This window comes from Arachis ipaensis, chromosome B1 (assembly GCF_059453495.1).
Source record: "Arachis ipaensis isolate K30076 ecotype BB chromosome B1, ASM5945349v1, whole genome shotgun sequence".
Classification (NCBI taxonomy): Eukaryota; Viridiplantae; Streptophyta; class Magnoliopsida; order Fabales; family Fabaceae; genus Arachis; species Arachis ipaensis.
Window position 1 is genome coordinate 147018519 of NC_142436.1, and position 62762 is coordinate 147081280.

The 62762-nt window shown below is 30.1% G+C and overlaps 4 protein-coding genes across 4 annotated transcripts; 1 reads left to right on the forward strand and 3 right to left on the reverse strand.

Moving 5' to 3' along the window:
* Positions 1-16969: 16969 nt before the first annotated feature.
* On the forward strand, positions 16970-22452 carry LOC107639441 (gibberellin 2-beta-dioxygenase 2-like). Its single transcript, XM_016342939.3, has 3 exons — positions 16970-17439; positions 20741-21113; positions 22029-22452. The coding sequence occupies exons 1-3, from the start codon at positions 17069-17071 to the stop codon at positions 22278-22280; spliced, it is 996 nt and encodes a 331-aa protein (XP_016198425.1). The 5' UTR covers positions 16970-17068; the 3' UTR covers positions 22281-22452.
* A 253-nt stretch (positions 22453-22705) lies between these two features.
* Positions 22706-27061, reverse strand: LOC107639435 (alkaline/neutral invertase A, mitochondrial). Its single transcript, XM_016342934.3, has 6 exons — positions 25819-27061; positions 25052-25217; positions 24753-24964; positions 23519-24012; positions 23330-23378; positions 22706-23217 (listed from the first exon to the last, which is right to left on the reverse strand). The coding sequence occupies exons 1-6, from the start codon at positions 26617-26619 to the stop codon at positions 22891-22893; spliced, it is 2049 nt and encodes a 682-aa protein (XP_016198420.1). The 5' UTR covers positions 26620-27061; the 3' UTR covers positions 22706-22890.
* Positions 27062-41430: 14369 nt separating this feature from the next.
* Positions 41431-44114, reverse strand: LOC107615014 (uncharacterized). Its single transcript, XM_016317139.2, has 4 exons — positions 43832-44114; positions 42342-43337; positions 41913-42257; positions 41431-41831 (listed from the first exon to the last, which is right to left on the reverse strand). Exons 1-4 carry the CDS (start codon positions 44112-44114, stop codon positions 41431-41433), a joined length of 2025 nt encoding a protein of 674 aa, XP_016172625.2.
* A 7131-nt stretch (positions 44115-51245) lies between these two features.
* On the reverse strand, positions 51246-53516 carry LOC107620197 (transcription factor MYB108-like). The gene is made up of 3 exons (XM_016322398.3): positions 53165-53516; positions 52424-52553; positions 51246-52277 (listed from the first exon to the last, which is right to left on the reverse strand). Exons 1-3 carry the CDS (start codon positions 53340-53342, stop codon positions 51602-51604), a joined length of 984 nt encoding a protein of 327 aa, XP_016177884.1. The 5' UTR covers positions 53343-53516; the 3' UTR covers positions 51246-51601.
* Between the last annotated feature and the right edge of the window lie 9246 nt (positions 53517-62762).

Consider the following 62762-nt stretch of genomic DNA (forward strand, 5'->3'; position numbering starts at 1 on the left):
ACCTTTTCCATATCTGCTGTGTATACGTGCAACCTACCATCCTGGTGGTGAAAGGCTTGCTCATAGAGGCTAGCAACCATGACTTTAGAAGTGCATCTTGTCGTTTCCACTTTTGATATTCTGGATTTGCAGTTGTACTCGTTCCATCTTCTGAAGACACAAACTGTAGAGGAACTCCTTGTCCTGTAATGTGGTTCAGCATATCGTTTCTTTCTATTGTCGAGATTGCTTGATCCTTCCATTGCAAGAAGTTATCCTCATCCAATTTCATTGAAATTGGAGTTGCTGTGAATCCTTGAGCCATGACTGTTCTTGGATCGTGGTGTGTGAAGCTATGAAGCTGAATGCTCTGATACCATGAAAGGTACCAAGCCTCAGAGAGAATTCAGAGAGAGGAAAGAAAGACGAATGGGGCTGAAAGTATGTGTGTATTGAACTGAAGCAAAAAACTGACTTTTGTACACATGAATATTAGCATTTATAGACACAGCCTTCTAGCAACTAACTTGATCTATGACAGCTAGCAGCTGATTGTAACTAACTGAATAACTGAATAACTGAATACTGGCCTAGAAGCTTCTGCTGAGTCCGCAAGACCCACTAACTCTAACAGAAAAACTGAATCACATCTTACTAGACTAATAAACTAACTGAACGGGACAGAAGCAGAGTAAACAGCAGAGCACGCAGCAGAGCAAGCTATTTGTTCAACCTCTAACACATATTATTATTCTACCTTATCCATATAGTAATTTATTCCGATAGCCTATTGAAAATACTGTGAAAAATAAAAAATTTAAAACTACATATTATCTTTTATCTAATAAAAAAATTAAATAAAAAATAAAAGATGTGCAATTCACACCTTCTTTACAAATATCTTCAGAACTCTATTCTATACCAAAAATAATTTCTAATAATTGTTGAAGAAATGTTAACAAATAAGAGAGCAAGAAGCTCATGACCCAAGGACCCAAGGACCCAAGTAGGTTGAGATTATTTTTTATTTATTTATTTTTTAATTGGTATTAGATAGGTTGAAATTATGCAGGTGCAAAATAACATAGCTGTGCTTTTTGTCTATGCCATATGGACCTTTTAATTTCTCAGATCGGTCAAAAAGTTTTTCCCAACCGAGGTTTTTTTTTTTTCCTGTTTTTGTATTGAGGTACATAAATGCTTTGTACTATTAAAAACTAAAATTTTCTGAAATATTTCTTTGGGCCATTACCACTAAGAAGAGATATAATAATATCAAAGGCCCGGAAAATGACTATATTACAATCCATTTACGTTGACCCAAATAGAAACCCTTGAAAGAAATATATTAGTAGTAAATTTAATTAGAGTAAATTACATTAATGCAACTTAGATTGGTCTAGTGGTAAGCTCACTCGTCCGCTTAAGTAAGTGTCGGGAGTTCGAATTTCGCCTTGTGCATACTCCAACTCGGGTTGGAGAATACCGTTTGGGTAAACAAAAAAAAATTACATTAATATTTATTTCTTGAGGTTTAAATACCAAAAAACAAAATATTTCTTGAGGTTTGATGATATTAAAATAAAAAACTTTAATGTATAATGGAGGTTAGCATCACATTTATAAAATTTAATTTATACATATTGTCATGTAACTTAACTTTTAGAAAAAGGTTATTTTATATATATATAAAATATATATACCAAATGTCAACTATTTATAATTTTGCTATGTATTTATTCTGCTATCTATGTTTTTAGTGCTTGTAATTGGTTTCTGCTATGGACAATGGAGCACCCAACTTACATCTTCTCAACTCACAAAATGATTTTATCCAATTATTTAAATTGGTATTTTGATGAAATAGTTTATTTTTATTTCAAAAAATATAAGCATCGATTTCTTTTTCTCTTGTTTGTTTCATCATACATTGAAAAAAAAGGGAAAAAAAATTTAAAATCTTTTTTTGTTTAGTATATTATAATGTAGTAACTATAGTAGGAATGGTAAAGTAATTAAGCATTTTTATTATCATGGTATGAAGTGAGGAAATAAGCACCATCACATGATGGAATATATATTTGCAGTAAGAGACCCCAACACAAACACATTCATTCATGTATATATATGTCAGAAGCATGAATCTCTCCAAAGAAATAAGAAATTGCTTATTCACGTGTTGTCCCAATCTTTCCATTTTAATAAGAATCTCAAAATAATATATACTTGACCCTACAGCATACAAATGTTGTGCAGAAGTTTATTTATTTATTTATTTAATTTTATTATTATTATTATTATTATTATTATTATTATTATTATTAATGTAAAATCGTTTTACACATGCATCCAATCGCATAACGAAATATTAGCAAAAATAACTACTTTTTACATAGATCATACGAATGGTCATCCAAAAAACGGTTGTAATTGTACGACTGTGTAAAATATTTTATATTGTCAGTACATCAAAATTAAACTACTATTATTATTATTATTCAACATGATTTTCCTTCTCGGCTGTCTTGGACCAATCTTTGCATGTATCTCGATTATGTAAAATAGTAGGAATTAAAAAGAAAAGAAAAAAGAGAAGAGAGAACCCATTTATTGATTTTGTTAATCAAGGGTCAACTTTGATTAATTATACATCAATCATTTTACATTAATCTTCTTGTATTTAGGTGTTAGAATTTTAAAGAAGAGCTAATTAGATGTAGTGAGCTTGCATCTGTATTTTTTTTATCATTAGCAAGTACATGTGTTTAAACCGTACACTTCCATAATAGACGCTGAAAATTTTTTGGTCACTGAACAATTCACTCCTATTATCCTTTGGGGTCCTAATCTAATACAATTACACATATAACACATTACAAATCCTTTCAATTAGTTCTTTATTCTTTTCATTTAATTGATGTTGGACCAAACTAATAAATTTAAAATTGTTATTTCTTTAAAAAAATAAATAAGTAATTAAAAGAAGCCAAGGTCATTGAACAAGTAGCAATGGCTGAATTAAAAAGGGTAGACAAATAGCATTTGGATTCTTAGGTAACCGATAGCCAAATGGATAAACAGAGAATATACTGCTTAACTTTTTATTTACTAATTAAAAAGGATTCGATCAACATTATTGACAATCAATACAGGGGACATGGTTATTTAAGAAGCGAGTGAATCATTGGGAATATGTGAAATTTTAATATTTCAATAAGATTTTGTTTTGTAATAATTATCTATACATATATAAAATATTTTATTTTTTTTATTATATATTACTATTTATTTCATTTAATTCTTGTTTTTATTTAGAAATGAGAAAAAATAAGGTGCACACTGTGAAATTAATTTACAACTCAATTATTTAATTATCTATGTGATCACCAAACAACCGAATGTATACTTATTCTCCAATTTGCAAAATTTAATAAAGACATTGGTAAGCATATTAGTTTAACTTTTTATTTAACATATTTGTTTATGTTATATTTGTAATCATATTATATCTATTTTTACGAATATATCTTTTTAAAAAAATATTCTTAGTATTAGCATATGGTGTATTAAATATGTTAGAAAAGAACGAGGGAGCAATAGGAAAAAGGTTTGTAAGTATTCAAGTTGTGTCGAATGATACAATATAAAAGAATATTTAATTTATAGGTGCTAAGAGAATCGAAATAATAAAAACGTAATATCCTATAATAAATATTTAGATATGTTAAATAATGCTAATTGATCATAATTATACTCTAACATCCCCCTCAAACTCCAATGACAACTTGAGTTTGAAACTTATTTGAAATAACTAAATAAAAAAAAATACATAAACTGATAGAACTGGTGCAGACGGAACTGTCTGAAGAAAGTACGGACGGAACTGTCAGAAGGAAGCGCAGACAGAACTGCCGGAAGGGAACGCAGATGAACTACTGGAAAAGAACGCATACGAAACTGACGGGAGAGAACGTAGACGGAACTGCCGCAAGAGTGACCAATTGCCGAAAAATTGCTGAAAAGATACACTACAAGAAAAACACCCATTCAGGTACACTTGAAAAGTGTAGCCAAAAGTGAAAAAAAATGATGCCTTAGGCTACGGCTACGCTTTTTGGGCTACGGCTACGCTTTTTGGGGTGATTCCTATTCGGCCGTTGCCTATTCTCAAAGGCTACGCTTTTCTGCACCAAGGGCTACGCTTTTGGCGTTTGGGAATAGGCTACGCTTTTCAAGTGATGCTGTCAAGGACCAAAGGCTACGCTTTTCAGCTTTCATTCTTCCAGAATAGGCTACGCTTTTCAACGCTACTGCATCACTTGTAAAGCATAGCCACATTGTATACCATAGCTACTTTTTATAAGCGTAGCCTTAGGTTCCTCTTTTTTTTTTTTTTTTGTTATACTATAGCTACTGTATATAAGTGTAGCCTTAGGTCCCTCATTATTTTTTTTATTTTCTATATATATATATATATATATATATATATATATATATTAAAACCTAATATTTAATAATATAACTATATAATCCTATATTTTTAATTAAATTAGTGAAATATTATAAAATAAAAATATTTCTCCATCCAAAAAACCTACTTTTTTTTTTTACCGGGAAAAATATTTTTTCATAATTGAAAAACTTTTATAAAGTAATCAGAAAAATAGGAAATAGTTGCCACAGAAAATAATGCATATCTTGTATACAACATCACTGTTATCTACAATCTGTATGTACCATCTTTAGCCTACAGCTTCTAAAGTTTACAGGTTGTTGTAAGATAGAAAACCTGAAAACATTTAAACAAAAAGAAAATTTACATTCCAATGTAAAAAAAATGAAAAAAAAAAGAAGTCATTTTGGTATAAATCAAATTCCTCCATTACAAATGACCATTTCCCTTGTGCACAACAGTGGTTCTTTCATAACCAAATGTCATCAACAAAAATGGGGGCCTTGCTTGCTTCTCTGCATTCCATGGCATATATGAAAATATCTGTGTGTTATGGTTACTGAGGAAAACATTCAGCTTCACAATAAGTTGCACCATCAAATATCTAGCTGATCAAGATCAATCGTGTTTGCAAAATTTCTTATCAGATCCTTTCGAACATCCACCTATTAAAAGCAGAAATTGTTTAAAAAGAAAAAGCAAGAAAGATTACGATAATAAAAATTTATTGGTGATTCAATTATAGAAACTGATTCTCTTAAACTTTTACATGACTTTGTTCCCTGTGATTTGTCATCTCTCTACTGATTTCAAAGGTGGAATCCAAACAATACATGAGATATCCATATGAAATAGTAAATAAAATCTAAGAATAGTCAATCAGGTAGCATATGAATTACCAATTTACTTTTAAGTGCGAAAATTGTAATTTCATATCTAAAGGTGCGAAAATTGAATTACCAACTTACCTCCTGCTGTAAAACCTCATCAAGCTCTTGTTTATCATCAGGAGTAGTGATGTCTTCGGCGTACAGCTGAGATAAACAAATCCGGATCCTAAAAAAACATTAAAATTCAATTTTAACCATTCTAAGTAATTAAAAATATTGTTCCCTTAACGTCCAGATGCAACATTCAAAATGGTTACATTGGTTTAACAGAGAACTTGGCTATGACTTCAGAACAAGCACCACAAAGATTTGAAACTATTTATGCTGCCCTAACTTAGAATTTTAGGAACATGAAGCTCACCACAAAGATCTCGAATGCCTTTGAACTTTGTACGTAGATCCCTGTCCGTCCCTTCAGACACAATGAATATGAGAGATTCATACCAGCAGCATATCCCTATTACGGAGCAGCATTTTCAATGGAAAGTATCTTCCTCTCATTCTCATACATTGCTATAAATTTGCCAATTTTGACTAGTTGGCACCTAATGTAATGGTAACTATTTGATTGAGACGCAGATGGCAGAAGACCAAAAAGACCAAAAAGAAATAGAAAGCAAACAAAACTTAACTAAAGATGAAGCATTTGTGCAGAAGATGAAGCTAAAGACCTTGTAGTTCTTCTAAGAATTTGTGCAGCTTCCTCTGAATTCATATTTCCTCTGATAAAATCAACATGGAATCATCAATTGGGAATCAAAAGTGATCAGAAGCACTAATAAAAATTAAATAAGTAAGAGTGATCAGAAGCACTAATAATATGCCTTATAATAAAAAATAATATGCATAATAAACTAAATTCACTAATGAAACCAGCAAGAGTGATCAAAAGCACTAATGAAGCAGAGCAGTTTTTTAAGAATTAGCAAGGAAAGAAAACTAGAGATGATAATAACATAAAGCTAAGGCCTGTAACATCTTTGCTCAGCATAACTAACTAGCAGTGAGATATGAAAACAAATGAAGCATAGACACTAGATAGAAGTTTCAGAAGAACAAAATTTTCCATTCCCAAACAAACAAAATCTTCTCCCACAAATACTTGAAAAACCCTCTCCTTCCATTCTCCATCCAGGAAAACGTAAATAAATGACCATTTTCTTCCTGTTCCACAACTTAAAAGACAGTACTACCAACAATAAAAGAATCAACAACAATAAGATCATCCCTGCTCTAAACACACATATAAAAAAATTCTGGTCCAATCAAACTAGACATATTTGAACTGTATCAACTCTTCTAGTAATCAAGTCATACCTTAGTAGTGAAAATGCTCCTCAAAGATAGTTTTATATTTTATAACATTCACAATGCTGCAAACCCAGCACCTTATTTCATAGAGAAAAGTCTAAACCAAAAGTATTCCAACTACATCAAGTCTTCTAGACTTCTACTAATCTGCTAAAAGTTCTAAAACTCAGTTCACTAGGAACAAAGATTCTCAAAGCTTTTTTTCTGTAGCAATATTAATTACCTATATGAGATTCATCATGTTAGCAGAAAGGACACTAATAACATCAAAATCGTGTGACTGCAAACACTTAAAGAGCCTCTGCAGAAAGAAAAATGAGTCAGTTTAAAAATAAAAAAATATTCATGATCATGCATGCACATTGCACAATAACTAAAGATCACCTAATTAGTAATGACAATAAGAATAAAAATAGTCATCTACACCCACATTTAGATCCTTCTGCAACTCACACCTGATTAGTAAGGCTACAAAGATATCACAGGAAGAAGTTCCAGGCTTCTTTAGTTTTCAGATGAATTCCTAGTTTATATAATTAAGGAGAATTTAAATTGGTTATCAAATTTCCATGTAAAACACCCAAAGCAAAGAAAACATAACCAAAAAAAGCATCAGAGAGGAATATAGCTTGAAGCAAGAAATTGAAAGCAACCACTATGTTCAAGGAATGCGTATGAACCAAGACGTAAATCAAAATATTTCAGTGTGAAACCTGTTCTTTTCACTAATTTTTCCTTAAGATGTTAAACTAATTGAAAACCTAAAATTCGAACCTAAAACCCCCAAAAATTCACAGAACCAATTGAAAATTGATACATACTTTCTCTATCTTAATTAGACGTTGCAGTTCATCATTACTATCAAAACCATACCCACCTTTGAACTGAAAAGTGAGAGCGAGTTAGAGAATGAGCGAGAAAGGGAGGATACAGAACAGAGAATGTTTACCTGGTGACAGAGGATACGACGATGGTGATGAGCGGCAAGACAACGACTTGGCGACAGAGCACGACGGCGGCGAGACATCCCTTCGACCTCCTCGGCGGCAGCACAGCAGTCCGACGATGGCAGAACGGCGATGGCAACAAGCCCTAGCAGTGGCGGTGGAGCTTCAGTGGCGACGAAGCACCCCCTTCTTCTCTCCTCCATCGCGTTTTCTCTTTTCCTCGAGCGCTCTCTCTCTCTCTCTGGCGCTCGACAGCGACGGCGGCGGAGCCCTAGCTGGCGTCGTCCTTTCCTACCTTCCCTCTCTTCTCTTCTTCTTCCCGTTCTCCCCCTTTCGGATTTCTTCCCTCTTTCTGTGTGTGTGTGGAGTGAGGATGATGGTATATGTCGCGTGAGTGAGAGTGACTGGGTGAGGTTAAATTTTTTCTAAGTGGGGGTGACTAGGTGACTGGGTGACTGGGTGTGTTGTGCGCGAAAGGGTTGGCTAAGGTGAAGGTTATGCGTGAAGGTGATGAGAATGGAGAAAGGATGAGCTTCTGGAGGAAATAGGGTTTGTTGTGCGCGAAGTGGGCTGTGCGTGTGTTCTTCTGGAGGGAACTGAAAGGGAAATAAAAAATTTGCTAAGTGTTAGAATTTGCCCTACATACATTAGGCATCACTTTTAAAACGCACCCAAAACATAATAAATAAGTTACTCTTTAAAAGCGTTCTCTTTGATACGAAAAGTGAACCCATAGATATCAACCTACGGCTACGCTTTATAAGTGATTTCTATAATACCTATGGCTACACTTTTTAAATGATGCCATAATTGTGTATCTTTTTCTCTTATAAAAAGGCAACACGGAGAAAAGCGTAGCCTATTCATAGAATAGGCTACGCTTTTCAAATGTAGCTTAAAAAAAGTGTGGCTGAATGGGTATTTTTCTTGTAGTGATAGTGAACTGCCAGAAAATTATTGAAAAGTGACAAAGTGATAAGAGATGACAAACTATCGGAAGGTGACGAAAAACATATGATTTCTCTATGAGAATAAGTAAGTAGTAGATGAACTAATTGGTGAGATCAGAAAAGTATCATAGCATTGGCCAAAAAGAAAGAAAAAAAATGGCACGGAAGAAAAATTTGAAAAGTACGGTAATTTTATTAGAAGAAAATCATTTTATCCTCCTCATGGAGGATGCCATGGTTTTGATACCATGTTAGAAAAGAAAGAGGGAGCAATAGGAGAAAGGTTTGTGAGTATTTAAGTTGTGTCGAATGATACAATATAGAAGGGTATTTACAGGTGTTAAGAGAATCGAAATAATAAAGACGTAATATCCTATAATAAATATTTAGATATGTTAAATAATGCTAATTGATTCTAATTATACTCTAACAAAATAAATATTAGTAGTTTTAAATTATTTATTATTTATTAGAAAATTTTGTACATTAGAATTCTCTAATAATTTGTTGTTCATTTTAAGCTGATTTTGATATATTTTTACTTCACGGTAAAACAACATATAAAAATTTGTTGATAAAAAATATTATTAGGTTATTTATGGTCACATTAAGTATATATGTCTGATTTATTGAAAAAAGTAAATTACTAAAATTGATTAATAACTACTTTAGAATTGATCCACTTAACACTAGATTAAAAAAAACAAACAATGTATAATATATTACTTTTTTATTAATCAAATTATAGGGCTGCACATGGATCGGATAATATCCGCATATCCGCGGTAATTATCCGCATCCGATCCGAATTTTGCGGATATTATCGGATCGGATCCAATCCGCACTATGGTAGGATCGGATTGCGGATTTGGCAGTAATATCCGCGGATCCGATCCGCAAATCCGCATATCCGCACATCTCATATAAATAGCATAGTTTAAGAAAGTAAACCCTAATGTAATATGAATTTTAGTGTGTTATTTTATGAATTTTATGATATCTTGTTTTTAATTCTTTATGTTGTACTTCAACTTAGAATAATTAAACTTAAATTTTGTGTTATTATTTTGTTTTTGTTATTCAAAAAATTTTTTATTGATAATATTTTAGGAATAAATAGGCTTAAACAGGTAAAAAATGAATTTTTTAAATTTTTTTTTGTAAAAACAGATAAACAGAGTCTCAAAATAGTTTTTTTTTTTTTTAATTATGCGGATATACCCGATATCCGATCCGATCCGCAAGTATGCGGATCGGATCCATTCTAAAAAAATGTGGATATCGTATCTGATCCGATGAGTACAATGCGGATCGGATAAAATTTTATGCTATATCCGATCCGATCCGATCCGTGTGCAGCCCTATCAAATTATTATAATTCAAATTAATTTTAACAAAACAACTTAAAATTATAATTCCAACTAATGAATTGTTTGTTAAAAAATTAATTTTTAATTTTTATTCTCATATTATTATTTTCTTTAAGTAGTTCATGATAAATATGTTTTGAAAATGCATAATGATTTTAACTTTTAGTTAATATTAGTTAATTTTTTTAGAATAAGATATATATTTATTTTTAAAATTTATTAAAATTTTAAAAAATACACCTAAATTTTATTTTATTTTAATATTATCTAAAAAAATTTTAATTTACATTAATTGTACTTCTAAAATTAAATTTCAAACAATTTAGATCAATTTAACTATAATACTGGACAATTAGAAGCCAATGACAAAATTGTGTTTGGTTTAATTTGTTTGTGTTGAATGTTGTCTTTGTGAAGTTATTGTTTATTACTTGGTCCTAAATTTTTTTAAAAATTAATTGTGAGAGATACATTTGATGAAAATAAAGAATTTTTGAGATAATATGAATATTTCTAAAATTTTAACAAATTTTAAGAATAAAAAAATATATTTTTTAATTTTTAAAAATTTTTAAAAATATATTTAAAATTTATAATTTATAATTTATAATTTAACATATAAAATTTAAGACAACTAAAATAATTTTAAAATAATTAAACTAATATTTATAAAAAAATTAACTCTCTATTATTACACACAATTTTTTTCGATTCATTATCCCAGTTGCGTGTTTCAGCTTCCATTATATTCCTTCTTATAGGATATAGATTAGCGAACTTTAGAGGGTTATAAGTTTGTCATATCTTTGATAATGTAAGGAGAACTTCTTTCTAATTAACGTTATTTTTTCGGAAACAATTCTATTTCTCTTTTTTCTTATTCATTTCATAGGAAAAGTTAACTAACTCGTTACTTTATTTTAACAATCATGTTATGCTGTTATATGAATCTCGACGTAACGGTACATTATGATGAAAGCCACGGGACCAAATCCTCAAACCAATATCTCCATGCATGCAAGAATAAATTCCAGCATTTTCTTCTTGTTTATTTACTCGTATATTACATTTTTTTATATTATATAAATTCCATACATAATAACGTGAATAATTGTGATGTGTGTATCAGCATGAGAAAAGTGCTACCTATAATGTTATTATGCAAACTAATTTCTTTTACTTAATTTTAATAAAATAATTATTAATAGGAATAATATATAGCGTATGCATGTTATTATGGTATCTATGATTATGTTGACTACGGTAACTATTCAATTGTAACACTACGAAAAATAAAAGTAGTGTTTTTTTTCATTTTATTAACAACACTTTAATTTTAAAAAAATATATATTATCAAAATAAAAAAAAATCATTTTAATTTTTTAGTAATATTTTTAAGAGTTGATGAAATTATTTCGCCACCATGACCACACAAATTATAGACTCTGCCTACATATATAATACATGTGGAATACTTACCATAGAGAAATTTGTAGGTGCTCCTGTATTTTTATTTTGATAAATTAATTATGTTTTCATCCGTATTATAGATCTATTTGTTGGGTTACTATGGGAAACTCTCGACTATCGAGGAGGAATCAAGCGAGATAGAGAATATAAGATGAGAAGACATCACGTTCAACTCAAAATCTTAAGGTGTCAAGTTAATGGGTCTCTCATCCTCACACTTGTAACATTAACAATCTCCCCTTCAAGTGTGAGCCTCCACATCAAACATCAACTCTCCTCTAGTTCCTCCACCACATATGAGTATTCGTCCATCACACCGCCACAAAACATCGTGGAATACGTCGCCCAGACCACCTTTGTCGGGAAGACTTTCAATACTTCACCTTAAATAATACCCCTTAAAACCACCAGACCGATTAACCATTGGCTCTGATACATCGTTGGACCACCGTGGGGAGCTCTCGACCATCGGAGAGGAATCAAGCGAGAGAACATAAGATGAGAAAACACCACATCCAATTCAAAACCTTAATATGTTCTCTCACTTGATTCCTCTCCAAAATCTCTCCGGTAATCAAGAGCTCTCCACAGTTGGCCCAATACTATTATTATGTTAAATTTAAATATCAAAATATTCATTTGTTCTTAGAACACAAGAAGTTGTTCGTACCGTATGGGTTTGAAGACCAATAATAATAATAATAATAATAATAATAATAATTCCATCCCATGCATGTATATATTAATAATTGAAGGGGGCAAAGAGTACTATATCCGGACCCCCATAACCAATATGTATAGTGAATAAAGAGAGGACCCCCTTCTTCCACCCATGAACTTGTCAAATGTGAACAAACACCGCTTTAACTCCTCTTAAAACAAATAACAATATACCTTTTATTTCTTCACCATAACAAACTCTAGAACCTGAACCTGAACCTCATGCAGGCTAGTGCCTTCAATTCAAACTTGAATCTTGAAACTATATACAATTATGTGCCATTAATTATTATTAACCCAACATGAAATTAAATTTATAAACTTAGATTAATAGTATGGTTTGATTCTAAAGTTTACACCCGTGCATATTATATTGTAGTATAGTATACATTATCCTAACAAATTGAATTTTTTAAAAGAATATTTTCTTAAACTTGATTATGCTAATATTTTAGAGAGCAATTTATTTATTTTTTTAAGTTACTTATTTAGGAATTTAAAAAGAACAAATGTTAATGCTTTCCAACTGGAGAGAGGAAAGAGTGTAACGTTTTTTAAGAAATAATGGATTATTTGAGGTAACAAATAAATTAGCATATTTTGAATTTTTATTTTTTTATAATTTTATAAAATTAATCTTATTAATAAATTATTTGTTTAAATCTCAATTATTATTATAAAATATAACAAATAAGAATAAAATGTATTTAATTAAGAAAAGTGAAATACTTTTTTACTTAATTTAAACATGTTTAAAGATTAACTTTTAAAAGACTTAAAAAGATGAATTAGTTAGGAAAATAAATTATTTTTTCCAATGAGAAATACGGAGGAAACTAGGTGGAACTTTCTTTCTAATGGGGTGAAAAAGTATAGCATGTGCTGAATTTGTCTTGTCTTTTGGTACACGAATAGCATTTTAGGAATTGACATTGGAGTTTGGGATAATCTATTGCATGGGAAAAAGCAAACCTACCACTTAAACAGTCAACGAACAAATTAAAACAAAACTCGCCAAAGTAACAGAAATTATTTTTAATATAGAGATAAAAATGATGTTTAAATTGAATATTAATATTTAAAGTGTATTATAATATTGTAGATAATAAAAAAAGTGTTTAACATATATTTTATATATTGGTTAGAATGTTGACACGTGTTTAATATGTACTATGTGTAATACTAAAATAATAATACGTGTTCAACATATATAATGTATTATTAGAATAATGATACATGTTTAATATACATCTTGCATGTTAATTTTTATCTGTTCTGTCATTACACTAAATAATATTATTTTTAACAAAATTATCAATATTTTTCATATTAAAAAAATTAACCCCAAAAAAGTAAAGTGATGTTTAGTCTTGGTTGAATGTTAGGAGCTCCTAACTAATAAAAAAAATATATATGTAGAATAAAATTAACTATTAAAATTAATTATTATATATTTATATATAAATATATATAATTTAATTTATTTTTAATATATATTTTATATTTTAATATAAATTTTATATTAATAATTAATATTAATAATTAATATTAATAATTAATAATAAATTTTATTCTGTTAATTTTTATAATTTTATTAAATTTTTAATTTAAATTTTTATATTTTTTTAATTAAATTTTTATATCAGTCATATTAGATGTTGTAACTAAGTCTTTATTATAATAAAAATGTTAAAATTAATAAAATATTTTATTAAATTATATAAAATATTCAACCAAATATTAAATATATTTACTTTATTTATTTTTTGATCTTAATATTTTTATGATAGTTGGAACTTAATAATATATGTCTAACGTAGTTGATAATATAATTATTTAGATAGTGCAGATCTAAAGCATCTATTGCTCCTTTTTCTTTTAAATGCTAAAAGTTGGTCAACTATTGTTCTACTCGATAAACCTAATCGTATCCATATCAGCTCCCCGTTCAACCTATCTTTTTGAAACATTGATGGAGTTCAAGATATTATAGTATTATTACTTTGACTTAACAGTATCAAACATACACTAGAAGAGAACGTAAATTCTAAAAGTTTTATTTGTTTATATATATAATTATATATGACATTATCCATATAAAAATAGTGCATCAAGGAGGGTGAAAAAGTAAAAGACCACGGCTTAACTTTGCTTCCATCCCTTGCAAATGTAATGGCTTGCTCCTATGATAGATCATAGAAATATGATTAATGAAATAAAGAAGACTAATAATATCATAATCAAATTAAATATACATATTTCAATTTACCTGAGTGATTAGATGGGAGTTATGAATAGTGAAGGAGCGTTGTTGATTATTCTTTGAGAGGGGAGAGGGCGTATAATATATATAGTGTGGCCACAAACAGCAAAGCTTGGTCCTCAGATGTCCATTTTGTGGGAACTAGAAACCGCCTATTTATTGTGCTGTAGTGAGTACATGCAACATTTTTTCTTTTCAAAATTAATATCAATACAAGAGAATCCCTCTTTCTACTCCTAGAATTAATTCACTTTTTCTTTGTTTCTTTTAATTAATTAACTTTGATATTTGTACTTTCATTTTAATTTCTTGTCTAATTAAATATTCACACCGTTGTTATTATATTTATCAAAAACATAAATTATGAAAAAATATTATTTTAATTTTTAACATTTGGACTAAATTCTAATTTAGTCATTAATGTTTTAAGATTTTATTTTAGTCCAAAAAAAATTTCAAACAGATTTAATATTATTTAACTTTTAAATTTGACACAAACAATTAGCATATTGAATAGTTAATAACGTTCAATTTCAATATATAAGTAAATCAGTCAACAAAAAAAATATATATAAGTAAAGTCGATTTATCAATATAATGATTACTAACATAAAAGTTTTTCTTTAATTTTAAAGCATCGATAAATAATTGCTAGGATTTGAAGTTTTGTACAAGAAAAAAAACGAGAAGAAGAAATATTACAAAAGATTTTAGTTATATTTTTCTAACGCACGAGAATAATAAAGTATCACTTAATTAATAATATTATTAATATCTACATCGCTCAACTATTCATGTTCAATTTAAAGGTGGAATAATATTTTATCCATTTAAAATTTTTTAAAATTAAAATAAAACATTTAAAACGTTAAAAATCAAATTAAAATTTAATTCAAATCTTAAAAACCATAATAATAATTTATATATTATATATCTTACAATTATTGAATTTGATTGTTTGGTACATATATGTATAATTAAATCAAATAATATTCTGCATACCTTTTCTTACTAAATATTACCTTTTGATGTTATAACGATCCAATTTTGATTATTGATATAAAGTAATAGCCAGACCAAAAATGCTCTTGATAGCATGTCAGTTCACATACAAAAAATATATAATCTAGACTTAGCACACTTTAATATGATTTTTTTTAAATGTTTCCTTTATATACTATAAATAAAAATCTTAACATATATACAAGAGATATTTTTTGTCCTTAATCCTTAAATCTCTTACTATTACTAATTTGAATGTTAAAATATCTTATAGATATACATTTCACCACCATGGATACTCTAACTTAAAAGTAAAAAGATTTATTCATTGCAATTTCATCTTTCGATCCTATAAATTTATGTTATACAAGTCTACAACTATAACTATGGGAGATAATAATTAATTTATTAAAATAGGTGTAAAATAATTAAATTGCTACTTCGGTAATAATTATTATTTCAATTTAGCCAATATTTATTTTTAGAATATACGTTAAGATTGTCAATTAATTTTTTTAAAAATGAAAATTTCAATTTCTTATAATTTATTATATATTTGTTAAAATAAAAAATTACTAATTTTCACTAATAATAATCTTTTACATATAAATCCTTATTATTTTGGCAAAAGAAAATGTGAAACCTTGCTTGATGTGTGAAAGCAAATTAAAGTATGCAAGAAAAAGGAAGGAAGTGTTAATGCGGAATCAAAGACAGAAATTGGCGGTAATAAATGCCGGACATAAAGGAAGATTTGTGTCAAAAGAGACACAGAAAAATGCCAATTAAATTGAAGAAGCAACTTTGAGTCAACAACGGAGCCAAGAAAGTCAACTTTCTATTGAGAATTTGCTACTTGTACTTCACGAGAATAAAAACCACTTTTCCTGATACACCCTCTATGCTTTTTATGGAAAGTGAATTCGGTGTTATTAAATATTATTATCTTTACCTTTAACTTTATTTATAAAAATGCAAAATTTGATTTTTCAAAAAAATGATTTAATATAAATTTCTTTATATAGCCAATAATTTTAAAACTAATACAATAATTAACATAATAAATAATTAACTAAATATGTTCATTTTTTATAAATAAAAAATAAAAAAATTAATCATCTAAAATTTATTTTTAGATTTTTTTTTAAAAATATTTTTATACAATTAAAAAAATCAGTCAATAAAATAATAAACAAGTAAAAATTGATTAGATTTTAAATTAAAAAAACTCTTGGACCAATAATTTTTAGTATTTTTTATTATTATTTGATCATTATAAATAATAAATTGTCTTCAATAAATAAAATTTAATAATTTATATGTATAAATTTTGAAAAATATGGGTATAAATTATATTAATTTATTTATACAAAATTTTAATAAATATATGTGTAAATTATATATTTTTTATGTACAAAATATTTATAAATATAAATATAAATTATTACTAATCAAATACTGATAATATTTATTTATTATATAGTATTATTTTTTAAATTATTATAAAAAAAATTACAAAAAATATTAACAGAAAAAAATTGGATTCTTTCCTATTCAATTCTTGCTGTATAAATACCCCATTATTGTAACTTACAATTCCCTATCTCTTTTCATTACTCTCTCTCTCTCTCTCTCTCTCCCAAAAACCTCATTTTCTGAGTTTTCAAACACCTTTATTTCCTTAAGACTCTGATCTCAAGAGAGAACAAAAAATGGTGCTGGCTTCCCCAAACCCAATAACGAGCGATAGGATCCTATCCACCACCATTGAGCTTCCGGTGGTGGACCTTAAGGGAGATAGGTCGGTGGTGTCAAAGCTCATCGTTAAAGCATGTGAAGACTTTGGTTTCTTCAAGGTCATCAACCATGGTGTCAATCAAGAAACCATAGCCACAATAGAAGAAGCCGCCTTTGGTTTCTTTGGCAAACCAATGAGCCAGAAGAAAATGGCTGCACCTGTCTATGGTTGCAAGAACATTGGCTTCAATGGTGACATGGGTGAGGTCGAGTACCTTCTTCTCAATGCTACCTCTAACTCCTCCTCCATTCTTCATCACATTTCCAATGTCCCTTCTAACTTCAGGTACATACGTTACTATCACTAGTATTCATCATTTTATATGTACATAAAAAATCAGCCGACAAATTAATTATCTGTTTAAAATACATATTAAAATATAAAATATGTAATTAATATAAAATATGTAGTGACTAATTTGATAGCTGATTTTGATATACACATAATATTTTTATATTACTGTTATCCACTTTCATTACTTTTAGATTTTATTTATCATTAACTAAACGAAGGACTTGTCCAACGTCTAAAAATAGCATAAAACATAAAAATCAGAACTAAATCTCAAAACTAATTATCAGGATTGTATTTTGCTTGTTAAATAAATTATTTTATTATTATGCATAATTAATGACATATATATAATGATCAAGAACTGCGGTATAAGGGTTTTGACGAGGTAATGGATAGATACATAGGAATACTACGATATTTCTTTCTTTTATATGTTATGGACCATGCTAGCTACTAGCTAGTAAGTTATTGCCAGCATATATACCCGGGTGACAATATGTTAGTTCAATGAATAATAATAATAATAATAAGTAATATATTAATATTTTGATTATATTAATTATTTTGAGCTATATCTACCTTCTCATTATGAGTTGTATCTGACCAACAAAGAGGGGAGAGATAGTGACACTTCAGGTTGGATTTTTATTTTTATTGTTTTTGGTAAGTGATACAACCACGGCAGCAACTGCTCTCTCAAACAATGACATATATAATTCCATGGGTCCATCTCGTCAGTTTAATGCCCCTAAGTAAAATCTTCATTAGTCCCTTATTCATATTGTCTTGCTAGAATTTCTCAGAGTTAGTTGGACTCAAAAACTAAATAAAAGAGGAAAAAATATTAGGGAGTATAATCTTTTTTTTCTTCTTTTAAAATAAGTACTGTTCTTATATCATATCATATGCTGAATTTTCTAATTAACAAAAATTAAATTTAAAATTAATATCAAGAAATTCATAAATAATTATATTTTATTTGTTTATTTGTATTTATTACCATACAACTTGGTATGTATGTTTTCTTTTGGTAGAAAATAGTAAAAGAATGGTGTTAGGACGATCTTGTACGACAGGTAGTGGGAGACTCAAATCTTATCTTCTTCACCTCAATTTTTTTTTATTTTTTATTTTGATGTATGACTTGTCAAACTTAGCTTCAACCACTATAAACAATGTTATAGTAAGTCAAAATTCAAGGTTAAAATTGTCCTATAGTGAACGTTTATTGTTTATTAATGTGCAAGTTGTTTAATAATGTAAAAGGACTACTGAGGTTTTTTATTTTACCATTTATTTTATTTTAGCATAAGTATAGAAATGGAAGGAGCACTAGTGTTGGGAATGCATGTGACATTCTAAAGCATTTGACGAATGTAGCACATGGGACTTGCATTGAATGGTTTAAAATGTAGTCCTAGGAGGTGGGATAATAGGATGTCAGAATTCAGATACACATGCACTTTACCTCTTCTCTTCAATGTTCAAAGTTCTAGTCATGTCAATGCTCTCATAAGTCAGACCTATAGTGGAGTTGATTCATTCATTTATTATTAGATAGTGTTTGATTTAAAGACAAAATATAGAATTATAGTTTTTAATAATTAGAAGTCTTCTATTTTTTAGACATGACTCTTGTATTTGTAATTGTTAAAAGATAGTTTAATTAGAGTACTGATAATTTTTAATTATTTTTATCTTATATTTTAATATTAATTTGGATTTTTTTGTTTTAAAAAATGAAAAAGGGAAAATGAGAGAAGAAAGTACCATCTGAAAAAAAGCTGTGGTGTCAGATTGACATATCAGAATGTCCAATCAAATCAAACCAAAAGCTCAAAACTAAATTAATGTGTTTATGGTTTAGTAGGCAGGAGAGGCTACATTTTCCCAGAACAAAAAGATGTCCTAGTAACGGTGGTAATTATTTAATGAAATTAAATGAAATTTTGTTACCAAAAATTGCAAAGCAAGAAGTGGAATAGTATTAGAGCATACAGATATACACAGGCAAAGGCAGTGACTAGTCAGTGAAGTGAGTCAGAACCCCAGATTGAGTAGTGGCACTGCCAGAGCCAGAGCCAGCTCTAGTTCTGGGATCACTGAACTTTGTGTATTATTCTGTTATAAATGTCAACACCTGTAAAAGAATTCAGACACTTTATCTTTATCACATCAAATTCAAAATTTTAATATCAATGAATTATGCCCAATTCATGTCCTAAAATGGTTTTAATTGATGAATACGTACTCCATGGTGGGAACAAGAAATTTGTTGAGGCAAAAATCTTTTTTTTTTTTATAGGAATAAAAAAAAAAACACGAGTTAACAGTAGTAGAATTAACAAATTTCAATAATATTGTTTTTCGTCCTAACAAATTATTGCTGTTTATATTTTTGTATTGCACTATTTTAGTTTACCTTTCTGTGAAACACTATTTTTATATCTTTTTAAAAAACAAGGAGATTTCTTAACATATAAATTGTTAGGTAAAATTATATAAATAATTATATATTAATGATTTCTTTGTACACAAATGATTTTGTTTTTTTAGATTTAAAATTTAGGGGATGGATTACTACTTTTTGGTTTACACAATATCTGCAGATATTAATGTTACTAATTAAAAACTTTTTATAATAAAATTTAAATTTTTAATATATTTATTAAATCTAATATTTTTTATTTAAAAAAATAGACTAATAAAATCCTAAATAATTTTGTTACAAAAATTTTGATATCAAATAACGAAATCATTGACTCTACAAATATAAGAAATATGAATAATTAAAAAGAAAAATTATTTGTATATTAAAATCAACTATTAAAATTAGTCATTATTTATTTTGTATTTTAATATATAAAAGATTATCGTAGTCATATGAAGTTAATAGTTAAAAATTATTAAATGATTTAATACGTATAATTAAATTGTTATATAATAATTTTTAATTATTGACTTTAAATAAAGATAACTACTAATAAATTTTCATTATATTTTATGTAAGTGATTGATTTTGATGACTTAGTTTATCAGAGATAGTAGTGAGAAAAGCTATTTGTGTTTATGTGTTAGGTGAATGCTATGGTGTCTATCACTTTGTATCTAACTTATTAAAATAAATAAATAAATAATATTTAATAAATTTTATGTGATTTATTTTTTATTTTAAAAAAAAAGTTAGGCAATTTAAACACCATAACAAAGACACACCGTAAAACTCAGCTTATTTGTTTTGGAGACTCAAAAGAGAATAGTGTATGAGAGACAGTGTGATTGTACATGACAGGTGTATAGTGAGTGCATACACAGAAGAAGTGAGGGAGGTAGCATGTGAGATATTGGAGCTAATTGCAGAGGGACTGGGGGTCCCGGACACTTCGCTCTTCAGCAAACTCATCAAAGACTCTGAAAGTGACTCACTTCTCAGACTCAATCACTACCCTCCTCTTCCTATTCCCCCCATTCATCACTGCACCACCGATTGGGACAACTCCTCCAATAAGGTTGTTGGCTTTGGAGAGCATTCTGACCCTCAGATCTTGACCATTCTCAGATCCAACGATGTTCCTGGCCTCCAGATCTCCCTCCAAGATGGTCTCTGGGTCCCAGTCATCCCTGACCCCTCTGCTTTCTTTGTTAATGTGGGTGATGTACTTGAGGTATGTTATGTTATGTTTATTGTGTGTTTATCTTCAATTATTTTCTCCAACCCCACTTCTTCACATTTTTAGTGAGCATGGGTGATGCCTTTTTGGGGGGCCTCTTCTTTGCCTATACTATACTAGTGTTTAGTGTGTAGCTAAGCTAGGACATCAAACATGTACAAAATCTTCTAACACTGCCCCCCCCCCCCCCCCCCCCCCTCAACTTATTGCTACTTGCCTACCACATCAACTTGTCATACTTTATTCTCTCATTGCATCATTTTTTTTATTAATAAAAAAATATTATATATACAAAATTCATTTTTAATGTATATTTTATATTATTTATTAATTTTTAATATATGTATGTTTATAAAAAAAATTATTGATCTTATCATAATAAAAAATTATATTTGTAGATTAAAAATTAATTATTATATTATACGAATAAATAATTTAGTATCTAATTTTTTATTTAAATTTACATATGGTAATTCTTACATGCATGTTTATATTGACTCACTTACATGTTTTCATTTTTAAATAAAAATGTGAATTCTATTGGTGTTTTAATAATTTTAATTGTTAATCTCAATTAGTCATAAAAAAAAATTGTTGATCTCAATTATAAAAATATATAAAATATATATTAATTAAAATTAACCGTTAAAATTCGTAAAACACTGTAATTCCAAATACATTTGAAAACTTTACTATAATTTTATCCCACGAAGTGAATGTGAAAATAGGACCATCTGTGGCAGATGCCATAATAGAAGAAACATAGGAGATATAAAATGAGAAAGGGAGATATAAGGGGTGGGGGAGACACAAGGGTTGAAGAAGTGGTGGCATGAGTTTGAACAGAAAAAGGTAAGAAGTGTAAGTTGATGAATGAATAATTCGGGGTCTTTTGTGTTGTGAAACAAGGTTATGACAAATGGAAGATTTGCAAGTGTGAGACACAGGGCAATGACCAACTCACAGAAATCAAGAATGTCAATGGCATATTTTGGGGCTCCACCACTAACTGCACGTATCGTTGCTCCACCAGTTTTGGTTACACCACAGACCCCCTCTCTCTTCCGACCTTTCACTTGGGCCGACTACAAGAAAGCCACTTACTCTCTCAGGCTTGGAGACACTCGCATTGACCTCTTCAGAAATCGCAAAGACTTTTGACTTTTGACTTTTGACTTTTAGTTAATGTTAATTATTACTGCTTCTTTTGCTCTTCTTAATATCTCTGCACTTTCGTTCTTCCTATTACAAATTGTAAAGCCTCTCTTTTTCTTTAACCAGGCAATCAAAGTTTTCTTTCGGGGCATGTTTTCTTTACCGTCATCTCTTTCTCGCACTCTGCCTTATAGCAATGAACCAAAGTATGTGAAAAACAAATTACATAAGATTTTCTCTTTTAATTATTATTTATATACATATAAGGTTAATAGTAAAAAAATATTAAATAGTAATTCAATGGAACATGTCAAATTTATTATTTAATAATTTTCAACAATTAATTTTACGTAAAAACATATTTACATGCAAATCTCTACCTATTTGATGAGGTATTGAATAACTCCGTATAATTTACAAGTGGATAGAAATTTTCAAAAGAATTTAAATTGAAATATAGGCTAACAGGAAAAGAAGTACATAGCTACATGGAGTTCAAGTCTCAATAGTGCTACATGGAGTTAGTCAGTTTAACCCTAATGATACAACATAATTAGGTAATACAGTTAGCCGTTATTACAGAAGAACATAGAAATTAAACAAGGAGTTTATTTTCCTAAACAAGAATCTGAGATCTTGAGGCAAAGCGGGAACACTTCCTTCTACCAGATTTGTCCAGCATACAGACACAGTTCTGAAGGAGTTCAAAATCCTCCTCCCAGAACAAGAAGGATGCCTTCTCTGGATTCTCTAGGAGCATCTTTGAGGTCAGGAAACCGGCGATGGTCCACGTTTGCATCAGCCGAGATTGTTTGCCAATGAACTTTCCATTTCGAGTATCATAATACTCCGGCCATCTGTCCGCAGAAATCCTCTTCTCGGCTAAATCAACAGCCTTCTGGGCCAAATCAGGCCTTCCCATCTTGATACATGCCAATGTGAACTGAATTTTAAAGAAACAAATTAGCTCAATAAAACAAACAAGCACAGAAATTCAATTTGTTTCTAAGATTTCAAGAAGGCATCAATGTAAATAGAGCGTGCATCAAACACACCTGCCAGAGAAGTGTTGGCCAAGATCCACCATTGTGATACGACCACGGGCTGCAAGAATTTTAACAGAAACTGTTAGTCTATGCTTCAAACAGGAGCAAGGGGTTCATGCAGTGAACAGATACTATTAGAAAATTTAAGAAACAAGAACCTGGTTGAAAAAAGAAAAATAGGAAATTCAAGAGGCTTACGTGTTCTTGGGGTCACTACCGGTGATGATGCGCCATTCCTCGCCTTCCAGTGCTGGATAACATATCTTAAGAGGCATCTGGCCAACAAGATCATCCCATTTAGCCTCTATTAAATTCAGAATGCCTTGGTTCTGTTTCGATGTTCCTAGAGAAGAAACAATAGTCCACAGGTTTCCGAGAGTGAAAAACCTAAAGTCCATATGAGCAGGCTGCAAGTTGCCAATGAAGTATCCTCCTTCGTCGGATATCCAGTCAACTAACCATGCAGGAATTTGCTCTGGATAGATGTTAAACTTGTTGACAGCATCGGTAGAATACTCCTCTGTCTTGTAGCGATAAATTTCGTTAATCTTCTTCATATCTACCCAGTAATATTCTCGCATGTGGAAGGAGAGTGCACTCAGGCGACTATTAACGGCCGCCACTAGATTCTTGGTAGAATCATTGACTATCAATATCTCACGAGCGCAGCGCAAAGCTGAATAAAATAATGCCTGCAAATTTGTAATGCAAAATCAGACAATGAAAAATACATAAGCCAAGGGGTTTATATTCAGATAGATAAGACCCGCTATTGGTTAACTTTCTAAGTTTCTTACAGACAGCAGCATTCAATGTCATTATCAATGGTCCATGTTAATGCAGTTAGAAAACTACTAAAATTCAATTTTGAATATATGATATAAATATTAGGCTGTGTTGTTGTTGTTGATCCAAAAGTTAAGGATAATCAACAATTCCTAAATGAGCTTATGGTTTATAGAACAATCCAACAGAAGACAAAGTGATTGCAAATGAATAGACAAAACGTTAAAGATAGAGGCAAACCATGCCAGAATCAACCACAACCAATTCAAAACTAAATAAAACCAATTATAATAACTCTTTGGTGATGCATAACTAAGCTTCAAAATAATAAATTGTTTAATCTTTTACAATAGAAAGTGATGTCAGTCATTTTTCCAAAAACATGTTAACAAAAATATTACACATTGGAATTCCCAATCAGATTTTATTCTATGTCAAAGAATGGAGTTCCGTGAGTGACAGTGGCATTACTTGCTCAAGGAATCTAAGTATCTAACTGAAAGAATAAATGCGGTTCTAAATACTGAGCAGAAATGTAAAATGACCACTATGATAGAATTCCCTTTAGAAAGAGGACATTAAAGAGCATAATGATTGATAATCCCTCCATCCTTAATATATTTTGTTCAATGAGTTATCAGCTTACCTGGATCTCTAGAGGGTGACCATGAATTCCCATTCTTCTATCAATCATGCAGGAACCATCAGTAACTAACAGCGAAGGAAACATGTCAAATCCATCAGTTAGACATAACTTAAGGATCAGTCTTATCCCTGTCTGTACATCCACTCTTTCTTGCAATGCATAATCACCCGTTAGCTTCCCATAAGCTCTCAACAATATAATCCACCATAATCCTGTTAACAAAGTATTCAATCTAATGGATTGACATACCGAAAAGTGAGGTAAAGAAAAACTATGACAAGTAAAAATGAAGAAATTACCTGAATCAACAGGTGCAACACGGCCAATAGCTGATTCGCCAAAATCAGGATCCAGAATTTCCTCAAATGCTTCATTGCTTCCATCAAGAGGCACAGTTCTAACTTTGAAGCTTGCAGGCATCAACCCTTGCCCTGGGCTGTAGCAGTCGACAGTCTTCTCCCAACTCTGAAAAATGCAAAAATGATTTGAATTTAACATACCAAACGAACAATACCAGCTTCATCAACTTAAGGTTACACACCTTGCTCCCATTTATCTATTAGCTGTATAGTTTGGCATGATATAAGCAAAAGTTTCTAGAGATGCCTTAACAGCCCATTAGACATATCTTATCTAGAGAGGCCTTATAATGAAATAATGGTATTTGTTCATTGATTGAAAGAAATTTAGAAATTTCAACAACGAATTCCATAGTAGGATATGGTATAATCCACACAAAATGCATAATTAATTTCCTCCATATTCCACGCACAAGACATAATCTATCCCTAAATCTCCATTGATTTGTCCAAATATTATATAAACTCATATTCAAACATCTGCTGGTTATTGCGTGCCAAAAAGGCTAAGCTGCATCAACCCAAGAGACAATACACTATGCAAACGCTGATAGAAGCAAATCTCTCTAACAGTTCTAACTTTGAAATAGGAGTTAAATCCAGAATCTTGGTCAAAATTGTACACATTCTACAGGAGAATTGGCCTGCAGAAAAGCAGGAAAAAAGAAAAAGGATGCAACGGCAAACTAAATAAGCTTTTAACATACCTGCAATTGCAATGTGTGAAGTAGAAAATTCTTGACAATTTCTCCTTCGCCATTGAGCAGAAAGGCAAGTGCCGATGGAACGAAATCACGGAGAAAGACTTGATCATAATTCAGTGGTTGTTTTTCAGCAGGATCATTAGCTGCAACAGTCCCAACCGGATTCCCACAGTAAGTGACAACAGCACCATGAAGCAACTTCCAAGCTTCCTTTTCAATCTCAGACAACTCCTTCTTAACCTTATTGTCACTCAAATCCTTGAAACTATGTATATTTATATTTGATCCATCACTTGTTTCTTCAGTGACTTCTTCCAATTTACTCTGATCAGTCCCAATTTTTTGTATCACCAAGGGCTTCGCATTCAAGCCACTTTGAATGTAAATCTTCTCAAAGCTTGTGTCATTAGAATGAGAATCAACCGAAGTAGACTGGTTTCTAAAATCCGAAGCTACATTCGGTATCATTGAAACAACCCTAGGCCTAATACTACCAATATTGACACAGAATCTAGTGCTAAAACTCCTAGAAAGACCCCAATTCGGACCGGAGACGCTAAAATCTCTCCGATTCGGATTGATCACACTTATGTACCCTACAATCTGAGTATCACTATTACAGGTATGGTATCTATGACGATGACATGATTTGGGATGACATGATTTAGTCATGATTCCCATGATTGATGATGAATCCTTGAACTTGGTTGGAGAAAACCCGAAAAGCGATGAGCTTTTGTAGCTACCTAGGATTCTACGACAAGGTCTCATGGTAGAGATTCCAATACAGCTACCAGTAGTCATTGGTGTATGATCAAATAGCCACACCCCAGAAATTGAAACAATATAGGACAACTAGAAATTAAGACTTTATATATATTTACGACTATAAGCTATATCTAAAGTATGGTATGAATTTATATAGATAAATAGAGAAAAAGTAATAATAAATCTATAAATGGGAGATTCTAATTCTGATCTAAGTTGATGAGAAAGAAGCTAAGAATGGAAAAATATACAAGAATTGATGTTTACTTACAGTTCGAGGAGGAGAATGATGATAAGATCTATTGATTTGAATTTGAATGGAATGATTAATAGAGCGGAATGGTTAATGAGATTCAGAGAAAAGAGAAATGAAGCTCAAGATTCCATTTTATAAGCTCTGTGATGAGAAGGGAAAGTTCAAAGAAGAGAGAGACGAGGGCAGCAGCCGGAAAACTCTTGGAAAATTGTGTAATTACGTGATCGTCCCGCCACGTGCAAATTGTTTCTTATTTGGGGTGTTAACCTGATTTTACGCTTATACCCTCTAGTGCCTAAATAAGTAAATATAATAAAATACCAAAATTCAGACATTAAATATATAAATATATAATGATTGATATTTTATATATATTTTTTATTATGATACTTTTATTTTCAATCTTAATTATATTTTAGATAAAAATTTTAAATGTATGTTAAAAATAATTATTAAAATTAATTATTATATATTTATGTTAAATATATATTTTAATTTATTTTTTAATATATTTTTTATATTTAATATATATTTTATATTTAATACGATCTTATAAATATGTTAAATGATGTTTTCTAAACTTAAGTATAAAAATAAAATAATAAAAAGAAATTGTCTTTTAAGTTTTAAGTAAAAATTTATATTTGTGAATTTATATTCGTAAGTAAATTAAAAAATTTGTGTACAACTTTATATGAACGTTAGCAACCTAGTATCGCTAAAATCTAAAAATGATTTTTGTTGAGGCATCCTTTCCTTGTGGGGAATTCATTATGAGCTAGTGAACCTTGCAATGAACTTAGACAAGTTGATCCTAATAAAGTTGTACGTATCTTACTCTGCAATGGAACACGTTGTGCTGTGCCTTGTGCAGTGTGTGTTGGGGCACCTATACTACACGAAATATGCTTTTCGTGACTCTTTTGATCTAGTTAAATCTCGACGGTACACGTATGCTTTCTAATATCTTTGGTCTCTGGCATATATTTTTTTTAAAGATAATTTGAAATATAAACAAAATCCAGATTTTGTATTTTTATTATAACAGTTTAATTAACCACAACCATAGCAACCCAATTAAGTTACGTTATCTTTGACCGACTCTTGATTCCTTCTTTTTTTTATTTGACTAAGGAAACAACTCAAAGAAGGTAAACATATTGGTGGGTGACTGAGGGTAAAACCGTCTAATACAGATATTTGAATGGATCAGACACTCGGTTGTGGACCCCACCCTTGAAGCCATTACATTTTTTTTCTATTTATTTAACCAAAAAAGCTAAAAAGTGCACACAAGTGCCACAAAAACACACAGAATATCACGAAACAAAACAACCATTTTCTACGGTGTACGCCGCGTAAAGTATATACGTGGTCTCTTCTTATTGGACCTATGTTCCCTTCGGTTCCTAAGGTGAAAATTGTCTTATCACTGCGTCAAATATCGTGATATTTCAAGTTTCAACTCCGTTTCTCACGTGCAAAACCTGCTTTTATTTATTTAGCTTTTATTTTTGTTGGTCAGAATTTATTTCAATCTTTAGAAAAAGAAAATTCTATTGATTGGAATTTCATTTAAGAATTTATTATCGACTAATAGATGGCTGTATAAAACGAAATTTAAATTTTTTACACTTATTTAGATAGACTAATGAATTAATCATTAGACAAACTAATTTGGTTTCAATCTTTAAAATTTAGATTTAGATATTTTGCGACAGGTGTGCAAGGCCGTGTTTGTCGCAGTCAGAAATGGGTTCGCGTGTTTTTGTTTCTCTTCTCAGCTACGAAACGATGACATTTATTAACGAGAAGGACTCACGTAACCTCGAGTATATTGGCCGTTTTGGGCTTCTTGTTAAGCATTTTTAGTCCGAGCTGATCACTGTTAGGTGTCCAATGAGGCTCAAAACAAATACTTAATAACAAAATCAAAGGGGCTGAGGCCCAATAGAGTAAGAAAGAAAGGAGACCACAGATCCACAGTGATAGCTTAATAATATTTGCCTAAAATATACTTTTTTGTAATTAATGTTTGCGATTTTTTTTTAAATTATTTCTAACATTTTATTTTATTCAATTTTGTCTCTAATATTTTTTATTTATTTAATTTTTTAAATATTTTTAATTTGTATCAAAATTATTCTAAATATTTTTAATTTTATCCCTAACATTTTAGATGGAGTTCACGTCTAAAGATAATTTTCACACAAATAAAAAAGGTTAAAATAATTTATAGTGATCTAATATATTGCTACGGAATAAGTTATTAAAATACAAACTTAGCTAATAATATCATGTTTGATGTTTATATGTCATTTTGTTCATCTCCTTACCTTAAACTTTAAGGATTCTTTTCTTCAAGTAAGTTTTAGGAGTTCGAATTTCGCCTTCTGCAAGCAGCAACCTATTGGCCAGTAACAAACCCTTTAATGGAGCTCAAATTCATGACGGATTGGTTTTTGACCTGTTGGTCTGGCGGATACCATGAGGAACCAAAGAATTCTTTTCTGTCAGCCAAAGTATAACTACTTATGACACTTGTATTAGTAGGGCCATTAAAATGGGCCAAGCCCATCGAGCTGGCTCGTTTACCCGTTTAAATGGACGGACTTTTGCCTCTTATCCAAGCCTATTTAAATTTCGGGCTGAACCCGATTAACCCGAAAAAAATTACGGGTTAAACGGGCTAGCCCGCGGGCTAAACGGAGCCCACATAAAATTTGGCTTTTTAAAAAAAAAAAAAAACAAAATTTCAGATTTTGGCCAAACATCACCAGAAAAAACCCGACCCGACCCGTACAAAAAATAAGATTTAAAAAATAAAAAAATTATTAAGCCAATAAATCATGGATTATAAGTCCATTAACCAAATAACAATAGTTCAATACTATGCAAAATAAAAAAATCCAGCCCAAAAGATAACCCAACTCATGTACAATATAAGAGTACAAAAATAAAAAAAACTCTCTCTAACACTCATTAAAAATTCAAACATACAAACTACAAAGGAAAAAGAAATAGCCATAATCCATATGCCCATCAGCCCATTACCCATATGGCCTAAATCTTAAATCCCCAATTCTTCATTTCTTCTACACAGCACAGCAAACGTTCAAAGGAAAAAGGGAAAGCACTCTGAAGTAGCATGAATCCCTAATTTTTTGTCGGTGTTATTGATGAGCATCCCCACCATTAGAGCCTTGCGAGGCTCTCATCACCGTTAGTCCTTTAGTTTTCGTTACTTCATCCATTCTTCAGTCTTCACTCAGATTCTACTCTTCTTCAGTTTTCGTAGCCTTCGCTCATCACACTCATCAATTTTCATCCAACTATTGTAAGATTAAATTCTTGTCTTAATAATAAAATATGCATGTTATTTCTTTTCTCATAAATCTTAGGTTCTCAATATTTAGATGAATAGTATGATACTAACATCAATTGTTTATCTATTCTGTTTTGTTCTGGGTTACTTTGGGTTATAGTTAAGATTAATCTGATTTTGTGTTTTTATTTTTTGTTAGTGATTTAATTTGGAGTTATGAATGACTATGCAAGAGATATTGTTGATCCAAATACTGAGGTAAAACAAATTTTCTTGGACTCAGACTCTGATGATGACTTTAATGATCTTGTTGACGACAAAGTCTCGCCGGAAGTAACTCAAGCGACACCTCTTGTAAGTATTCCACCTACTGCTATTGATGGGTCAAATTCTAAAAAGAAAAAACAGTTAACTACACTCTGGAATAGCTTTATAAAAATAGTTGGGGAAGATGAAAAAACAAGATGCAAATGTAAAGGGTGTGAAAAAGAATACAAAGGTGGGGATAGTACTCATGGTACCTCTACATTGAGACGACATATCCCTGTGTGTCGTGAACTCCCCAAGTTTCATGATTTGGAAAAAATGATGTTGTGTCGTCTCAATGTAGAGGTACCATGAGTACTATTCCCACCTTTGTATTATTTTTCACACCTTTTACATTTGCACCTTGTTTTTCCATCTTTTCCAACTATTTTTATAAAGCTATCCCAGACATTAGATGTAGTTAATCGTTTTCTCTTTTTAGAATTTGACCCATCAATAGCAGTAGGTGGAATACTTACAAGAGGTGTCGCTTGAGTTACTTCCGGCGAGACTTTGTCATCAACAAGATCATCAAAGTCATCATTAGAGGCTGAGTCCAAGAAAATTTGTTCTACCTCAACATTTGGATCAACAATATCTCTTGCATAGTCATCCATATCTCAAAATTAAATCACTAACAAAAAATAAAAACACAGAATCAGATTAATCCTTACTATAACCCAAAGTAACCCAGAACAAAACAGAATAGATAAATAATTGATGTTAGTATCATACTATTCATCTAAATATTGAGAACCTAAGATTTATGAGAAAAGAAATAACATTCATATTTTATTATTAAGACAAGAAATTAATCTTACAATAGTTGGCTGAAAATTGATGAGTGTGATGAGCGAAGGCTATGAAAACTGAAGAAGAGTAGAATCTGAGTGAAGACTGAAGAATGGATGAAGTAACGAAAACTAAAGGGCTAACGGTGATGAGAGCCTCGCAAGGCTCTAATGGTGGGGATGCTCATCAATAACACCGACAAAGAATTAGGGATTCATGCTACTTCAGAGTGTTTTTCCTTTTTCCTTTGAACGTTTACTGTGCTGTGTTGAAGAAATGAAGAATTAGGAATTTAGCATTTAGGGCATATGGGTTATGGCTATTTCTTTTTCCTTTGTAGTTTGTACGTTTGAATTTTTAATGAATGTTAGAGAGAATTTTTTTAATTTTTGTACTCTTATATTGTACATGAGTTGGGTATTATCTTTTGGGCTGAATTTTTTTTATCTTGCATATTATTTTTGTAGTTTAGGGTTATCTTTTGGGCTGAATTTTTTTATCTTGCATAGTATTAGACTATTGGTATTTGATTAATGAGCTTATAATCCATGATTATTGGCTTAATAATTTTTTTTTTAAATCTTTTTTTTTACAGGTCGGATCGGTTTTTTCTAATTATGTTTGGCCAAAATCTGAATTTTTTTAAAAAAAAAAATCAAATTTTATGCGGGTCCCGTTTAGTCCGTGGGCTAGCCTGTTTAACCCGCAATTTTTTTCGAGTTAATCGGGTTCAGTCCAAAATTTAAATGGGCCTGGATTAGAGACAAAAGTCACCCATTTAAACGGGTAAATGGGCCAGCCTAATAAACTTGACCCATTTTTACGGCCCTACTTGTGTGTCCACTGCTGGTATATTTTTCAATAATAGATTTTATTTTGGCATGAAATTAAATTAAAAAAAAAGGATAGAGACAACTTGAGCATCTGTTGGATTTCTTGACCACAAGGTTGTTTTTAAATAAAAGCATCCCTAAACAGTTTCTGGTTACAAAATATTGGCAGAAACAAAGAGGCCTAAACAATTCTACAAGAAAGCCAATAGCCCATTCCTTCCAATGAATATCTCCGGAACTTCCCAAAACAGTGAGACCAGGTAGGGCCATTCTAGTTATTTTGTACAATAACAAAAAAAAATCACATTGTTTTCGAAAAATCGTTTTCATTGGGAAAAAAAAAATCAACTATGGTAACTTGTATATTTAGCTATTATGAAATATTTAGAAATTAAAACTAGTATAAAAAAAATAAAAGAAATGTTCTAGTTTAAAAGCAGAAAAGGAGAATCTTGCTATTAAGTTTTGGCTTCTAAAATCTTTGCCATCGCAGTCAGTGAGACAGTGAATAATAACCATTAGATTTTAGACCACATCCTCGTGATTGGATTTGGATCCTCTAAAGTTTGAATTTTACTTTAGAGAGTAAAGTGTGATCTCTCACCATTAATTTTATAGGTGGGACCAATAATAAATATGAAAGAGAAACTATTCAAGGTAGAAGATCATAATTTATTCTCTAAAGTGAAATTCAAACTTTAGAGGATCCAAATCCCTCGTGATTGAATCTTGCTATTAATAAATTGTTAAATATCCAATGATGTACAAACACATAATATTAAACTTAAAAAAAATACAGGATAACATGTAGACCAAGGTATACCGCAGCAAGCAAGCTGATTTAATAAATCATTTATGCTCTCTGAACTGCATTCTAGTTTCTATGGCGTAAGCAGTGATATAATTTCACAACAAAAAAATCGTTCTTAAAAACAATACTTGTCTAAATAAATTATTTTTATAATAAATATAAAAAAATAAAAGAAATAAATATTATGTTATATATATTATTATTAGCTTTTTGACCCGTGTTTTCTTTTGTTCAAAGTTCTAACAATATGTGTGATCTACGTCAAAGCACCCCAGCCATTTAATCTCATCCGTAATGATTAGCTTAATAAATAACTAGTCTTTAATCGCTGGGAATTAATTATTAAAACTGAAAAACGTTGACACTATGACCTTGCTTGACCGATTGTCTCAATTTCTCAACATATAGAACATTTTTAGACCGAGTAGATTGAACTTTGAAGTAAGGAATTGGTTTATCCCAATATTATTATTATTATTATTATTATTATTATTATTATTAATAAATATTTTTAGTTTTTATCAGCTATATATAGTTGGACACTTAATCAGTTTACTTTTTATTTTTCGTCATCAATATCTTTTAACCTTCAAATATATGGACGAAAGCAAAAATAATATAAATTTTTGTATTAATATTTTAAAAATAAAAACTAAAAATAAAATTAGAGGCAAAAATCAAATAGGTCTGATACTTTCATGGCATTTTTTCTGCTCGTGATATTCATATGAGATTAGTGTACACTAAAATCAACCACCATTATAAAATATATATTAAAAATAAATAAAAATAATATTTGTATACTAAAATCAGTCACTAAAATCAGTTACTAATATATTTGTATATAAATACACGTGTGATTTAATTTATTTTTAACATATAGTTATATTCTAACATGTATTTTATACTGGTGGCTTATTTTAGTGTACACGTAGCATAATCTGAAAATAAATTAAATCACACATGTATTTATATACAAATATATTAATAGTTAATTTTAGTAGCTGATTTTAATATATAAATAGTATTTTTAAATTAATTAATATTTGAAAAACTCAACTTATATTCACACCATAAGGGAGACCAAGTAATTGGAGAAGGGAAAGTTTAGGGCCAGCAACTTTTTTAAAAGTTGGCCAGCATTTAACCATCAAAAGAAAATTGAATGATTCTACACTATTGGATTTAATCTCACACCATTAAAAATATTATTGATAGTCAATTGATGGTTAAAAAATAAAAAAATTGCTGGCCCTAGCACTCCTCATCGGAGAAATCAATGATCGGGAAAAATATAATGTTGAAGTGTTTACCAAATAATTAATGTCCACACATTCAAGAATCAAGGGTCTAATTCAGCTAAAAGTCATGCACAAACACAATCAAACAAAAAACGTTATGATGTGTGTGTATACATAGCAATTAGCTTTCGAATCAAAAGATCATTTAAGCCAAAATTTATACATATTAGGTAATAAATTAAAGCAACGTCAAACAATCAATCCATAACCAAGCAAAAATTAGTTATAATTAAATAATAATGACCCTGTGGTTGTCGTATAATCACGTAATCACAGCATTAACGCAATCGAATAATGAGGATTACGAAATGATTCAAATCACGTAATGGTAGTTAATAATCTTTGGTCTTATCCTAAGCTTATGGGGTTAAACAACGTGTCCCATGCCAATCTTAGCTAACACCCATATGTAACCCTAAAATATTATTTATATATTAAAATTAGTTATTAAAATTTTTTATTATATATATATATATATATATATATATATATATATATATATATATATAATTTAATTTATTTTTAATACATATTTTATATTTAAATATATATTTTATACTAATAATTAATTTTGATATTATACCTAATATGATTTTCTTGCCATTATTATTTGCTTGTCTGAACTTTTTATATTTTACAGTTATAACAATTACATTGGATTATAGTCTCTTTTGTGATTGATTCCTAAAGTAAGCACCAATTCTGACTAAGATAGACATAGACCAACCCAACGAGGTGCGTTGACCAAGTCTAAACTCTGGCGTAGAAGGAAATAAACCTCTTAAAGTAGTCCACTATAAACATTATGCCTTGAAAATTAATTGGAAAAAAGAGGTCTTGAAAAGTAAGTTTGATAGCGTTATAAGATTGCAAATTAAGTAACAACTTCGGTTGATCTAGATTAGATCAATAGTATGTTTAAGTATTAAGGACATGATAATACTGCTTTAAATATTTGTGATAGGAAGGGATCAAATATTATTTAAAAATTATTAATTTATATTTTTAAAATATTTAATTTATTTTGATGTATTTTAATTTTGTTTATTTAGTTATTAAATTAGATTTTATGTTATAAATTTATAATTTTTTTATTTTAATCTAATAACATGTTATAATAAATACCTCATAAATTAGTGTATAGTTTGTCATTTTAAGTCATTAGAGGTATGAAACCTCTTTTAGTTTCGTGATGAAACCATTATATAAACAAGGGAGGTTGAGTGAGTCTCTCTTATTGCATCGTAGAATTTGATAGAAATTTGAGGAGTTCTTTCAATTCAATTCCCAAACTATGACGTAGACAAGTTAGGTTGAGGAGTCACTTTCTTGTTGCGTCAAGAAATAGGGTAAAAAGTAGAGTGATTGTAACATCCTACTACACAGAGCTTTACGCTTAAGTCGTAGAACAGAGGTAGTGTGGTGTTACAGACCTCTAATCAGTAAATACATACGTATATTAGTGAACAAATGTAATATGCTAGGAGCCTTGAAAAACAGGTAAAGCAAAATCGCAAAATAAAAAGCGCAACACTCGGAGACTTAGGTAGGAGAAGGGGTAGGAGACTTAGGTACCCTAAACTTACTTACTTTAATCCTGTCATTAACACCTAACCAATCCGTCCTTCCTCCGCTCCTCCATCATCCATGATTCAGCAGAGACAAGCAACCAAACAAATTCACACACAAGTAGGAAACAGATAGTGCAAGTAGCAAATATAACAGGAAGCATGATATATATTCAGTTAGGCAATCCCAGGTAATGCATAGTAGACAAAACAAACAAATGCACATGATGTATGCCTGTCCTATGGCTGATGAGGCTCATCTGTCAGTTATCCAGCCAACCCGACAAGTCCGAAAACCTTAGATGGTCCCTCGTCGCGCATCCCCATGAGTCTATGCATAGATTTCTCATTCATTCATCATTTAATCATTCATTCATATATTGCTCAATGGGGGATATCCATTCCCGGGAATTTATACATGCCTGGTCACCCTTACGACGTAGGATCAACAGAGTATTGAGTTTCAACCTGGAATACGTGGTGGTAAGCCACGGTTCTGTTATCCAGGGAAACTCGTGTCTCAGATATCATCATTTCATAAGCCGTTTAGTATTCATAATCATTGTATAATCATTCATCAAAGCCATGGCATCATAACTTCATTTAACATCCACATCTCTTTCTTATACTTCATCAGGTTTACCTCTTTCTTCTTCCCCAAGCTACCTCAAATTCCTAACTTCCGCTAATTACTAAGCTTACTAGTAAAATCTAAGGTTAACAGGGCAAAAATAGAGGTTTAGGGGTTTGAAACCATGTTTAGATCATAAAAACACAGGTGCTGGAAAACAGGGTGTGTGCGTACGCACACATGTGTGCGCATGTGTGCGTGCACACGGCTTAACAAGAAAACAGGACATGTGCGTGCACACAAATACGTGCATGCGCACACCAACTAGGAATTACTTGGTGTGTGTGCGCCTCACCCCCTGCGAGCGCCACCAACAGAAAGCATATTATGGTGTGTGCGTGCACACAAGTGCGTGTGTACGAACACTTTCTAAAAACACCAGGTGTACGTGTGCACAAAGGCGTGCGTACGCACAGGTAAAATTTTTGCTTCTGTTGGGTGCGTGCGCACAACAGTGTGCATGCGCACACACCAGAAAACCTAATTCTGCTGCAACTTTCAGTTTTTTGCACCGGATTTCCGGCGTCCATAACTTTCTCTACAAAATTCAGTTTTTTGCAAACCTTATTTCATTCTCAAGCTTATAAAACATTCTTTAATTTAAAACAAACCTCATTTTCATCCAAAATTTGACGAGCAAGTTATGGACTACCAAAATTCATCAAAAATCAAGTTTTACCAAATTATACCAAACCCCATTTTTACCAAAATCACATTTTTCTTTCAAAACTCATCTCCACTCAACTCAACATACCATAACCATCAATATAACTTGCCCTTAACCATAGCACAACGATTCTTGCAACCTTAGCTCAATAACATCACATTTCACCTAACTTTACAAGCTCTAGTCACAAACTAACATATTACTCTATATACACATATTGTCATTAGCATGAAATTCTTCAACCATCATGACAACGTTATTCATTATGTCAATACTAACAAATCCAAATAAACACCACTCAATCTCAACCATACCATTACATTTCTATAACCATAAATCCTTCATCCATCATCATTATACTTATATATATATATTCAACCCACATTGTCAATTGCTCAACACAAACCCAACATCAATTTATCCATCAACATCACAAAACTAATCATTTAACACATTTAACCATTTCAACTTATCCTATAGTTTTCTAGCGTAAGTTTTCACAGAGCCTTACATATTAAATGCGCGAAACCTAAATCATACATTGGCCGATCACCACGTTTGGTCCAAGGCAGCCACTCAACCTATACATACAGCCCCCACAACTCAAAGAAAACACCAATACCTTAGCACCAATCCTCTACCAAACCTCCAAATGTCTACAATGCCAAGTTCCAATTACAACACACTACCTAATACAAATATACAACACATACATATACCCAATTCAATATCTAATGCACCAATTCAGATTTTTAGATAGGGTTTCGGTCTCCTTACCTTACCCACGCACAGAGTAATTCAAACCCAATAAGCTCCGCAAGCTAAATCGAACCTAGAACACCAAATTGACAAAATCTCACTACAAGGGCTCAATTTCAATAATCAAAAGGGGCAGAGAATCTGAGATGGAATTGTAGCTTACCCATAAAATTGATCCGACAGAAACGTAGAGCTCGACGCGCTAGACGCGTGGCCGCGAACGATGCGGCGAATGGAGCTCGAACGGAGAAGTTACGGTGGATTGAAGTGATGATGAGGGTTTGAGAGCTCTCCTCTCCCCCAAGGTTGTTCAGTGTTTTTGTTGCTGAATGGGGAAGGAGAAGCTTCTGCCCATTTTAAGTTATGGGTCCGGTTGGACCCACAGGCTCAGTTTGGGTTCGGTTCAACCGGTTCGGCCCATCCAATCCAATTTTGGGACAAAATTTTTGAAATTGGTGTCAAAATTCTCGTTTTGAAGTGCTCTATCCTATTTTATTATTGGATTTAAATTTTTAATTTTTCTAATTAAAATTTAATTTATTGACTAATTATTTACTGATTTTAGCGGGGTTTACAGTGATTCTCTTTGTATTCAATTTCAATCTATCTTTTTTATTTTTTATTTCAATTTCAATGTATTTTTGTATTCCATTTGAATTCTTGTCTTTTGTTTATCCTCTTTTTTTTATCAGAATGCCTTATGTATGTAGTAACTCATTGGCCAACGACAAACTCTTGATTAGATCTGCAGCAAATTAATTCTTGTTCTGTTGAGTTGAAAAATACCATAGAAAATTAAAAAAGTTTTCAAATTAAATTAGCTTTAAATTACAAGATATATTATGAGAAATTATAATTATTGTACAATTACCTATGATCATTTGATTTACATGTAAAAATTTTAGGTTAATAGTCAAATTGGTTTTCAAAAGATTGATCGATCATTATTTTTGTTTCTCGTTATTTTTGTTTCTGAATATTTTTTTAATCAGAATTAACTTTTTTCATCAAGTTTGTAAAATACATAAGAAAGTAAGAGCAAGACCTCCAAAACTTCAGATTGTTAAAGGAAAAACAAAAATTTTAGACTCACTACAACTGACTACAGTTAGAACAATTCTATTTTTAGCTGAAACAATCAAGAGAATCAGCTCTGCAATAGCAAAAAAATTAGCTAGTTTTATGATTTTTGTGCCAATTTTAAGATTTAAACGTTTAAAAAAATAGACAAAAATATTTAAGATATATTATTTAGGAGTTAAATTCTGTTTTTTGTATATGGCTAAAAATTAAGACCATTTGATATTATAGACAAATTGCCAAGTTATGTTTTCTACAACTTCGTTTATCTTTTGTTATAGTCTATTATTAGGTATTTTATCCTTGGTGGTTAATGATACTATGTTAGCATGCTTATATAGTCATGCAAATGCTTCAGTTTCAATATATATGATGAGACTTCATTTATATGAGTAATTAGGTCACTTTTTTATTTTCTATATTGGGAACCGTTGGTGTATAACCACGTTATGGTCGTCCATGGTGCTTCACGCAGATGTGACGGCTACGATGAAGAAATCGGACGGATCGATTTACACAAGAAAATCGGATGGACCGGATTCTGGGCTGGGAGGGTACACAAATCGGACGGTCCGATTTGTGCCCCCAGCCAGGTGTCACGCATGCAAGTATCCCCCAAGGTGAAACTAGCAACACTTTGGTGATATCGGTGCGCCCCCTCCCCATTCTCTTTCACTTTCAGCAACCAAACTCTCCCCTTGTAACCCCACAAGCTTCTTCCATGGCTTTTCATACATAAAACGTGAAGGAAAAAAAAATTGGACTACTTGCTAACAATGCCGAGGAGAAGAAGAAAAGTAAAAGATGTTAATCGTCCGGACCTCCACATTGCTAATTATCTTGATCATCCTAACTATGTAAGTTTTTATTTTATTTTAAGAAATTTTATTTTAATTAAAATAATAGTTATTATTATGTTAGAGATTAGTAATTTTTTATGAAGATGATGTTAGAAATTAGTGTAATAATAATGTTTAAATATTTGAATCTGATTAAAATAATTTTAGAAATTAATAGTATACAGAAATTAGAAAATTATTGTAATAATATTATTTAAAAGGAAGCATTATAAATTATAATAGTATAATAAAGTGATTATTGTTATTAGTAAGATAATTAAAATAATGATAATAATAATAATAATACTGTTATTAAAAATATGGAGGTATGTACATATGATAAATAAATTAAAGAGTTAATATTAGTTATTATGACCGAATTTATAGGAATAATAATAATAATTAAAAATAATAACCGATACTGATGGTTTAACTATTTTTATTATAATATACACTAATAGATAGATAGATATCAACTTCTGATAATGAAAATCATTTAAGTAGTAATATTGTTAGTAATAAGTAATTTTTTTGTAGTAATAATATTTATTTATGATAATTAAGCATTCGTAGGAAAATAGTAAAATAAATAAATATTATGATTTAAAAATTATTAAGTTAACTATTTTTTGTTATAAGTATGACATAAATATTATGATCGTCATGTTCCGATGAATCTCATTCTAGAGAGCTACCAGCCAGCTGATGAGGATAATGATGACTTTCTGGTTGAACATCCAGATGGGGATGAGGTTGCAGACGAGGATGATGATGAGGATGACGATGAGGACGACGACGAGGATGAGGCGGATGGTGAGGATGATGATGATGGGGGTGATGGTCCGGATCATGGTTCAACGCCTACTAAAGGTAAAACAAGTTGTAGTAAATTGATTATTTGACTTGATTGTTGATTATTGAATTAGTTGTTTGATGAAGTAGTTGGTTGTTGATTATTCGGTTTGATTAGTTGATATGATTAGTTGGTCATCGATTATTTGACTTGATTATTGATTATTCGAGTTAGTTTTTGAGTTAGTTGTTTGTTGAGTTAGTTGGTTATTGAGTATTTGAGTTGATTAGTTGATTTGATTATTTGGTTATCAAATATTTTCATAGGTACAACTACTGGTGAACAGCGAAAAGGATACAACCTTAGAGCTGACCCCCCTCGGCGGAGCGCTAGTCGGTATACCCCATCCGCTTTTAAGAAGGTTGCAAAGAAATGCAAGAAATTAGTCAAAGATGTAAAATGGGCGATGAGAAAATGATGTTGGACTTACTTATGTATCTTGTCGTGGACTTATTTATATAGCATGTGTTAGACTTATTTATGTATCATGTCTTGAACTTATTTATGTAGCAAATCGGACTTAATTATGTACAATGTGTTGGACTTGTTCATAGAACTGGTTCAATTTTGTTGAATGTTTGAGATTTGGAAATAGTTGAGGACAGGTTTGAGAAATATTCGGATGGGACCCGAATAGGGTGGCAAAGTCCGAGTTTTAGAGGAGATGCTGCCGAAATTTTATAAAATTGAAAGTTTCTATAGAAGTAAATATCTAAAAAGTTTTGGTTTTAACCACGTCATACAATAACGTCACATACGAAAGTCATACAATATATAAAATACTCAAAGTCATACACTAAATCGAGTTACCGATATGGCCGGAGCTCTATTGCGTGGTCCCACCCGGATTACTTGGCCCACCACGTTGACGACATCTACTACGGCTGTGGCCCTCGGCCCCGCATTGCTTACATCGCTTAGGACCACGCAACATCCAAGTGTCCATCTCATTCAAGAACCGGGTCATCCTTGGCCGACCTTTGGATACCCGTCTTAGGAATGGATTACCTACGAATCGAGGTCCATGGTAAACAGGCCATGTTGTCGGATTCCCGAGTGGCCTAAACCTAGCCCTATACACTCGTCGAATCTGGTCCATCTTGTAGACATCATGTACATACAGTTGCCAATCAAGACGTTGGTTTGCACAACAAGCAAACACATGTCGACACGGAAGCCGGTCCACTTGGAACTCACCACAGTCACACCGTTGTTGACGGAGGTCCACTGTATACTCCACACCACTAGGACACTCACGCACTTCGAATACCTCATTCTGTCAGTCAAAGCAACTAACTTGGATGTTACCTGCTGCCCGCTGATTTGCATGTAGTTTGGAGGTTACAAGTTCGGAGAACACATGTTCTGCATTAATTCGAGCCTCAGCCTCGGCTCTTTTTCGGGTGAACAATTCATTAAGCCTGTAAAATGTTGCCTTAACAAGTGCAGTGACTGGAAGATTGCGAGCCCCTTTCAATACCGAGTTGATGCATTCCACTAGATTGGTTGTCATATGACCCCATCGGTATCCCCCATCAAATGCCAAAGCATACTGCTCACGCGGAATTCGATCCAACCAGTTGGTATAAGCCTCACCCCGCTCACGTAAACGCTGATAACGCGTCTCGTATTCGCGAACTGTTCGCGAGTAACCTGTCACATAAAAAAGGGACCACCATAAGAAACATTCAACATAATAACTGAGTCCAGGAGTAAATGTAATCGTAAATATCATACCGATGTTGACGATAAGCTTCTGCAGATACGGAGCCGTGAATTTCCTCAAAAAGTTGGACTCTATGTGTCTGATGCAAAACATGTGGAATGCTCTGGGAGGAGACCAAGCTCCGTGACTACGAGCAATAGCAGACCTAATGGAGTCGTGTCGATCGGAGATAAGGCCCACACCGTCACGTGTCACAACATGCTGTCGCAAGTTACTGAGAAAAAAGTGCCAAGCCTCAAATGTCTCTCCCTCAACTATGGCAAATGCAATCGGCACGATGTTATTGTTGCCATCCTGTGAGACTGCAACCAACAAACAACCCTTGTACTTTCCATACAAATGAGTTCCGTCTACCTGCACTATTGGCTTGCAATGTCTGAAGGCTCTAATACAAGGGTAATAACTCCAGAAGACTCGGTTTAGCACACGAATATTAGGAACCAAGTCATCTCCCTGGTACGCAGGCATTGTTTCAAAATGAACAACTGCGGATGGCTCCTTGTGAATCATGACCTCAAACCATATCGGCAAGGCTTCGTACGAAGTTTCCCACCCTCCGAAAATTGACTCCACTGCCTTCTGTTTAGCCAACCATGCTTTGCGATAACAGATGGTGTAGTTAAAATTTGACTGTACTTCCGCAATCACTAATTTCACCCTAATAGATGGGTCAACTTCTACCAACGGTTTTATTGCTTCTGCAACTGTGTTGGAATCCAGCTTCGAATGATCTTGAGAAACGGTGGCCCTAGTACAGGTGTGACTACCGTTGTACCTCCTTATCTCCCAACAGAACTTTCTGTACATTTTGCTCACCCTGATCAGCCAATCACATCCTGCACCATACTGGGTGCATTTAGCATAGAATGTCGTCGATTCTGACTCATGCACCCGATAATCTACACCTCTGTGGATTGTATAATCTTTCATCGCCTTAATTACTGCCTCCCTAGAACTGAATTCCATCCCCACAGTAAATTCACCATCCGGCATAAGGGGAAGCTCTGCTGCAATAACATCACAAATTTTAGAGTTGTAAGAACTAATAATGTAATAAACTAATAAGCACAGAACAATGGAAAACGTACTTCTCAAAATCGAACCGGTTATCGAACCGGTCATTTTGGTCGACCAAGCTGGTCCGGTTGAATCGGCCAGTCCGATCCAACCGGCCGGTCCGGTCGAACCGTCAACACCCGTGCTAATGCCCTGCTAAGGAGGACCGGCCGATCCGGTCTAGATGGCCAGTCCAGTCAAATCGGTCATTTTGGTCGACCAAGCTGGTCCGGTCTAACCGACCAACCCTGTCCAAGTGTCTGCCCCGGTCGAACCGGCCGAGCCAGTTTGATTCAATCACCAATTTGACCATATTAAACGTTAAACAATTACTAATTACATGCTATATTTTGCCTATTTGCCCTTGTCTTAATTATTTGTCCTAAACACAAAACTCATGCACAAGTCATACTATCACAGATCTTAATTTAAATTAATGGCGCACCTGCATTTACATATTGAGGATACTCCGGTGCATGCATGGCATCCAAATCCAACGACCGCATGAAACTCGGCTCCACAAACGGCTGCTGATTTGCTAGTGCATTTGCCACATCCACTACATCTGCCACCGTAGTCTCGTCAGCTTGATCTTCGTTTCCACCCGGATCAACGACCTCGTAGTTACTTTCGAACTCTTCTTCACTATCACTGTTGTAATCTTCCAATTCAATATCTCGGTCCGCTGCAGATTGCTCGAACTCGATGTACAATTCGATAAACGTCATTCGCGACCGACTTTCAAGATACACTGAAAACATTTCTTGCATGCTCGTTTCGTCGGTCACGTATTTCGTTTGAAATTGCACGAACCCACCAAAGACAGATATAGGATATCTGTACAGAATACACGACACTCTCCTAGATATTTCAAAATCCATCTTCTCACATATGACCCCTTTTAATTCTTCAAATGACAGTGTGAATGGAATAATAATATCTAACGGATTATCACACACAAATTTCACTCCTTCTGATGTTTGTAATAAAATATGGCCATCATAATACACTTTTAATCTTACTCTATCATCCATGATAATAGAGAAGAAGAGATCTACAAATAAAGAAGAAAAGATCGGCAAAGAAGAGATTTAGAGAGTTGTAGCAACGAAGAAGAAGAATGAAATGAGCTGCTCATTTTCGGTGGGTGCATCAATATATATATATACCACACTCAAATCGGACCATCCGACCGGATGTATGGGCATTCGAAATTTTAAGAACAAAAAAATCGGACGGTCCGATTACGAGAAAGCCCGCCCAAAAAATTTCCTTTACCCAAAATCGCTGGGTCCGATTTTGGTGAGCAACATTTTTTGAAATAGACCCTCAAATCGGTTGGTCCGATTTCCTTGGGCAAAAAAAACCAACACTCTTCCGCATGCTACAAATCGTACGGTCCGACTTCAAAGCAAGCACCATCACTGCGCACAAATCGGACGGTCCGATTTGTGACCCTCACCCCCTGCATGAAATCGGACCGTCCGATTTCCCTCCTTCAGATAACCGCCGTCACACACTTGTTAAACACCACTAACCTCCATAAACGGGCGTTACACCAAACCGTGCATCATATCCGAAAAAATTAGCCTAATTAGGTGTCAGCTTTCATTTACTTATTTGTAGGTATTTACCATTTCAATATCTACATGTTGTGCAAAAATTGGTTATAGGAATGTCAAAATGCAGGTTGCCATGATTGATAATAGACAATAGAAAATTTTCAAACACATTTACTAAATTTCAACCATACTTTAAATAGGATCCAACAAAATAACAACCTCACAACTCTTAAACCATACAAGCCACCTCTATCAACACATTATAAATTATAAATTTTCTATTTTTTCATAAATGATATACAAAGTACCTTATCACTAACATTAGCACTATTATTCTAGCAAAAATGAAAATAATTTCAATTTAAACTCACTCGATATTTTGTATAAATATAAAACAATTTACTTAATTTTTCTGGTGTCCCAAATTTTTTAATTATAGTTTTCAACCCACAAAAATAAGTTCTGCACATATTCATCTTTTTTTTTCGTATGAAAAAGCTAGAACCGAAACTATCTAGTAATTACAGTGACAACCCACCACTTCGACCTCTACTAGTGCTCACATTATGGCTACTAAATCTCGGTAATGTCATTACATCACTATAATAACACTCAACAAGATGAATAAATGTTTCTGTGGATTTTGGATATTAGAGTTTATACAAATGGAGTTAGAGACTAGTTTAATTTTAGATAATTAACACATATGTAACTTAATGTTTCACGTGGACAATCATTAACAGAATTTTTTAGCCTAAAAATGAAAGAATAAACGAGATCAATATTAAATCTTTAAAAAATTAATTTAATTAAAAAAATTATTCAAAAACAAAAATGATTATCAACTAATCTTTTGAAGTTCAACTCGACCATTATCCCAAAAACTTGCTAGTTTAGGTTTTTAGAGTTTATCTTTGTATGTTTGTTTCTTTTCAATTTGTTCTTTAGCTCATCCAATGATAGACCTAAACATTTTTTACAGTGGACAAAGTATATATAATAGTAGAACCAAATTTAATAACACAATGGAGTAGTAAATAAAATAATAAATATTATTATCATATAACACTAAACAAAATTCTAAATTCTAGTGGGAATACCTATATCCCCACAATTAATAACATGGATGTACATATATGGTAGCATATAAAAATTTTTAGACTAAAAAAAAAATTAAATGTAGTTTATTTTTACCAGACATAAACTGGCATTGGTTATATATAGATAATCAGAGTAAATTAAATTACATTGAATTTTAAATTCACTCTTTAGTGTTTATTCTTTAATGTGAATATATTAGTTTTTATTGTCGACAATAGATACCCTAGAGCCTAGATAACACAAAAAAAAAAAATTCTAATTTATTGGTCATAAATAAATGTATAAACTATATAAAAAATTACATATTGAACCATAAATTTTAAATTAAAAAAAGTGTTTCAAATTTAGTTATTTTAAAGTCAATTTTATAGTATTTATTATTTGGTATCTAATTTTTATTTAATTTATTTTTTGTAATAAATTTTAAAAATTTAAAATTTTTTAAGTTTTATTTTTAAAATTAAATATTAATTATTTAACATTTTTTTTAACGATTAGACGTCATAGCAAAGACCTTATTTTGTAAACTATGTTAGAAGAAGATAAATGTAATACACTGCAAGTATATATATATATATATACATTGTGAGTAAACGAGTAACCAAACAAACTAATAATACTTGACACGATATAATAATTTGTATTTGTATTTGTATTTTATTTTCAATAATCAGACAATAGTATTCTCCTAGCTACCAATACATATATAATTCAAACCACACATTTTTTTTTCTTTTACACTATGAAGTTAACGTTGAACACGACCTTCTTACGTAGTCAAATGAGTCGTTCCATGTCAATTAATTAGTAGAGCATGATCATAATTTAAAACTTCCATCTTTGCAACAAATGCTAACCCTAGACCTAATGGTATTAATCCTGACCTCAAATCCTTAATTATGTCATTATGTTGATTTAATTAAGTTTGTGTTAACTAAACAATATAAATGCAATGAAAACATGATATTACTAATAGTAGAAGGGCAAGTGAAGCATGCAATTTTTTGAGTTACGGGTTGGAAAGATCCTCTCTACATTTCGAGGCAATGACCTATTGCATGGAAATCGAAAAGAATTGAACACCATTGACATTATTCTTTTTTGGGGGTTCATTACAAAATTTAACTTGTGGCTATGATCCCTTAACTTGCAACCATAGCTTTCATGCTGTGTGCGTATGAAACTTCATGTAATGCAAGAATAATGATTCATATGAAAATCATGTAACGTTAAATAAAAGGATTCTATCAAACATGTGTTGAGGACTTGACGTTGCAAGTGTAAATAGTATAAGAAATTAGTCTCATATCGAAAAATATATAAAGAAGTGAACAATATATAAGATGAGAGACTCATTAATTTAATATTTTAAAATTTTGAATTAGACGTAGTATTTTTTTATTTTATATTTTTTTACCTGCTTCCTTAACTCTCGATAGTGGTCCAACAATATGGTAGTAGTACAAAATAGAAAAATAATAGAAATGAAACAATATCATGTGAAAACATTTTATTTTTTCCATTTTTATTTGACCTCATGATGTATGTTTTCTATGAATATTATTGGTCCTGTAACGAAATCTATTATAGTTCATCAATCACATGATGATGATCGATGCATTTGTTTAATTTGAAACTTCATTTCTAAAATAAATATCTATATTTTCCACGAAGTCTAGTTGACTGTGACTACCAGTCTACCATCATATATGGTTCCATATTATTTTCTTAATTGGTCTTCTAACTAGACTGACTCGCATAATATACATGTGGACGGATCCAGTCAAATTGAAAAAGAACGGAAATAATAAGTATTCATCTAGATATATTTATTATTTATTTATTTATATTAGGTTAAACTTTTAGTCGAAGTGATAATATAAAATGATCTTAAAATTTGTGTAATAATTTAAATGTCTAGAGTTTAATTTTTTGGGATAATTTTTTTTATCATATGGCCAATAAAAGAACAAAAAAGAAATTCAAAAATTCACACAAATTTAAAATAAAATTCGTGTGAGAGAACATATTAAAAATACAACTATTCATATATAGTTTAAAATTTTTAGAATAAGTGATTTCATAACACAATATTATCAGAGTTATTTAAGTCGATAAGAACAGATATATCTAACAAACAAATTGTTATATATATGATTTATCATTTTTTTAAATTTTTTATTTAAACTATATGTTTATATCATAATTACAATATTAAATTTTAACAATCATATAAAAAACAAAAATACAATGTGTATAAAAAGAATTAGCTACTAACTATTACGTAATTATTCAAAAAATATATATTTCCTTCAAAAAATGTATCCAAATCAAAATTTTAAAGTTTAATTTTGTCTCATGAAATTGATATAAGCTAATAAAGTTTAATCACAAATTTATAATGACCAAGTGGGTTAAGAAGTTTGTGATGGGTCTTGTACTCTTCTTGACTCGGAAGTCGCTTCTTAATTCAAATGTAAATACGTAATGTGATCACATGGCATAGCCACACACCCCCATTATTTGTTCTCTTCTACTTTTCATATTTTGATTTTCTTTGCCCTTGAGTTTGAAATTTTGAATTATTGCTCGTGGATAATAAAACTTGGCTTACTTGTCACATGCTATATTTAAGGTTGCTGATGAAAACCAATTGCTCTAAAGGCAAATCCAAGTTTTTTGTGTGATTAATTAACAATTCAAACTATATATTAAAATCATTCGTTAAAATTAGTTATTAATATAAAATATACATTAAATATAAAATATATATTAAAAATAAATTAAATTATATATATTATATATAAATATATAATAATTAATTTTAATATATAAATAATATTTTATAATTAATTATATGTTCAATACGTACCTATACTATATTTTATATATATCATTATTATTTTTATAATAAATTAAATTATATATATATATATACATAAATATATAATAATTAAGAATATTAAATATTGTTTACAAATTTTAAAATTAGACAACATTAAATAAAAATAGAATGTTTTAAAGAGACAAAATTAAAATTTAATTTAAATATTAAAAAATGATAATTTTTTTTTACCAAAGATAAGAGACTCGAATCCGCGACCTCTTAATTAAGTATGGAGAAACTATGCCATTTGAGCTATACCTTTGGCTTAAAAAAATGATACTTAGCTTAATAATATAATACTTTATAATTATGTTGGTTAAATTTTTTTTTTTAGAGAGAAAAAAAATAAAGTATATATCTGTTTTTTAATGGACCAATAATGTTGTGTATGAAAGGAGAAATGTTTATAAGTAGATGGAGAGAGAAGACTTTTCAAGGGTTGCGGCTGATAGTGCTTCAATCCAGGAAATGTTTTATTGTTTTTTTCATCAGTTTAATTTCTTGTTCTTTCTTTCTTTCTTTGATTGTTTTAAGTTATATGATAGATTTGATCTGAAAAAGAAGAACACGTGGGAAGTGGCAATGAAGCACCTCACATTTAGACTTGGGAGGACCACTTCAATGGCTTCCCTTATTTGCACGCGGCCTACAAAGATTCCCCGCCGCCATCATATTTCTTTTTTCTATTTCCTAAACTAACCCTCACTATCTCACCCCATTATATTCCATCTATCACATTCTTTTGCAAAATAAAACACTTAAATAAAAATGAAGACTCTCTTGCGGTTCTCTCTATATAAAGTTAATATTTAAAAATTATTAGATAATTATTTGATCAAATTTATTAAATTATTGAACAATTTTTAAATAAATCTTCATTTTAAAATTACTAAGTATCTAATTTGATTCTGACAAAATTTATATTTCATTTACATATTATTAATATTTTTTTATGATATATAGTTAGATTTTTAAGTAAATAAGTTTTTTAATTTTGGTAAAATATATATGTCAATTTTGGTCTTTGTTATGTGAAATAATAATCATTTAATTTAACAAAAAATGGATTTTTGATCTCGTCATTAAGTTATTATTTACATTTAAAATTATAGTATAAATTTTAGAGGAATGCTAGGGACTAGCAACTTTTATAATTTGTAACCATCAAATAATTATTAATAATAATTTTAATGGTATAAAATTGGTGTAAAATTTTATCTAATGATTTACTACTTTTCTTTGCTGATTATATACTGGCCAGAATTTAATAAAATTACTGGCTCCTAAACTTTTTCTAAATTTTATATAGCCATTTTTTGTCTTGCATTAGATTTTTTTTTTTAGAATTACAAAAATTAAAATTTAATTTTTATTATAAATTTTGATACTATATTATAAAATTGTTTATTTAAAAGTTTAAAGATTAAATAAAAGTGTTTATTTAAAAAATTTTAGATAGAGTGTTGATTTACGATGAAATAATTCTTATCTTATGCGATTCAGAGATATGGCACATGTAATATTCTAGGTCTCCAATTATCCTAATTCATAAAATCAAATTCACCGCCATTGAATTGATGAAGTACATTCATAAAGTTACCCAAGCATCATCGTTCCTCATTAGTGATTATGGATTGGACAGCAAGTAAGTAATTTTGGACCCCTCCTATACTAAGCTTAAAAAAGTTTTCCGTACCAAATCCATCAAAGCATGAGAGGAATTTTGAGTTCTTTCGAATCCTACTTAGGTCGCAAATTAATCTTTTTTTTATCATAATAAATTAATTCTTTATCTCGTTAAAATATTTTTTTCAATTTTAAAAAAATAAAAAAATTCATACATTTAAATATATTTTTGTATAAATAAATAAAAAAAATTTACTAGAGAATATGTGTGTTTTTAACTTTTGAAAGTTTTGTCCCTAACGGAGTGGCCAAGTTGAAGATTGGAGCAAAGGCACCAATAATAGAGAAGCACGTCTAAAATATTAGCATCGTTTTGTCACTTTTTTCTTTAACAATCTAGAAACAACTTTGGAAGAGAGAGGCTTCGTTCAGGTCCCGTGGACAAGGTTGCAAAAGTAGGATTAATTATATAATAAGAGTTATAATAGGGACTACTTCCATAAATAAATTATTAGTAATTAAACTAAAGTAGAAAAAAGAAAAGGCGTCCCGTGTAGAACCAATTATACCCATCTCTAAATTATTTATTTATTTTTTATTATACTATATATACTAGTCACTAATAAATCAACCTAGCTAGGGAATTAGGATGAAATAATTAAACAGAACAAACAAGCTGATAATAATATTTCAAAGAATGAAATCATATTCATTATAAAATAAGTTCAAATTAAATTAAATTACAAGTATTTAATTCCACCCCCACTAAAATAAAGAAACCCAAAAAAGAAAAGTAATTCACAGTTCCATAATCCTTATAATAATCCACAATTTAAATAAAATCTCTACTGTCTATCATAGATTCTATGTGTATATGATGAATTTATTTTATTTCTAACTTCTAAACTTTTCATCTCTCCGACTCTATATTCCACAACAGCTAGCAGCCCTTGTTTTCTTGTCTTTTTCTTGAAATAAATAAAATAAAATAAAATTTCCCCAGGCCCATAATAATCTTGTTCAATTCCTATGATGTTTTTCACATGTTGTCATTCATGAGTTGTTGCTCCAAAAACAACATGTTCTCAACATTCCAAAAATTGTCCGATGTATCCCCACTTTGCATCCAGGGTGTGTTTGACTCCACCATCATCATGCTTTGAAGATCCATTCCTTGTTCATGAGAGAACAATGTTTGAGAAGCTTGGTAGAAATTATTATCTCCTAGATTATTAATGTTGTTACTATTATAATAATCATTAAAATCCGAGATTGGAGTCCCAAACGAGTCTGATGATGCTGCTGTGCTACTATTCTCCGGAGTGTTGTAACTTTGTGTGGTAATTTGTGAACCCACAAAATCATTATTGGCCATAACCGAAGGAGGAGGAGTAGTAGTTAGCATCATTTTCCCATTGTGAACCTCAAAATTGTTATTGAGGTTGTTGTTGTTGTAAGTGTATGCATTATTATTATTATTATTAATACTGGTGTTGGTTGGCGCTACGACTGTAGTTGTGGTGGTGGAGGCGGCCGCGGCTGCTTGAATGCGTTCAACCAGCCGTGGCATCCAAAGGTAGCGCATGGCGTCCTTAAATTGCTTGCTATTCACGTCACATTTGAGTTGTTTGGCATGTTTTTGAACACGAGTTCTCCAATAATTCTTGATCTCGTTGTCAGTTCTTCCAGGCAAATATTGTGCAATTTTAGACCACCTGATCAAACCAAACAACATTATTAATTTGATCAAATATAATTTTTAATAATTACTATATGTTTTATGTAACTTATATTTTTATAATTATTAAAAAAAAATCTTCAATTGTATAATTATTAATAAATAGTAATGAATTATTATTACCTGTTTCCCCAACGAGTGTGGAGTTCAAGGATGAGAAGTTGTTCCTCAAGTGTGATGTTACCACGACGAACATCAGGACGAAGATAGTTGAGCCACCTCAACCTACAACTCTTCCCAGTTCGTTTGAGTCCTATACAAAAAATTAAATTGATTGAGAAAACACAAAGAGTGTAATAATAAGAAGGAGAAAATTAAAGAAGATAAAGAGCATTTTGATTTTTCCGTTTATGTATATGGTCCTTTAATTTGTTATTATATGACAATAACAAATTTAAAGTTATGAGTGGAGGTATCAATCTATTCTTGTCTTTCTCTTTTTTTTCCCATTTGGCACACAACAAACAAGTTGCAAGTTGCAAGTGCGTGCTTCCAACCAAGCTAATAAGTAATAACCAATTATATGCACCATCCAAAGGCTAATATTAATTTCAAGCCACACGCAATAAGAAATAGTACATGTCATTATTATTATACCAAGTGATCATGAATAATCCGAAAACTTTGGCTTTCTATAGAGTTTATATCTATATTTTGATTCATTTTAAATAACGGGCAAAGAAAGAAGATGATATAGATAAATTAGAAACCAAAACTCAGGTGTAGCGAAGAAGTTGATAGTTAAGAGCTGTTAGATGATGATTTAGTTAAATTTGTGAAATCATTCAACGACTCTCAGCTATCAACTTCGCATAAAGTTAATTAAATTAAAAAAAAATGAAAGTAAAAAGAAAGTAGAAGTACCGGCAGAACGAGCAAGGGAATTCCAGCGACCTTCGCCATGAGTGGCAATGTAATTGATGAGTGTGAGGTCTTCATCCACCGTCCATGGCCCTCTTCGGAGATCCATCATCTCTTCCTCCTCGCTGTGGCTTATTAACACGGCGCTGTTGTTGCTGTTGCTGCTTCCTTTTACTTCCATTTTGATGATCGATTCTTATTCAATTCCAGAAGAGATTCAAATAGAAATAGAAAGAGAGAGAGAGATTCTTATGTTGGAAAATGAATTAGTGTTATGTGGGAGGATCGGATAGCAGATAGAGTGCTGGGGGCTCTTTATATATAAATAGTGAAAGAAAGAAAGAGAGAGAAACACAACTAGCGATTAACAACTACTACTAGTAATATAAGATTAATTAATTAATTAGTAGTATTAATTAACCACTTGAATGTTGATACCACGTAAATTTGGCCTTATTTAAACTTGAATTTTGCTAGCTACTTTTTATTTGTATTTCGTTAATTTTTTTTGTTTTTATTAATAAAAAACCAAAAATTTAATTTTTTTTCATAAAAATATTCAGTATACATAAAGAATTAATAATCAAATTAAGTCCATCACACATATATTTACATGTATTTATATTTTATATAAATTAATCATGAATAATTAATAAACATATAATAAATAATAAAAGATAAAAATTCAAATGCAGTTAACTTTAGTTAAATTTAATCAAATCATTCAAATTGATTATTAACTCATAAAATTGACTGCACACGAGTTTTTATCGTAATAAAATAATTTAAAATATATAATTTGTACACATGTATGTATATGTACAAGGAGGAACTAAGATGGTTTGTTAGTTTGACTTTGTTGGCCACTTGGAGAATGGAGATTGTGTGCGCGTGCGTTCTAAGTAAGTTCTTTGGTTGAGTTGAAGTTGCTGACTCTTAGTTTCATTTTCTCCTCACAAGTCCCCATAATATACACAACTTCATCCCCAATACTACTAATTAAATGCATAATGCACCCTTAACTCTCTCCTTTTCCATTTATTCAAACTTCTAACCATTCTTTTAATATAAAATAAGGGTTTCATTATGAAAATTCGGCTGTTAGTTTGCAGTAGTCCAACACATACAATTTTAAAATTTAGTTCCCATTTTGGTAGAATAATAATATAATGTTTTATTAGAATAATTTATCAATAATTCTAATTTAATATTCTTAGATAGTATTTGGTGGAGAGACAGAGAAAGAAAAATTGAGACTGAGAGACAGAGACTAAGAGATAGAGATTGAAATAAAATTCAGTATTCTAGTACAAAGTGGAAGACAGAAATTGAAACAAGAATGAAATTCTAATTTAATTTGTACAAAAAAATATAATTAGAATTAATTAATTGAAATGAAGGTATTTTAGGTATAAAATGTTATTAAATTTCAGTCTCTATCTCTAAAAATTTTAGTTCTCTATGTCCCCACATTTTGGAGGTACTGAAATACTAAAATTTTGGAGACAGAAACAGAAATTTTAGTATCAATCTCTGAATCAACAAATATGATATTGAGTCTCAGTCTCTCAGTCTCTGTCTCAGTACCTCAAAACAAACGCTACCTTATGCATGTTTGTCTTAGACGATTAATCATATATATGAATTATGATTGTGATATTCATACCCAAAAATGTGGAGTTTATACATAGAATCTAAGAAAAATAGGAAACACAAATGAGGAAATTATAAGAATAGTAACATGATGAGTGTAGTTATAAAAAATTTTAAAATATTATATATTCAATAAAAATTTATGTATTTCTATGCTGATAGAGTAAATTTAGTAGCTAATATTTAGTATATATACACATAACATTAACTATGAAAAATATTAATGTTATCTCTTGATATATAATTAGCTAAGAGTGAACTCATATCATATATATAATATATATATTGAAAAAAAAAATTAAACAACTTAATTAAGTGCCAAATATGATTAACTATAGCAGCCTAATAAGCAGTATTCCTTGTACAAGGTAACAATAAATAACAAAATGACAATTTCGAATTTCTGTTTACTTATTATCATGCATGTACTTACAAGTTACAAGTCCTTCTCATCAATAGTATGATTCTAAATTCAAACGTATGTACATTGTTTCAGTAATTTTAGCCATTATATATAATTGAGAATTAGTATTTTTGAAATACTTAAAAAAAAATTTATATCATATATATAGCTAATTAATAATAATAATAATAATAATAATAATAATAATAATAATAATAATAATAATAATAATAATAATAATAATAATAATAAGAGAAAATTTCACTCCCCTTCCCTACGAGATGCTAAAATGACATTTTCCTCCCCTCTATTTATAAAATTTACATTCTCCTCCCTTATAACTTTTAAAAAATCTCATTTTTAATCTATCTTAAATTTTTTGTGTTAACTAATGTTAACTTTATCTATTTTTCAAAAAAAAAAATTTATTTTTTTATAAAAATACCCTTTAACCAAAATTTCGTTTTTTTATCATTAAATTTTACTTACCAAAATATCATTTAATAAATTATTTTTTATTTATTAAATTATATTTTTACCAAAATATTTTTTAAAAAATTTAATAATTAAATTATTTTTTTCTAAGATACCTTTCAATAATTTTTTAATTATTAAATTATAATTTTACCAAAATTTTTTGTTAATAATTTTTTTATATTTTACTATTAATTTTTCGATATCAATGTATATTATTTTAACATTAAATAAAAAAATCTTACCATTGTTAATATGTATAACAGTTAATATATATTAATATTGAAAAATAATCTTACTAAGATTTTTTAATATTAAAATAGTATATATTAATATCAGAAAATTAATAGTAAAATATAAAAAAATTATTAACACAAATTTTGGTAAAATTATAATAATTAAAAAATTATTGAATGGTATCTTAGAAAAAATAATTTAATTATTAAATTTTTTTAAAAATATTTTAATAAAATATAATTTAATTAATAAAAAAATAATTTATTAAAAGATATTTTAGTAAATAAAATTAATGACAAAAAATAAAATTTTTGTTAAAGAGTATTTTTGTAAAAAAATAATTTTTTTTTAAAAATGGATAAAGTTAAAATTAGTTAATACAAAAAAATTAAAATAGATTAAAGAGGAGGTTTTTTAAAAGTTATAAAAAAAGGAACTGTATATTTTATAAATAGAAGGGATAGGAGTGTCATTTTAGCATCTCGCAGGAGATGGAAGTGGAATTTTCTCAAAATAATAATAATAATAATAATAATAATAATAATAATAATAATGTAACTGAGGATCATCTTAGGCAGCTGCAGCGCAGCACATTGCGGCATTGGGGGATAGAATTACAAGTTCTGAATTCAACAATTGCATGATGAAGATGATGATGAACAGAGGCCAATTTTCTATATTTAGGACGGCTGCAATGAATTTCCCATTTAACAATCCTTTGAATTTTCGTAATTATGTTTAGACTTGGAGGGAGAAGGGAGGGACCATTTCCTAATAAATCCCACCATTCCAATAGGTTACTATATATTATTATTATTACAGCTTCTTAATTAATAATAAGTAGAAAATTGTTTCTGTACACTACAATTTATTACTAGACTAGTTTTTAATATATATCATTGTGATTTCTGAAGGAGTGGCACTGCCTATATATTACTAGGAGTTAGCTTCTACTAAAAAACTTTATGTAAGATCACTACTTTACTTTTTCTTTTTGTTTTTTTGTTTTTTTTTTTATTTTCAACTTACTTACACTATAAAGTATAACCAATTACTTTTAGTAAAATAATATTAAATATGATTTGCCTGATGTTATTGTTATTATCCTCTGGCCCGATAATTATTAGTATTGTTTCACATAAAATAATGTTTTCTAAAAACTTAAATCGATAGAAAAAATACATAAATAATGATTAGTCTCTTTTAAATTTATATTAATTTTTTATATAAATTTCTTTTGTTTTTTATTTGTCTTAAACTTTTTTTTAGGAGATAATATATAAAAATCAAATTTTAAATTTTTTATTATAAAAATTTTAATACCATGATAAAAATTTATTTTTTCCTAAAATTTAAACCGATAAAGAAAAATACAAATTGTTATATAATATTGTTTTCAAATATGTGTATATATTACTATAAGCCCTTAATTATTATTCCTCTTCAGTTTAATATATTCTGAAATAAAGGAACTACATCTAGGTTCCATTAATTAGATCGAGCAGAGAACAAGTTAGGAAAACCAAGATTTTAATTTACATAAAATTTAAAAAATAGGTAAAATATAAAATTATATTTAAATTTAAATTTTAAAATCGTTTGATCTAGTAAATTTTTTTAAAATAAATTAATTATTTAAAATTGTAATATTAAAAAATATTAAAAATTAAATAAAAATTTTAATTTATATTTTAATTAGGTACACATATGCAGATATGCTATTGGAAAAGCTTCAATCACATTATATAGTCGTTTGTTGGCTAATTTTTTTTTTTAGTAATGCTATATATTTAAATGTTTTTTGTTAATCAAGTTCAATTAAATTAGTCTAATATTAATAAAAGTTAGTAATTATTCCAAGTCTTATTATTTAACTTGGTTGAATTTGATTTATAAAAAAATTTGATGGTGTAATATTATTTTTTTTATATGGATAAAAATGATATAATAGCATTATTATTAGAAGAGTTAGTGTTTCTCTTTAATATCGGGTTAATCTTTTTTTTTTTTTAAATTGTTATTGTACATATCAGATGATTTGATTTGTGGAAGAGGGAAGAAGAGTATGAAATTAGAGAATTCGATTTCAATTTTAAATGTTTTATTGGTTAAAAATATAAATTGGAGGCTCTGAATTTTTTTTTTTGAAACAAAAATTGGATTCTCTAATTTTAACTTTAAAAATATTTAATTTATATAGATATTGAAAAGTCCGAATTTTATATTATATTTTTTTTATTTTTTTGCAATAAATTGGATCCACCAATTTGAAAAATTCTATATTACTGTGATACACTTTGTCTCCATCATAGTTGTCCATTACACTTATGTCGCCTCTATTTTAAAATTAAAAAGTGTCCTTTGTTATGAGTTGTGGATATTTTTGTGTGGAAACAATATTTATGTGTTTTGGGTGTTAGAAATAATAAAATGTAATTATTATGGCTTCATAATATTTTTTTGGTTTGTAATTTATCTTTGATGTTAATATCCAAAATGATGTGTTATGGATCAAAATACTGTTTTTCAGTTGAGCTTGTATGAACAATCTTAATATATATATTACGAATAAAAGATGAATGTTAGAAAGTTATTAAAATTTATTAATTTTGACTATTAATTAGTTATTTATATTTAAAAATATAAGATAAAGTATACTATTAAATTATTAAACTAAATAAATTAAACTAAAAAATTAAATCAATAATTAAAAATAATAAATTTTAATAATTTCGTAATATTTCTCATCTTAAAATATTATATCACAATCTCAGGCTCTCGTGCGTGCTTTATAAATATATAGAGAGAGAGAGCGCGCGCGCGCCCTTAAGGGGCCACCTTATGATGATTCATTATTCTCATCAATGGAACTTTTAAAATGTTTTTGGATAAAAAGAACATATACTAATAACATCACGATTATTCCACCTCCTTACATTTTTCTCTCTTCTTTCTGGATAATATTTATTTTATTTGAGGAAGTATTATTTCCTTCGGATATAAGATTGCAAAATCAAGGATATATAATGGGGTGGAATCTGCTGAAACTTCTGATTGCCTTGTTGTTTCTTCATTATTGGTGACATTAAATTAAACAAATTTAATTTTATATTAATGAAGATATATTACTGGTATATATGTCTCTATATGATATATGCAATATATAATTATGCACAACAAAGAGATGAAACATTAAATTTTATTGCATGAAAACCACGTGGGATTGTAATAATAAAGCCAAAACTTATATATATAAATATATAGGTATGTGCTAGTTTGCATATGAATCTTTTCATTCTTTGCTAGCTTTTTTTTTCACTTAATATCTTTTCCGATCCTTCATTTTTAAAGTCCCTTCTTTGTCGCTTTGGTCGGGGAGTTGTCTAATTAACAAAGTTATTAGGACGGTGCCAAAATGTGTTACACTTCTTTTATTAGCGTATCAAATATATAAATGTCACTATATATATATAACACAAGTTGTATCCCGTAAATCAGCAAGGTTTAATTTAAGACACCACAAAAAAGTTAAATAATGTGTGACACTATACATATGCTCATGCTATTCACGGGTAGGATTTATTCGTAATTAAAAGTATTATATTTGCTTGGAGACAAATGACAGATATGATAATGTCTTTTTGGCTCAACAACAACAAAATTAAGGATGTATCTAGATTTTAAGGGCATGCATGCAATTACTTTAGTTTAGGGATTTGTGCTTCAAACTTGCGAACTCTTATGGAAGAAAAAAGAACATCATGGTTGTTCACGGTAGAATATTAGCTAGCCCTCACGTCCAACACTAATAATGATCAAGTTAATAAAATTTGGACATATTTTTTATTATTTAAGTATTTATATTTTAGACACATATAAATTATTAAGATATATTACATTTTAGAAATATAATTTTTTTAACTCTCACTGTTATTATTAAACTAGGAGAGTTATTATTAATTATTTTTGAATCAGGTTAAGTGCATAAAAGATAAAGATGGAGAGGTGCTGTCTCAAGAGGAGAAGATTAATGAAAAGTGAAAGAGCTACTTCTACGAGTTATTTAATGAAGGACATAAGACTCTTCCGAGCCTTAGTCGGTTATGTACAAGGGAAGAAGATCAAAATTTTGACTATTATCGAAGAATTAGAGATTTCGAGGTAAAAGAGACTCTAAAGCAGATGAAAAATGGCAGGGCAATAGGACCTGATAGTATCCTGATTGAGGTTTGAAAGGGCCTTGGAGAAAAATGCATCAATTAGTTAACCAAGCTTTTTAATGAGATTTTAAGGTCAAAGAAGATGCCTGATGAGTGGAGAAAGAGTAACTTGGTACCTATCTACAAAAATAAAGGGATATACAAAGTTGCGAAAACTATAGAGGGATCAAACTCATGAGCCATACCATGAAGTTATGGGAAATGGTGATAGAATGGAGGTTGAGAAAAGAGACACAAGTAACAGATAACTAATTTGGATTTATGCTAGGCAGATCCACCACTGAAACGATATACCTATTAAGAAGGATGATGGAGAGGTATCGTAGTAATAAAATAGATCTATATATGGTATTTATTGATTTGGAAAAAGCGTACGATAGGGTGACAAGGGAGGTCTTATGGAAGGTTTTAGAAAAGAAGAGATTAGGATCGGATATATTCGTACAATAAAAAAAAGGGAAGGTAGGGCCACAACTAGTGTGAAAACTCAATGTGGTGTGACAAGGAAATTTTCTATTGGTAGGATTACACCAGGAATTATCCTTAAGCCCATATTTTTTTACATTAGTCTTGGAAGTATTCAGATAGCACATCCAATAGCCTGTGCCATGGTGCATGCTTTTTGCCAATGATATCGTCATTATGGGAAAGTCAAGGAAAGACCTAAATAAGAAGTTGGACTTATGGAGAGAACCTCTAGAAGTGTATGGTCTGCGCATAAGTCGTAGTAAGACGAAATATATGGAATGTAAGTTCGGTCTAAGAAGGGAAAACCCTAATATAGAGATGAAGATTGGAGAAAACATCCTACGAAAAGCTAAAAGTTTTAAGTATCTTGGGTGCATCATACAGGATAATGGAGAAATTGAATAGGATGTAAATCATAGGATCCAAGCAGGTTGGTTAAAATGGCGGAGTGCATCTAATTTTATATGTGACAAAAAAGTGTCTTTAAAATTTAAAGGTAAATTCTATCGCACTGCTATAAGACCGGCTATGATTTATGGTATGGATCCGAAGAGTTAGGCGGCCAAAGGGGAGTACGAACATAAGCTAAATGTAGTAGAGATGAAGATGTTGAGATGGATAAGTGGTCATACGTGATTGGATAAAATAAGGAACGAAGATATAAGGGAAAGAGTTGGAGTAGCACCCATTGTGAAAAAGATGGTAGAATCGCGTCTCAAGTGGTTTGGATATGTGAGAAGAAAACTGACAAAACACACAGTCAGGAGGATGGATGAGATAGAAGATTGATAAGGGGTGAAAGACAGAAGAAAACCTAAAAAGACCATCCGTAAAGTGATCAAACGAGATTTATATGCATGTAAATAGTCTCTCTGTAAACATGATATATAACAGAGCTCAATGACATCATTTAATTCATGTAACCGACCCTATCTAATAGGATAAGACTTTGTTGTTGTATATATATTAAACATTTAGAATGAGCTCAACATTTTATTACTCTAAAATAAAAAAATACTTATTCAAGTAAAAAATTATTCTTACACGAGAGAACATATTAAAAGAAATTTTTTTATAAATAAATAAATTACATATTTAATTATTACCAATATACCTAGTTGGAAAGCATTTGCGTTTTTATATCTTATTGCAAATATTATTTATAGTAGGACAAAGAAAGATTTTTACATATCTCATTTATACTATAAACAAAAAAATATAAATAATATAAGTTATCTTTAATAATTTATCTTTATCTCGCTCGTTTAGAAATACAATACTTACATAGATATTATTTACACTATAAATGAAATTTGGGTATTAATAAATATTAAAATATAATCTCATTAAAATAATAAAAAATTATTTATAATAAAATTTAGATTAATTTAAAAGGTAAAAATTAATATATTTTATTATGATTTAGGTCAAATTGAATCAATTTATCTATATAGCATCTATATTTTGAATTTTAAAAATTTTACAATTTAACCATTTAAAAAGATTAAAATTATAGAAAACTTTAACAGTTTAAAATTTTAAATTATTAATTTTTTTATAAATTTTAAATTTTAAATTGTTAAACTATAAAATTTTGAAATTTAGATGGATATAAATTAATCTAATTCATATCACAACAATTTGAATCAAATTAAATTAAAAAACAAATCCAAATTGATATCATATAAATTGTAAAATAGTATCAATCTTAAGCAGCAAATTAACAATAAATAGAGAAAACAAAAATAGTTGTTGGCAGCAAGTGAAATGGCTGCAGCAGAATGAGAAAAAAAAGAAAAAAAAGAATGATTGAGAAGAAACTGAGAGAGAGGAGTGTTGTGATGATGAATTTTTTTATTCTAATTGAATGATACATCATAAGAACTTCACACTATGCTATATGGTTTATATAGTTGTGCAAAATGTGTGAAAATAAAAAGGAATAACAAACTATATATTAGCTAGCCCTAACAAACTAGTCAGCTAAACAATCTAACAAACAAACAAAAATATACTAACAAATCTTTTATATTTGAAAATATTATTTTCAGCATATATATTAACTAACATCCTCCCACAAGCTAGTATTAATTCGCTTGTGTAGATCAAGTAATCCCAGCTTAGATAGCAAGTAGGAGAAGGGTCC

What these genes read in the sequence shown, in the direction of transcription:
- LOC107639435 (XM_016342934.3), bottom strand. Translation starts at nt 26,619, where the DNA reads ATGACTACTGGTAGCTGTATTGGAATCTCTACCATGAGACCTTGTCGT. An exon ending in TTCACACATTGCAATTGCAG is followed by an intron (nt 25,218 to 25,818) that starts GTATGTTAAAAG and finishes TGCATTTTTCAG; the next exon opens with AGTTGGGAGAAGACTGTCGA. An exon ending in GGCCAACACTTCTCTGGCAG is followed by an intron (nt 23,218 to 23,329) that starts GTGTGTTTGATG and finishes TTTAAAATTCAG; the next exon opens with TTCACATTGGCATGTATCAA.
- LOC107620197 (XM_016322398.3), bottom strand. Translation starts at nt 53,342, where the DNA reads ATGGAAGTAAAAGGAAGCAGCAACAGCAACAACAGCGCCGTGTTAATA. An exon ending in TTCCCTTGCTCGTTCTGCCG is followed by an intron (nt 52,554 to 53,164) that starts GTACTTCTACTT and finishes TTTTTTGTATAG; the next exon opens with GACTCAAACGAACTGGGAAG. An exon ending in CACACTCGTTGGGGAAACAG is followed by an intron (nt 52,278 to 52,423) that starts GTAATAATAATT and finishes TGGTTTGATCAG; the next exon opens with GTGGTCTAAAATTGCACAAT.
- LOC107639441 (XM_016342939.3), top strand. Translation starts at nt 17,069, where the DNA reads ATGGTGCTGGCTTCCCCAAACCCAATAACGAGCGATAGGATCCTATCC. An exon ending in AATGTCCCTTCTAACTTCAG is followed by an intron (nt 17,440 to 20,740) that starts GTACATACGTTA and finishes TGTACATGACAG; the next exon opens with GTGTATAGTGAGTGCATACA. An exon ending in ATGTGGGTGATGTACTTGAG is followed by an intron (nt 21,114 to 22,028) that starts GTATGTTATGTT and finishes TTGTGAAACAAG; the next exon opens with GTTATGACAAATGGAAGATT.
- LOC107615014 (XM_016317139.2), bottom strand. Translation starts at nt 44,114, where the DNA reads ATGACGTTTATCGAATTGTACATCGAGTTCGAGCAATCTGCAGCGGAC. An exon ending in GAAGCTTATCGTCAACATCG is followed by an intron (nt 42,258 to 42,341) that starts GTATGATATTTA and finishes TTTATGTGACAG; the next exon opens with GTTACTCGCGAACAGTTCGC. An exon ending in TGCAAATCAGCGGGCAGCAG is followed by an intron (nt 41,832 to 41,912) that starts GTAACATCCAAG and finishes TGGAGTATACAG; the next exon opens with TGGACCTCCGTCAACAACGG.